General features: G+C 31.9%; 1 protein-coding gene across 1 annotated transcript; it reads right to left on the bottom strand.

Annotated features, from left to right (window-relative positions):
- Positions 1-24,875: 24,875 nt before the first annotated feature.
- On the bottom strand, positions 24,876-62,759 carry LOC143084005 (FRAS1-related extracellular matrix protein 1-like). Its single transcript, XM_076260415.1, has 10 exons — positions 62,390-62,759; positions 38,671-40,892; positions 33,671-36,274; positions 32,780-32,982; positions 29,531-29,680; positions 28,814-28,920; positions 27,397-27,654; positions 27,052-27,214; positions 26,314-26,487; positions 24,876-25,381 (listed from the first exon to the last, which is right to left on the bottom strand). Exons 1-10 carry the CDS (start codon positions 62,606-62,608, stop codon positions 25,104-25,106), a joined length of 6,378 nt encoding a protein of 2,125 aa, XP_076116530.1. The 5' UTR covers positions 62,609-62,759; the 3' UTR covers positions 24,876-25,103.
- Positions 62,760-72,089: the final 9,330 nt, after the last annotated feature.

Raw genomic sequence — 72,089 nt, 5'->3', positions numbered from 1 at the left:
CCCTTTATTCCATATTTTCTTAACTTATATAGAAGTCCCATGTGCCATACACGATCAAATGCCTTTGACACATCGCAAAAAATAAATCTGACATCTTTCCCTTTGTCAAGATTTTTTACAATCTCATCATATAATAAAAGTAACTGATTTATAGTAGAGTCCTTGTTTCGGAACCCTGACTGTTGGTCAGTTAAAATTGCATGATCATGTATATAGTTATGTAAATACTTAAAAATAATTTTCTCCAATATTTTGCTAAAACAATTAGTAACAGAGATAGGTCTGTAGTTTGAAACATTGTCCTGATCTCCTTTACCCTTGTAGATAGCTGATACATTTGCAAGTTTCCAATCACTGGGAACTATTCCTGATTGTAAGCTTTTATTAAATATGAATGTTAAAGGTGTAACCAGTGATGGGAAAATTGCCTTAAGAAATTTTGGAGGTAGCTTGTCAGGTCCAGCTGGTTTGTTAATATTTAAAATTTGGAAATGGTCAATCACATCCTGCTCTGTTATCACTATGTCAGACAGCTCATAGGGTGCCAAAGGTGGAACATTAGGCAGTTGAGGTTCTGTGTCAAATTTTGATATTGAGCAAAAATAATCATTTATGGCTGTGGCTTTCTCAATGGGGTGAATGAGAATCTCTCCATTTACCTTAATGGGAGAATTTTGACTCTCTTTATTTTTAAATTTGCAAACACTCTTAGCTATTCTCCACCACTTCCCTGGGGGGATTGATTTATCGACTAGGGAATTATGCAAGTTAATCAGGTACTGACGTTTAGCTTCTCTTACTAGATCAATCACTTCATTTCTAAGTTCTTTAAATTTTTTCCAGTCTGAAATTAAATTTCTTGATTTAGCTTTTTTGTAAGCACGGTTACGCTTTCGCATTTTAACTTTAATACTGGTTGTGATCCAAGGTTTGTCCCTGGGTCTAACCAATACTTTTTTTTTTGGAATATATGTGTCCATGACATGATGAACTTCTTGGTTAATTAGACCATTTATCTTATTAATGTCATGAACATTTTTAAAGCATTCATTCCAGTTTTTTCCTTGTAAATACATGTTTGCTGATGCATAGTCACCACTCTCATAGTCATAAACTACTTTTGAATAAGCCTTTTGTCTAGCAAGGGAAAAATTAATCTCAATAAGTGTTGGAGAGTGGTCGCTACAAAAACTTGGTAGTACCATACTATTTCTTAGTAAACTAAGATTATTCATATATATAGGGTCTAAGAGTGTTGCAGTTGAGGAGGTTATTCGAGTAGGTTCCTTAACAACATTTTCTATGCCATATCTTTCACAGATTCTTGATATCCTACTAGTCGGACTTGCTTTTAGTAAATCTATGTTTAAATCACCAAGCAATATTACATTTTTATCAGTATCTATTACATTATCTAATAAATTTTCAAAATGGTCTAGTGATGTGACTGGTGCATTTGGAGGTCTATAAAAACATACAACTAAGAATCTACCAGTTTGTGTTGTAATTTCAACACAAACTGATTCTAATTCAGCTATTTCTAAGTCACTACGGCGTTTACAATGGAGACTATCTCTTACATAGATCAAAATTCCTCCTCCACCGTCAGTTGACCTGTCTTTTCTGAATAAGTCAGGATTATGAAAATTTGGCATTACCAAATCAGTACTGCCAACATTTGCTTTCAGTTTTGTTTCAGATACACAAATCACATCACATTCACCTAGTTCTGAATGAATTAAATCAATTTTATAACGTAAGGAATTAACATTAATACCAGCTATTTTAATATTTTGATAGCTGTATCTTGATGAATTTGGTCCAGGATTTTGTTCAATGTCATTACTTTGTAGTAAGATTAATACAATAATCAGACTAAAAATTAAGTTGGAGATATATACAGTTCTGATACTAGGCTTGTCATCAATATGGACATTATAAAGTGGTAATAAAATATCATCCATGATCACTAATAAATGAGTTAGTAAGCATACTACAAATTATTTGGATAATGCCCATAAAGTTTGTCACATTAATATTATACATACTGTTTAACAACATAAGTCTACAACCATAACCACTCTGTGCTGGTATTTGAATGGATAAAATCCAGCATTTATTAGTTCTCAATAAAATTAAACATGATTGAAAGAGAAGGAGAAAAGGGGGAATACTTACTGCATACATGTAACATGCCAAAAACCAGACATGTTGGAGTTTTGTAAACTGGGTCATGTCTAGAGGTACATGCAGCTAGGGATAATTAGGAAAAGGATTGTACATTAAATTATTGCATGTGTGTTAAGATGTTCGATGATAAAAAAGAGAAAAGTATGCCAATGGAATTGTTTTGATTTCAGTCTAGAAATAAATTTTAGATTCAAATGACGGTATGAAAAGATCCATCGAACCGGAAATATGATATTTTGCCGAAACTAGTACAAAGAGGAATAACTCAATTTATAAAAGTGGAATAAAGGGGGAAAAAAAAAAAAAGAATTTCAATTTAATTGTGGAGTTTGCCTTAATTAACATATGTATAGAAATTATGTAATTAGATTAGCACTAGATATAATATAATTCAGATTGTCTATGAAATATTATGTACAGATTGTTTTTAATAACTTTTATTAGAGTTAGCTGATGATGAGCGGGCTCTCAGTGGGACCTCGCTGGTTACAGGTGTTGATGTCAGTCCTGCTAACGGTCGAAATATGTTTGCGCTGACACTTAAGGACTTCGAACTTTTTGTATAGGCTGGACGTGGTGTTCTAGCTTGGTTATCAGTCTCTGGGACGTCGGAAGTAATCTTAAGTTTAAGGAACCGAGTGAGATCTTTCTCGGTTTTAATTTGAAATGTCTCGTCTTTGGTTAAGTTCCGTACTAGAATTTTCCCATCATGAGTCCAACAGCTGTTTATGAGCTTATCGTGTTTCAGTTGTCTTGCTTTTCGAAATAGTGTCGCACGCTTTAAGGTTAGAGCCTCGTTGACATATATTCGTTTTTTTACATTATCTTGCTCATCATTGACCATCTTCAAGTTCTTTTTATTACTGTAAACCAATGCTCTATCTCGGTATGATATAAAGCGAATTATGATATCACGAGTTCTTCCCTTTTTTCTTTCGCCAATACGATGTGTGCGGCCTATATCACGAAGAGACAATTTTCTGTCATGGTGTTTGATTATCATTTTGTTTATGACGGACAGAACTTTAGAGTCTGTATCTTCATCAAAGGTGGCTGTTTCAGGTTCTGGGATACCGCTTATTTTTAAACAGGTTCTTCTGGAATACTGTTCCATATCATCTAAGCGAAGTTCAAGTGTATTTATATGGTTTTGAAGTTCGTCAAAAACATCTGATCTGAAAACATCTATTAGGCAATTTCGAATATTTTCATTTTTTAGCAGTTCATCTACAAGAACCTTTATGGAATTATCATCTCTTGACACAGATTGAATAAAGTCTGCAATTTCAGACACATTGGAATCAGAGTCACTTATACGCTGGCGTTTGGCCGCGGATGCGGATCGGTTTCTCTGTGATGTTCTAGTGGCTGACTGGTTGGGTTTGAAACCACCCCTCCCTTTACCGCTACCTCGACCCCTGCCGTGCCTACCACCGCCTGTCATGGTTTTCAATTATGTTATTTTCACAATGTACGAAAGGTACAATTATTGTCAGTTGGATTGTTTGTGAAATAATAATACAGACGTTTCTCTGAAGCACTCGTTGATACACGTGCATATATTGTACGATATAATAATTGTAAACACTAAGATTGCTGAGTGTAATGTTTATGTTTTTGTTATCGTATGGATTGTCCGACAGGTAATGGTCAGTTGTAATAGTGAACACTAATCACTCGTAGATGTTTATATTCTCAGGATGTCTTTAATTCACCTCAAAATTCAATAATTTCAGATTGTTTTTATCATTAATGTTTTGATAATTAATCAATATCCATTTTACCGTTTTTTTAACATCAAAAACTCACTATAACATTATGAAATTGGACTTTTTCCTTCTCCTAAAAAATACACGTCTGTTCACTTCAACGCCATCTTGAGGAAGGCGCTACCTTAAATGCCAGCTTTATACATGTACATATTTATGATATACCTATAAGCTTTATTGCTAACTATTAAATAAATACTAAGACAATGTCCTATATATATTGATTGGTTGTTGGTTGTTTAATGTCCAGTGGCAAATATTTCATGCATGTTCAGAACGAATGTCCTAGGCTACATTAACATATTGTTTATGTTTAAAATAAAATTATAACTTCAGATGGAAAATGTTTAGGGAACAATCATTGAACTTGAAAAGGCAGGAGGGGTTATGGTATTTTTCCTAAAAAAATATCCTGATTCCCAAATTGATGAATAAAAAATCTGTTCAAGCAGAGGACAAAAAAAATATTTTGAATCCAGACCTTCACCAAAAATGATTTTATCTTTCAGAATTATATGCAAAATAAATTTAACTTTTTAAATCTAAAAACATTTAAAACTTCCCAAACCGTACAGATAATTCTGTACACAGTAGTTTTTTAGGTGATAATGGCCATATTTGCCAATTTGTTATGATAAACTTTAATACTAGTGTTAAATTTTGACTAAATAATTTGTTAATTGATAGTGCTGAAAGGCTTTGGTGAAAAAAGTCTGACTCGAATAAAAAAAACATTTGTATTCCTGATCATCTTCAATTTGTGAGTCTCATGTATTCAGAGTCAGTTTTATGTCATTTCTTGCATATATATTTTTTTTGTTACATACATGATGTAACTTACTTTTAAAGTTTTTATATGACAGCAGAATAAAATTGAGAATGGAAATGGGAAATACAAGCATGTCAAAAATTTGCTTTCGAGTAATGCTTAATCATGTCATAGTTGTTTTCGAGAAGACACATTTCATCGGGTGTCCACAGAATAACTTGAGTATATTAAGTGAATGGATCTCTATGAAATTTTACTAGAAGGATCAATACATAAAAGGAAGACTATAATTGATTTTTTGGTTATGGAACAACATTTTTGGGTTGGATTTTTTTCAAAATTTTGGGTTTTTCTTCCAAAATTTAACTTAATTACATTGATTTTACTGGTCTAGTATATATAGATGCAACAAATACTGATTTGGCAGGAGATGCACACAAAATAGGGTGTTTTAAATATTTTATCTGTAATTGGTGCATTTTTCCTATGATGTGTACTTCTTGAAATGTCGACGTGAGTATCATGATAAAGAAAATATATTTGGTAACTAAGTATATATATATTCACAATTGATATGCGCCAGTGGATCTTCTTTCCCTTTAATTACCAAAATTGCACATGTTTTTTTCTCTCACAGAAACACATGAGTTATTTGGTAAATAAAACACTTGTCATTGTTTGAAACTTTCAGTAATAAAAATTTAGTTTAGCCTGTTTGAATGTTTCACTTATTGTGTGAAAATTTCAACAGAAAATGTACAAAACACTTGGTAAAATTGCATTAGGCCAACTAAAATTAATTAGTAGATTTTCATCCAATTTTTTGAAAAAAATGGGGCGGGTGGGAGGATTTTATTTTTTAAATTTTATTTCATATGAAACCTTCTTGTCACATGTTATTCATATATATATGCAAGTTTAATAATAAGCTTATATTATGTAAATACATGCATAAGGTATCGTGTATAAGACAATAACAATCAAAACCAAGAAGTAAACAAAGACTCATATTTTCATCAAGATACAAATAATAAATAAGAAACAACACGAACTCCACTAAAAACCGGGAAAGAAATCAGGTGCTCCGGAAGGGTAAGCATTTCTTGCACCGTATACGGCACCCGTCGTCACGTGTTATTTATTTGTTCAGTTCGGTAATGATGGAAGGTTATTATGACTGAGGAAGAATATCAGATATGATTTCTGACACACTTTTGTCATAATGGCAAATCAGCTCATGATGGCGACCATAAAATTTCTTGAGTGATGACCTTAATTTGATTGATTTATAGCCTTGTCTTAGCAACTTTTGGGAAAGCAGTATTCAACAAAATCAACGTACTTTGAGCTAGCTCTAGAATAACGTATCAATTGAGACACTATACTTCATATGCTGGTGACGCTTTTTCAAATTCGTAAATATATATCTCTGATTGGCAACCACTACATGTAATTGCCGCTTTAGAAACCTATTTTATAGTAAACAGCAGAAACGTGGAGAAATGCTCTCTTCAGTTGGACTACCTGCACCAAATTTATTTTGCTTTCCAAGTAATGTAAAACTCAAACAGTGTTGAAATAATAGGGTTGGTCCTTAATATGCAAGATGATGCAAATATAATTACAATGTTGAACATATAGTTGTTTAATGACTCTATCGTGGGTATTGGGACAGAGGATGTTTTCTGTTTGTCTACAAAAAACGAAAGGCATGGCTAAATCTAAATCTAAGGGCTTGCTATATACATTAAGTACCGGTCTTTGTAAAAATCATGCAGAAGGTGATTCATGGCATGTCACAGAAGTAATTTTTTTTGCCCTATATCATAAGAACTTTGGTAGATGGTCAAAATTCTGTCTTTATTTTCCCTGTATTATGCCCGTTGCCATGGTAACCATCAAATCAACATTTTGCCTGAATATGTGAACAAGACCCTTTTTGAAAATATAAAATAAGGGAATTTAAAGTCCCATAGAAATAAAGTTAATCAATACAAAGGATATGTATATTTACAGTATTGACAAACAAAACCCCAAACTATATAAAAACGTTAAAAATTGTGAATTTACTAAATAGTTTGTTTCCATAGCAACCATTTAAAAATGTGTTAAAATTCGAAAATGAAAAATTTCAAAAACTTTAAAATTTTAAATCTGTTTATCTCCCAAGACCAACAATACCATGACATGTTATTGACAAATTTTGAAAGACCACATTCTATTTATTCAGAAAATAAAAAGAAAGTCGTGTGTTTTTTTTTCTTTAAAAAAAAAAATTTAGTCAAAAATTGTCAATTTTCACCAAAATTCAGATTAACAATCAGATGAATAATCAAAAATTTTGAACTTAAAAAGCTAAAACATTCCATTTATATGTGCAATTCTGACACACATTTGTTAATTTTAAAGGAGAATATATGATAAATGAAGATATACTTGTACAAAATGAAAAATCATCACTCTGGGTATGGTGCACCCCCCTTTTTTTTCGATTTTTTTTTTTTTTTTTTTTTCAAAATTATAAAATTTGTTGAAAGAAATGTGGTATCTCATTGGGTTTACTTGTGAACTAAGTATTTTAAGAATTTAAGCATAACACAACTTCTAAAGTTGAGGGCAGCATATGTACCCCCTTCCTTCAATCTTATATGTAAGATTTCTCAGAAGTTTAAAAAAAAAATGGTAATACGCATAACCCGTTGTCGTGTCTAAGACTGATGCTGTCAGTGAAAAAGAATAAAGTTGAATCCAAAACTTAATTACTAGTAAGTCTATGTATAAAGATATGAGGATGTGTTGTAATTGTCAATGAGACAATTAACTCTCAACCAGAGAGAGCAAAGACATAGAAATAAACAACCACAGATCACCGTATATCCTTCAACAATGAGCATAACATGATTATCTATAAAACAAATCTTAATGAACATTTAAAAAAAAATAGCTCAGGATACTTTCTCTTTCAAAATGGCTATAAAGAAGTTACAGTAACAATTTAATGCAACTCATTGTTGGTTTTTGAAACAGATTGATGCTTTAAAAACTTTAACCCTAGACTAAGATCTGCTAAACAAGAAGACTCACCCTGAAATGTCTGGTTGGTTTTATTTATAATTGAATTACTTTTGAAACTCTGTAAGTGTTATGTAAAGATTTTAATACAAGTATCATATTAACTTAACATTATCAATGTCAAGGCCGTAACTACCATTGAGGCAAGTGAGGCAATTGCCTCACTAAAATTTCGACACTGATTTTTTTTTTTATACATATATATATAAATATAATAGTCATTTGTTATTCTGTCTCAACCTTAATTTCTGTAACTTGTCATCATTCCTTTTAAACTATTCTTCATGGATATAACTCAGCATCTCAACGGGTGATGTTTCTCGGTTACATTAACCTAGTAACGATAATCGTCATTGATCTTTAGTTAAAAACAGGCTCTTGCAGAAAAAGGAAAAGCGACACTGAAGTGAAGAAGGAATAATTCTAGTAAACTAGTTTTTTTTGTGAACAGAGTCTGAGTATTGCATATAACTTCATTAGAACAATCAAAAAACGATAAGTAGACTGACAAATAAAGTACTGGTCTTCGGAAGGGGGCAGTCCTGTCTGCGTATTCATTTCTCCGTTTCACCAACTTTTGACAAATCAAGTACTGGGCATCGCAAGGGGGCAGTCCTGTCTGCGTATTCATTTCACGAACTTTAATCTTTCTCTTTACAGATAAATGAAATATAAATAATATGAAACATGAATGCATGGATTAGTGAGGGCCCTCATGGGGTTTTTGATTATGTGATTACTTGGCCGTTTTTTTAATGATTATTTGATTATTAAGCCAAATATTTCATGATTATTTGATTACCTAGGACTGTATTTTTAGTTTATGATTATTTGATTACTAAAGATAAGCAAATATTTAATGATTATGTGATTATATTGGCAAAAAAATGCTGATTATGTGATTACTAGGACCCCCCCATGAGGGGCCTCATTAGTTTTTATCCATGTTTCTTTAATCTTAAAAATTGAAAGAATATCCCATATTCCAATTTATTATTATTGAGGAATAGTAGAACCTTTAACACATGATTTTGTCTTTACTTATTCGGGACTACGGAATTTCGTTTCTTTATATTCGGGGTTTCGGAATCGGACACCCCCAAACCCTACCCCCTAAATTTATAGATTCTGGAACTAAAATACCACCAACTATTTCCAGAAATAAATTTGAAATTACGGAACTACATGTACAAACGTCAAAAGCTCCATTCCAATTCCCCTGTACCCATATATACTTACTCTATAATAGATAGAATCATATACATGTATCTTATCTCATTCCATCCCTAGTTTGTCTACTCTTTGTAAGCATAAAAGCGAGTTTAATATTCTGTAACTGCGACTGTATGATGGTGCTTACAGGAAAGCTTAATTCCCTTTTGCAAACAAAACTGTTACTACCGATGCTGCTACCGAATTGCTGATGGAGAAGGAATTGGAAGAAGATATTGATCATTGTGTTGATGATGATGTGCTACCTTTAGAAACACAGACTGCTCTGAAACGACTGAAAACTTGGAAAAGAGCATGCATGAATGGCGAGAGATTGTGCGGTCTTGCCATGCTCCATGTTCATCGCGATAAGGATATCAGCAGACCAAAACATGATTCTGAAACGATTTGAGATCATTTGACTAAACCGGCCATAGACAAATTTGGAAAACTCCACTGAATCGATGTTTGTTTTATGTTCTGGCAGCAGACTCAAATCAGTGATATTTGGATGATTATCTTAAATATAGATTTAAATAAAGTTGTTAAAAATTTGATGTTAGTAAAAGTCTTAAAATATGAAAAATTAATATAAAAAGTGTCCAAATTCAAAACATTATCAAACTCTCTAAAAATGCCTAGAATGCAGGATTTTGCACCATTCATTTCATACCCTCCAAAAAAAATTTCGCCTCGCTTCGCTCGGCTCAATTATTTTGCCTCACTAAAATAAGATGCCTAGTTACGGCCTTGAATGTTCTAAGAAAATGAGGTCAGGGTAAGATAAACTATGTCAGACAGACGAAAAAAAGAGAACGGAAACGGAAAATTCAGCATTTTTTCCATTTTTAAAGGGGCATAACTTATTGACAGTACCTGTTACACCAATAACATTCTAACTGTTCTGAATTTTATGGAAATAAGCATTGTGTATAAGTTTCAAAACATTTGGTTGTGGCAAACTTAAGTTAGAGAACGGAAACAAAAAAGTCAGCATTTTTTTTTTGCATTTGTATAAGGGTATAACTCTGGAACGGACGTACTTACAGACAAGGGTACAACTTAATGCCCCCTTTGCTACAGTGGGGGCATACAAATTCTACATGTTCTATCTGAGGAAATATATACCAACGATCTACATTAATTGTGCAAGAATTTGTCAATGTTTCTATTGTATATGGTGGAAAAGGACAGCTTGTCTATTATTTTTTTTAAAACCTAACTGAATTATTATTTGTATACCGCAGAATAATCGCGTTTTTTTTTATGGTTTTCAAAAATATTATCCTTGTGGCCCTGAGGAAAATTTGCTGGTCCGAACTATTGTATACTGTTTTGATTCTCAAACCTTTATGACAACCATGTGCAATGGCCATTCTTGAATTTTGCCTAATTTAATCAATTGTTATATTTACATATTTTTATGCCCCCGCAGTGGCGGAGGGGGCATTAAGGTTAACCCTTGTCCGTCCGTCAGTATGTCCCAACGTTGGTTTCTGTTCTCTATCTTTAGTTTGCCTCAACCAAATGTTATGAAACCTAATCACATTGCTTATTACCATAAAACAAGACTAAGTTTGGTGGTGTCACTTAAACCGTCCAAGAGTTATGTCCCTTTACAAATAGAAATATTGCTGAATTTTCGTTTCTGTTCTCTAACTTTAGTTTGTCTTTACCAGATGTTATTAAAATTATACACAATGCTTAAAACCACCAAATGCAGATCAACTTTGAATTTTGGTGGTGTAACTTTCACTGTTCTATGCAATGCCTCTTTATAGAGGGAAAAAGTTGCTGAATTTTTTGTTTTGTATTTCTTTCTTTAGTTTGCCTCAACGGACACATTCCGCATTTATTTCAAATCTTTTAGATAAGTTAGATTATTATATATTAGAATAAAAGACACATTCCGCATTTATTTCAAATCTTTTAGATAAGTTAGATTATTATATATTAGAATAAAAAGAAAGGTTCTGTAGTTCTTCTTCAATTTCAATTTTAGCACAGTTAAATCGACATAGTGACAAATAAGTGTTTGCATAAAGGTTTCGATACATGTCGATTTACATGGGAGGTAAATAGTAACAGCCATTATGTGTACATAATCTGACTCTGTGCAATAGTATACTAGTCCACAAAAGAAACGATGCAAGGCAATGTATTTTCCATAGATAATGAAATTGGAAACACTGTACCAAGATTAAAACTGTCCCATTTGTCTAATCTTTACAGAGTGTTATTATCTTATCAAAACCACTGATTTAAGACAAAAAAAATATTTTATTTTTTTATTTTTGTTATATCAAAAATAGTATTTTTATAAATAAACCACATGCTCCGCAGGGCGCAGCTTTATACGACCGCAGAGGTATTGCACAATACTTAACATAATAATTTTGGACCCCGATTTGGACCAACTTGAAAACTGGGCCCATAATCAAAAATCTATGACCATGTTTAGATTCAGCATATCAAAGAACCCCAAGAATTCTTTTTTTGTTAAAATCAAGCTAAGTTTAATTTTGGACCCTTTTGATCTTAATACAGACAAATTTGAAAACAGGACCAAAAATTAAGAATCTGAATACACGGTTAGATTTGGCATATCAAAGAACCCCAATAATTAATTTTTTGATGAAATCAAACAAAGTTTAATTTTGGACCCTTTTGGCCCCTAATTCGTTGGGACTAAAACTCCCAAAATCAATCCAAACCTTTCTTTTGTGGTTATAAACCTTGTGTTAAAATTTCATAGATTTCTAATAACTTATGCTTAAGTTATTATGCAAAAACCAAGAAAAATGCTTATTTGGGACCTGTTTTTGGCCCCTAATTCCTAAACTGTTGGGACTAAAACTCCCAAAATCAATCCCAACCTTCCTGTTGTGGTCATAGAGACCTTATGTTAAAATTTTATAGATTTCTTTTTACTTATACTAAAGTTATTGTGCGAAAACCAAGAAAAATGCTTATTTGGGCCCTTTTTTGCCCCTAATTCCTAAACTGTTGGGACCAAAACACCAAGAATCAATGTCAACCTTTCTTTTATGGCCATAAACCATGTGTTTAAATTTCATAGATTTCAATTTACTTTTACTAAAGTTAGAGTGCGAAAACCAAATGTCTTCGGACGACGACGACGCCAACGTGATACCAATATGCGACCAAAAAATTTTCAATTAATAAAAATCGAAATTAGAACTTAATTTTTTTCGTTTAAACATGGTCTGCTTAAAATTTTGATTGCCATCCGTCCTTGTGTCCATCTGGCTGTCCTTGCAGCGATCGCACATGTACCAAATGTCAGATTTTTAAGAAACTAATACTTTAGGTTATTATAAGCAATATCTCGAACAAGTTAGATATTGGTGGTCAATCGACTTTAATAAAAACATTTATAACCCTTGAAAATAATAAATTTATGGAAAATAGCCCCTTTAATGCTCCCACAGGTACAATTCTTGCCAGATTTTTAATAAAACTTATACACTAGATTAATATCAACAATATCTCGGATGAGTTCTATAATCATGGACAATTATCTTTTTTAAAAGAGTTATGACCCTTAAAAATATTAAAATTTATGGAAAGTTGCCTTGTTAGCGCTCTCGATGGTACAAATTTTTTATTTTTTATTTTCAGTTTATTTCTGATAGAACGGACGTAGTTTTTTTAGGTCACCGTTTCAAAGGAACTGTGAATTTTGCCATCACTTTGCTTCCGTTGTCGTCTGTCCGGTGTAAAATATTTGAAACATTTCCACTGAAACTACTTAACCAATTCCAGTAAAACTTATAAACTGAATGATCCTTAGGATATCTAGAATTAAGTTTGTGTTCTATTTTCTATTTTGTAAAAAAACATGGCCGCCATGGGTAAAATAAGAACATAGGGGTAAAATGCAGTGTGTAGCTCATATCTCAAACACTAAAGCCTTTTAAGAGCAAATTTTCAGATGAATCTAACAACCCATTGTTGGGTTGCTGCCACTTAATTGTTAATTGTACGGAAATTTTGCAGTTTTGGTTATTATCTTGAATATTATTAATGACAAAGATAAACAGTAAACAGCACAACTTTCAGCAAAGTAGGATCTACAAATAAGTTTATATGACCAGAATTGTCAATTGAATCCTTTTGGAGTTATAGCCCTTTAAAGAAATTTTTCACAATTTGTTCATCTAGTTTGCTTCCTTTAAAAAAAAAATCTTCTTTTGATATTGAATATGCTTAATCAATTTCAGCCAAACTTGGGAGTTATAATCTTGTATAAATTTAGTTTTTTATTTCCTTGTACTTCAAGAAACTTAGCCACTATGGCTAAAATGGAACATAGGGGTAAAATTCATTTTTTGCTTTTGAAGAAAAAACGACAGATACAAAGAACATTTAAATGGAATTGTTAAGCCACTCATTGATATATATTGAAGGGACAAATAATCATTGATGCAAGATTTAACCAAAAATTACAGGTGATCGATTCAGGTTCTTTAGAGTCAATTTTAAAGACCATGAAATAGAATCTAAAGATTTTAAATTTCTGTTTGGGTTGTTCTCTCTTTGACACATTCCCCATTTCTAAAAAAAATCTAATATATAAAAATTGTGTATTGGGTTCTATTATTGCCCTCACCCTTTGAAGAAATTTCATGTTTTAATGCTCAAAATGTTCACAATTGAATTCCATCTTTTAAATTTATTAATGATTTTTTGAATTTTGAAAAAAAAGGGGGGGGGGGGCACCATGCCCAGAAAGAAAAAATGTCCTTCTCTACAAAAATATCTCTATCAATCATATTTTCTCATTTATAATTACCAAATTTGTGTCAGGAATGCACGCATAAATGGAATGTTTTAGCTTTTTAAGTTCAAAATGTTTCAGTATTCATCTGTTTGGTAATCTGAATTTTGGTGAAAATTGACAATTTTTGACTAAAATTATTTTTTTAAAGAAAAAAAAAACACACGACTTTCTTTTTATTTTCTGAATATATAGAATGTGGTCTTTCAAAATTTGTCAATGACATGTCATGGTATTGTTGGTCTTGGGAGATAAACAGATTTAAAATTTTAAAGTTTTTGAAATTTTTCATTTTCGAATTTTAACACATTTTTAAATGGTTGCTATGGAAACAAACCATTTAGTAAATTCAAAATTTTAACGTTTTTGTATAGTTTGGGGTTGTGTTTGTCAATACTGTAAATATACATATTGTTTGTATTGATTAACTTTATTTCTATGGTTCTTTAAAATCCATTATATTTCAATTTTCAAAGGCTACTTATGGACGTATTTAGGCAAAATTTTGTAAGGATGGTTTCCATGGCAACCAAAGTTGAAAAGAAAAAATTAATACAGAAAACTTATTTTCATACCATACCTTCATCATAAACAAAATATAAAGACATTTGAAGAGGGGTCATGAATCGCCCATCAACAGGAACATGCATGATTCTTACAAAGACCGGTACTTAATAAATTAAAAATGCGTATGTTTGTCGACTTTCTGAACTCCAAATACGATCACCAATCTAACAAGTTCATGCTTGTTTCAATTTCTTTATTCCAGTCATGATTTTTGTACAAATGTGTCCACGATTTTTACGCTTTTTGGTTTCATTCACAGTCCAAATTTCTTGAAACAAAGTCATTGTATAAATATAAAAAATCCAAGGTGTTTTACTCAAGTCACAAACATTTGTGACATTCGGCGATTTGCGTTCTTGTACACAGCGTATTACTCGTAACCCGAATAGTTCACGCTTTTTTCGTAATCAATCTCTATTCTCAGTAAATGATGTTGTCATCATAGATCAGCAGCATATATCGACTTAATAATTTAGTAAGAATACCCGAAATACGAAAACTGACATTCTGCATTTTAAACAGTTAGTTTTAAATGAAACGAAATTATCGACGGTTATCGGTAACGGAAATGAACAAAATCCGGAAATCGTAATTTTTTCAAAAATAAAAAAAATCGGGGCGGGAAGATTTCAGAGTGGCGGGCGGGGATGAAAATCTATCAATTAATTTTAATTGGCCTTATCTGCAGAATTATTGATAACTTTCCTCACTATATATTCACAAGGACATATACCTAACATATTGTCCATGCTATTCTGATCTGAGTTTTTATTCCTACATACATGTATACTGGTATGACTTGTGCTGTTCCAAGTTGTCTTCTTTTTCTGTTTCTTGAGAAGTATTTGTTTAACCTGTTCAGTCACTATAAAGTGTTACAATTCTTATTTAGACGCAACACATAAATAGTGACCAAAAAGGTACCGCTTCCACATGAGAGAAGCTAGAAAAAAAATTAAATGTACACATTTTCAATATTTTTGTAGGACTTACTATCATATGAAATTAAGGAGTTAAAGACTTCTGCTGAATAGAAATGTTTGAGTTCACCTGATACCTGTTTTCAAATTAGAATATGTTTGATTTCAACTGACATAAAAAATTTGGTGTTTTTTATATGCTAAATATACATCTGTGGTTGTATCAGGCTGTGCATGGTGAAGCATTTTATTGCCTTCAGGTTTTTACTTTTTTTTTGTTTTGGTCATGAAAATAAATTTGTAGTTCTGTTGTGAAGTTGATAACATGAGAATACCCAAATTGCACCTATTTTCATTATTATCAGTTTTTTTTCACCAACTTTTGTTTATGTACCAGGCAAAAGTTTATTCTGTGCTTATTTTGTAGACTATCCTTGTTTACAATATAGTTACACCAATTTAGTTTTGAGTCCATGTAAAGTCATAGAAAAATGGGTTTGAAATGACCTCTAAACAATCCATGATACTGTAATGAGGTCAGTACCCAAATTCCATACATCATTACATGTATGGTTAATTTCAAATCCTTAAAACTGGAATATAAACAGATGTTTTGTTTTATTTCTTCAAATATTTCAAACAATTTGATTTTATTCCATGCTTCAACTATTATTTTTTTAAGAAAAGGATGCTGGTAACAAATTTAATTTGCTCATTTTAAAAAGATGATAATTATATAACTTAACATGGTCATGGGGAAAGAAAACTTGTAAGATTTCTGCAGGTTTTTTTTGCTGAATAGCAATTTGGTAAATGAGTGCAATTTTGGTACTGTGATGTTATATACATGTAACCATAAGTGTGTATTGCTAAATAGGTTGAAATGTGAACCTGACAGTAATAAAGTGATAAAGTACTTGGTAGAGTGAAAATGTTTTGATCAGATTTAAACTGGTGCATAAATTATATTCAGGGGACTGCTGCAGCTTGAATTTTAAAGGATGTAGCCCACATACTTCCAAGTAACATGCCCTGTATATACCTACATGTATCAAAGTCATGGTCAGATTCTCATGGGTTATCATAATCTCCCCATAAAATATAATTTTGGACAATATGGGAGCATCAATATATACAGTACTAAATGTACTACTCAGACTCAAGTCTCCTTTTATGATTTACCTTAGAAAGAGAGAAAACAAAACAGTTTCCTTCTCCTGGGACTTATAAGGTAGATATCTGATATGTGACATAATCAATAAAAAGATGTGTTGAGAATTTGCCAAAGGAAGTACAGAATTAATAAAAGATTGTGAATTATTTGAATATTTTTTTTGTTTTAAACTTTTGTTATTAAAGTTGTGATTTAGTATGTGGGCTACCATAGGCGGATCCAGGAGAGAGAGGGGGGGGGGCTTTTTCGTGGGGAAAATTTGGTTGATTATATAGGGAATCACCGAAGCATGACTGGAGTGCCCCGTCAGCGTGCCCCCTTTATGAAAAGTTCTGGATACGCCATTGGCTACATGAATAACCGTGATCACATTCAACAGTATAACCAACGTCATTATCACTGTTCCTTGATGTGTGGAATTATGTGGCAGATGAACATAAGTAGTCCTGGTCAATCAGTGCACCGGAGTTTAATTAAAAATCCGAAATGTATTACTTGCAGAGGTTTTTTTCTGTATTCCCATGTCTGGACGGAACGTTTACGCTAAATATGTTATCGTTAATTATGATTTCGTGACTTTTAAATGAAGTACCTGTGATTATTCAAGTAATTTGTTTTGACCTCACTGATAATGGAAAGTTGTAGCAGACGAAACATGGCGTCAGATGTTGTTGTCCTAACTTCGGTAATTTCCGTGGTACAATAAAATTTAAATAAGCTACACAAGTTGCCAAAATTTCTGAATTCTTGTTTTTGTAAACAACCAAAAATTCATGTCGTATTTAACATCGAAATTATTCCGATCTGTCCCTTTTTTCAAGCTCGCGTTGAAACGTTAAATTCGGCCGCCATTAAAAAAAATAATCGTACGAGATTTAACGAGAGTGACGAAACTTTTCAGATGGGTCGTGTAGAGAGAGTTGTCGTTCTTTATTTTAAAACGATGCTTCTACCATAAGTGCCAGCAAAGCTGGCATATTATCTTAAAGAAATGCATTACGAAAAAAAGTAAAATCACTAAAATACTGAACTCCGAGGAAAATTCAAAATGGAAAGTCTCTATAATCAAATGGCAAATTCAAAAGCTCACCAAAACACATCAAACAAGTGGATAACAACTGGTACAGACATTTCATTATGTAGAAAGTGGTGGATTGAACCTGGTTTTATAGCTAACCAAACCTCTCACTAGTACAATTGTGTTCTTGGGCCACACGAGAAGGATTAGACGTTTTGATAGAAAATAAAGGAATTATGCAAATTGACAATTGAATCAACTGCACAACGGGGATCATTTGATTCAGTCAATATAAAAAAGACGATGTGGTATGATTGCCAAGGAGATAACTCTCCACAAGAGACCAAATGACAAAAGAAATTAACAACTATAAGTCACTATACGGCTTTCAACAATGAGCAAAGCCCATACCACATACTAAACTATAAAGGCGCTAAAATGAATAATTTTACAAAAATTCAAACGAGAAAATTATGGAAATGAGCCAAATAAAAACATTGAAATCCATCATCCAAAACCAGACGTAATGACAGGTTTAACTGACTTGATAAGGGATATCAATCTTGCAAATTGAATCAGTCATTATCAGATAAGAATGATTGGCTGGTTTAACTGTTTAACATGAGTAGCTTTGTTATAACTCAATTCATTGAACAAATTGCACTATTGAGCACAGTTGAATCAAATGTCTTATTAGGGTCAATCTGAAATATATAAAGAGTCAACAAAGATTGTTTGGGTTGATTCATTTTTTAGGGGTATAGTAATTTTTTTAAAAACTTTAAAATTTATTACAATTGCGCTATGGTGATCAAATCAATCAATTGTGTAAACTGAACGTAAATAAAGACAAAAGTAGTTTGCCACGGTTCATTAGTCATAAATCGATTAGCGACAACAAAGCAATAGTTATCAAAGGTACCAGGCTTATAATTTGATACGTCAGACGCGTATTTCGTCTACATAAGACTCATCAGTGACGCTCAGATCGAAATAGTCAGAAAGCACACAAGAGTATATACTAGTAGCATTGAGGACCAAAAATTCCCAAAAGTTGTGCCAAATACTTAACTTTTTAACTTAATCCTCTTCGTGCTTTGATGCACATAAGGCCGACACCAGCTCTCTTCATAACACTCTGTCTTGTGCTTTCTTATCTACTTCTCGCCATGACATCACAACCTCCTTCATCTCGCTTTCCACTGTTCTTCTCCATGTTTCTTTTGATCTTCCCCTTTTCCTCTTGCCAGTTGGAGTCCACCTCAGTGACACTTTAGTGATGTTTGCTGGTCCCTCCCTTAAGACATGGCCTATCCATTTCAATCTTCTGGTTTTTATTTCATCTCTTATATCTCTTTGTGCTGTCAGTTTGAATAGTTCCTGATTGGTCAGTTATTTTTTTGGGCCAAAAGATTTTACATATTCTTCTCAAGCTGGTATTGTGGAATGCAGCCAGTTTGTTGAAGTCAGTTTGTATAATTCTCCAACATTCTGAGCCATAAAGCAGTACATATTTGACATTGCTGTTGTAGATTTTAAGTTTTGTGTTTCTGGCAAGGGATGACGATTTCCAGATTTGTCTGAGTTAACAGAAGCATGTTCTAGCTTTACTCAGTCTTGCTTTGATGTCTTTACATTATCACTGCTTATTACACTGCATAGGAATGTAAAGTCTTCTATTTCCTCGATGTTTTAGGATCCAATCTTTAATGGAATTTAATTTGATTGGTCGTTGATTGACATTACTTTCGTTTTCCCTATGTTCATTTTGAGCCAAATACGGCCAGGGTAATCTATACCTAGGATAAGAAAATCCATAGTATTTCGAATAATTCATACTTTTGCAAGCAGTAAATTTATTAAAATGACCATGTAATTGATATTCATGTCAACACAGAAGGGATGGCTACTTGGCTGGTGATACCCTCGGGGACGAAACGCCTACCAGCTGTGGCATTGACCCAGTGGTGTAAACAGTTATCAAAGGTACCAGGCTTATAAAACCGATGAAAACACATCAACTGTTTTATAAGAGGAAAACAACGAAACAATATAAACACAGATCAGCAGCAAATACAAACGCCACCATTCATAGAAACGTAACAGGTACATGTGATTTCTTGGTATTACCTATATGAATGAGCAGATAAAGTTTGTCAATATGAGATATGGATTGGTTCGTTTGAACAAATTTCAATCCTTTTGCAAACAAGTTATTTGTATTATAAAGAATTTCAATTGTTTAAATAATATCAACTGGTTCGATTGATTTGAACTGTGACATGCATATCTAGGCAAACCAGACGAATAGTTTGATTGACTTGACAAGTTTAAACGTTATTATAACAAGTCATAAGGATTGATGGGTTTAGGTGACTTGATAACTTTAAACTTTGTCATACATGTATCGATATAACAAGTCATAAGGATTTATTCGTTTAGCTTACTTAACAGAAGTACTTCTATGGTGCTTTGAACTAGTATTACATTTCTTTTTAAATAAATGATTTTTGGGTAGTTTGATTTTACAGCAATTCTATCGAAATCATTGTTCTTTTGAAATCAATTAAACCAATTAGTCAATACACAAGATTCCAATATCGGTCGTATGAATGCACTGTCCTGGTTAACTTTTAGTCATTCGGGAAAAACGCGTCTTGAAACATTGTGACGTGAAGGTGTTTACTCTGTGATGTTAAATGTTCCTGAAACAAAGCTTCAATTGGAAAATAAGGTATTCGGCAAGCTGAACTCTATCATATCCAGTAAGACATATTAGTTTATTTGCTCATTTAAAATAGGTGGTATAAAGGAGATCAATTGTGAAAAGTGAGTCAACTGATTTCTGTCATATCTTAGTTTTAGTTCAAGGAAGGATTTGCTGCTTTGATTTTAAAGACGTACTAAAGAACTTCTATTTAGTCAATTTAATCAATTGTTAAAAGGATACCAATTAAAGTAATTGTATAGAACAACTATTTTAAACGATGTAATAACATAAATGGTACCAATCTTAACGCACCAGATACGTAAATTGACTTATTTGAGTCAATTACATCATTATTGAATCAATATTGTTATTTGGATAGTATTTTAACCATGTCAAATGGCCTTAATCATGCAAGGGCAGAAATAGTGTTTGGTTTGGTTAATATAATAAGGTTTAATTGTTTTGACGTTCTTAGTATGAGTGTCCATTGGACTTTGTTTGTAAGTGCTGATTTCCAAATAGTTCAGGTAATCATAATTTATGATCTCAAATTAAAAAATATATCAACGGAATCATTTCAGAAACCCCTTCTTCACTTTGATAACAATAAACTCATCATATATACTGGGATACAGAACTTGTTTCGAAAAAAAGAAAGATAATATACCAAGGGGACATTCAAAACAGAAACCGACAACGCAATGGCGTGAAAACGAAAACGAATTACAGCGAAAAGACAAACAATCTAAAAAAACACTAAATAGAAAACTAAAGACTGAGTGACACGAACGTCTTGTTGTTGTTGTGTTGTGTTGTGTTGTGTTGCACAATCTTTTCATTCAGAAATTGAGAATCTGTGTTTTCCTTTACTGTTGTTTGTTCTACTGCTTTCTTCCCGGAATGATATTGACTATAGGCCACCCAGGATCTTCTTAATGTGGTACATAACACTACAGAGATATAACTCTATAAACATTAGCTGAATGTTAACTAATTAATTAATCACGTTGTATTGTTAAGGAAATATTAAGCTTCCCAATGATCAAAATTAGTTTTTGTCAAACTGCTATATATCCAAAGATTTTTTTCCGAGATAGCGTGTGGTTCAAAGTTTTTGAAATTTTCATATATTTGTCAAAGTGTCAAAGTCAATATTTTATCAAAATTTTATGAAAATCAAACGAGCCAAACTTATTCTAGTCAGGGTGTTTGGTACCACCTTAATCGATTTATGAAATTTAAATATCAATAAACCACGGTTTTCTAAATTAAAATTTTCGACTCTTCTCTTTTAAATTAAAATATTAATTTTTGCAGGAGATGGTAAATTACAAAGTAAGCAAACACCATTTGAAAAGGTCCACTCATTTTCCATAACTATAGATTTTCATTTTTTTTTATATATTGTGCTCTTACTTATCTGCCCCAGGTACTTTGTAAGTTGGTGGGGACTTTAAGGGCTTACAATACACACATTTCCAGAACTGACATGGCTTCCAAAACGGTCATATATTCCGGACAAAAAATTAATTTTGTCCGGACAATGTCCGTCTGGGATATGCATGAAACAGTCATCTTCTTTTCAAGACACGGTCATTTTAACATAATTTACCTGAAACTATTAAATCAAGCGTTCAAAGTGGTTGAAATCATCCCTTCGTAACTTTTACGGACGCCATCACAAGTAAGTTGCTGTTTCACAGATGACGTCGGATATCTTCCAATTGTCATAACTACCACCCCGTCCCCTTTTCCATGACTGTGATTACCGAATTAAACTTATCACTGGGTTTGTACTTGTATGATCATCACGACAGGTGCCACATATGGAGCAGTATCTGCCTAACCTTCCGGATTCCTGAGAGCACCCCGATGTTTTAGGGGGGATTCGTGTTGACCAGTCTTTAGTTTTTCTATATACTGTAGTTTATCAGTTTGATTTTGCTTTGTCAATTAATTTCTTGACTTATGAGTTTGTTTGAACACTTTGGTATATTTCGTTTTTCTCTGTACGAGTTAACGAGTGGATAGCCATTATGTTTGTTTAACTTGTTGTTATTACTTTATTAAGTTCATATGTTGGGTTACTCTCTCACTGATGACGTTTGCAACAAATTGTCATATATAATAGTATACAAAGAAAAAAATTAAAACACTAATTCTGTTTTATTATCATTACAAAATAATTAAGCAAAATGAGTCATATTTACTATTGCTTACAAACTCAACAACAGAAACAGATGATGATATTTATACAAATGATAATAATCCCGATCTTTCATTCAATTTTGAAATGAATCAAACACGAAAAATTTAATCCATGTTAAAAAGACAAAAAAGTCTATTGTATAGAAATACAATACGACATTACTTGTGCAATTTAGATATCTTCCTATTCAAGTTGTAGGAAAATGACTATGAGTTAAATAGCAAATTTATATTCCAGTCATGAACAAAAGCGTAGTTTCAATCATAACTATTCAACGGGCTACATCTAAGGTAAAAACCTCTCTAACTGATCAAGGCGAGATTCATTTCAGGTGATTATATGGAAGATGAAACTCTCAATTGTAAAATACACTTCATCATTAGGTGAGTGCTTTGTCATTGGACATAGTTTCAAAGCGAAATAAGACAAAAGTTTAACACAAAACGTCTCAAAGTATACAATTTCTGAATTGGAAATCCATAAAATTAGTTTTAGCCTGTCTTTATGTTGTATACTATTGAATGTTTAAATATTTCACATTACTTACCATTCATAGTTAAGTTATAGAAATTATCCCACCACTTTTGTTATGTTTGCTTTTGCAAATCCTTAATACTAAGCACTTGCAGAATTTTGATATGTAAATATGAACTTAACCTTATCGAAAAGAATACATATTTCAGTTGTTTCAATAACTACTTACCAGTTACTAGTATACGGATAATGTGTTTTAAAATCACCAAACGTATATACTTTACATTATACCATTTGTATGCAATTAAATCACACGACAAGTATAACTTATAGTCATCACGATGATATTTAATTCCAGGAAACACACAATTGACTTAAATTTTTTTACCAAACTTAACCATTTTAATATCTACGAAAGCAAAATTCATTTCTATTCGTATTTTTAAGAAACAAGCGGTTATGATTATACGAAGATCTTTTGTATTTATTTATGTCCCAAAATTCGTAAATACCTTATTTTCTCATTGCCAAATGCATATATTAAAAATCTTCTACCGACTGTAACTTTTACTACTGCCCTAAAAAAAAACTAATATGTAATGCATGACCACAGTAAAAATCGACTTTTAAGCAAGTCTTCATGCAAAAGTGTGTGAATTAAGGACAGAACATGTGTTCTTAGCACAAAAATGCATAAAACATAAAAAAGACAAGCAAATCGTCTCCAAAATACAAATAAGTAAACAAAACCAAAATGCAAAAGCAATACAATTTACTTTCCATGAATAAGTTTGTTTGTGTTACGAGATCATTACATAATATGCTGAAAAACTTACTTTACGATTTTTTTTTGAGATACCAAGTTTTCCCTGATTAACATTTACTGCTGGCATGAAAAAAACAAATGTGAGTATTAACCTATAGACTTATGATAAACGTTTAAATCTGCAATAAATCAACATTATTGCAGACCTCTTAGAAATAAACGCAATTTATGAATGATTTGGTTAAGCAAAGGGAAGTTCCGATATACTGAGTTCGCATACTGTTGATTTTGTTATAAAATATATAACAAATTGTTACCAAACAACTATGAGTGCTGTGTAAAAAACTTGATATCTCACGTCAGCTATATTATACTATATCTATGTAATAGGTCACCAATCAATCAATCAATTTATTGAACAGTTTAAGTGTTAAGAAAGAAGAAATACAACTTTATAGTATATTGCCTCTTACGTTTAAGTTGTGGTATAAATGTTTCTTTCAAAGTATGATGCATATTCTAACCTCAATTCTTAAGATATGAGTTTTTCTCAAGTCGCTTGTGTTTTTCCTCTAATGAAATAGGAGCGGATAACAAGTAGATAATCATTGTACTGCCAAGCTTTATTCATTTATGATGTCAATTTTTTTTTTTAATTTATGATGTCAATTTTTTTTTCCATTTATGATGTCATTTTGTTCAATAGTAATGGAGAAATGTTTGATAAACATTTTTAAGTTCATTGAACATCGATATTGCAAAAATGAATTTCAAGCTATGTACAAATAAGAAGTAGGTGTCTGATGAAACCGAAAAATGTTCAGTACCTCGTCACTTTCCAGCTGCTGACAAAGATTTCTATGCATTAATATCAGAGTTTAGTTTCACTGAAAAATATTTTGGATGAACAGAAGGTCAAGGTAATGTAATACACCCCCAGTATTTGAGTGGGGATATAATTTTATAAGTAAAATAAGTGATTATCAATATAAACATGATGTATATATAATATATAATTAACAAAAACAGTATCACAATCGACATGCCCTTATGTTTTACTTTGGTAATTATCAACATCTTATATTCATTTTCTAAAGCTACATGTAAGTTAATTGTACATATTATATACATTACTATTGTTTATAATTGTACCCTTTTGTCCGTTGCAAATAAAACAACTATCACATATACCAGTCATACAATCAATAATAATACAAGTCTATACATATAAATAATATTTTTGTTTTGCTTTTTGTAAAATGATATTTTACAGCATTAGCATACATTGTCTTGTAATTTAAATATAGTTTAATCTTAATATAAATATAGGTTTCTCGTCAGCACTAAGTCTTTCGTCGGAGGAGACACATCAGCACAATCATGTGACGTCACAACCTTTGTAGTGCCAACAACGGCACTTATTAAAATCTTCAACACTTCTTTCATAAATGTTTAGAAGAATCTTGAATACTTGTGCCTCCTTCTTGAACGCGATCGTTTTGTTTTTATTGATTTAGTGTTTGGAATTCCTTCACATATAAACCTTTTGGTGGTTGTATCACATCGTTTATTTCGCCAGGTTTGGTTTTTGCCAACTTGGACACAATGTTTATTCACGTTTCGACCACGTGTATTTGGTTGTTTTCTCCCCCAGTTGGCAAAAGTGCCATCGCCGTACGGCTCGTTATTGAGGTACTTCCAAGCCATGGGCTTTTCCTTGTTGGTTAAACCTAAAAACGAAGTAAATGAGGAATCCATAATTAAAGTAATACTATAAAATATGTACAGTCGTTAAAACTTGATTGCAGTTTTGACAAAAAATAATTTCAAATTGTACTGGACTTACTAAGTTCTATTTAAAACAATTTTGCCGATTATTCTCTTTTAGATAAGATAAGGTGTATATATTGTTCATTGAGTACTTAGAACAAGTACGACTATACCTTTATTATGTTGATATTTGCTGTTTATCTTGATAAAAAAGTGTTTTTTATCTTTATTCTATATTTGTGTTTTCCTCGGTGGAATAAAAAGAGTGTTGCAACATTTTCCCTCTTGTTGGTTGGAATATGTAGACTTTTTGTGAGTGTTTACATTTACAATATATAGATAAGCAAAGGGTAATATTGTGCACCCGCGAAACTAGTTTTATTCCGCCACATATTATGTATGTAGCTTTTGCCATCGTATTTTGCAATATTGTACTTTAATGAGTCTGCTTTTTAGTTTAGTACAGTATTCTTTTTTACATCTAACAAAAGACAATTAATAAACATATCGTTAGTAACAAAGAGAGGTAATCTCTTTCCGATTAAAAGAAAGATAGTTTAGCCGTGCATGTGTTCAATCTCTTGTACTACGCAATTGTTCTGGAAACTCAAAGGGATACGGATTTACTCTTCCATAGAAATCAAACAATCTACCAAACATTCTTTAATCGTTTTTCTACACCTACATTTTTGCAATTTTTTTTATCCTTTTTGCATATTCTTTTCTCTCTTAATGACTTCTTTGCCACTAGGTGTACATTTTAAACCGTCTTTCTTTTCATTTTTTTTTATCAATTCATCTTTTCTCATTTTAAACGTACTATTATTTATTAAAAATAACGTGCCTTTCCCCCTTCAAATTAATAACGACGAAACCAAACAGACCGACTTACCTATCCAAAACGATTTTTTCTTTGCAAGATTAACTAAGAAGTCAAAATGTTCCTTTGATCGTACTGATGTCACAGTGGATTTCATTGACGATTTTGCCTCACATTTATACTGAGCAGCATTCCATGTAAGCCTCTCGTTTACGAAAGTATAGCATCTGCCATCAAAATGTGTACCTGAATATAAAAGATATTTATCAGTATAGATCATTAAAAGTTTCGAATGCGTTTTATTTTAAGTTGGCCTGAAGATATTTTTTCTAACGAGGGTAATAAATAACCACAAACATTTACACATACAGAAGGAATAGTTAGGCAATATCTTGACTATTACATTAAAAAATAAAAAAAAAAATGTTATCGATCGGTCACTTACTTTTTTCCGAAATGTCAACAAGAATTTAACTGATAAGTCTGTCAGAGAATTGTGTTAAAAGAATGCAAAACTACAAAAAAACAGTCTTCCTTTCATCCTTTTTCACAACATATTGAAATATAAAAACTATCTTACTTAAAATTTGATTGTGGTACACGCTATAGAAGTATGTTAAATGATTAGACATATGTTTTTTTGTAAATTTTTTGTTGATTTTCTATTATAGAAAGCAAATTGCATTATTTTATTTGAGTGCTTTTTGTGGGTTTCAAATCTTTAAGACGTTAATGTTATTTGAACTTATTTGGTTGTTATCTAATTCTTATTGAAGTTTACCTTAAATATTCCTTTATATTCATGCTCACCTTGATTACACAGTTCAGTGTCCGATCTACTGTCCGCTTGTTGTTCTTCTTTGCTATCTGACGTCCATTTCTTCCACTGACCACTATCACATATGTACATTTGTTGTGAATACATATCAAAATGTAGTAGTCCTTTTGTTGTTGAGGTACACTCTTGTGGTGCCTGCAATAGAAAGATTGACCGAATTTTTTAACTTTTACAGTATTTAAATGACCAAAATTAAAAACTTGTTCAGTACTTAAATGGAGAGTGTCCCGTTATTTAATATGGCCTACCTACTTATCAAATGTGCTTAAAAATGTGATGATGTTTTTTGAAAAAAATTCTTCAATTGCATATATTACCTGTATGTTCACTACAGGTGGAAGCTTTTTTCTCTTCTTTTTCTTGTTCCGTCGCCTTTTCTTTCCATTTCTCTTTCTCTTTCTGTTCTTTCTTCCTCTCTTTTTTGATCGTTTACGTTTAGCTGCATTTACGTCAGACGTTTTGTTTATGTTAGCATCATCACTAGAGGGAGCTTTTGGTATTGATTTCTTCCCAGGTTCAGTGTTGTAAGTATTGTCTATTGGGTTACCCGACTTGAACAGATGTGAAGAAGGTCGCTGTTTTATAAAAAAAAGAATAAATTAAAACCACACAAAAAGGAACGAATTCATAAGCAGCTAAAACAATAGAATTTGTTTTCAAGAATTATACTAACGATTACGAATTTATAAAGTTTCCGCTACCGATGATCAAAAGATTACTTTTTCAGAAACTGAAAATTTGTGATAATGGAAAACAGCTAAATGTTCGTATGTTTATTTTTTAAATAGGAAAAAAAATGTGAATGATATGGTTAATAATTTTAAGGCATAACTCCTGTTAAAATAATGCTAGATATTCTATATTAGACATTTTTCCTACTCGTGTGATGCTTTATAGAAAGCAGTTCTAGAAGTATGTATTAACATGTATGTTCCAAATTCAAGTTCTCTTGGAGAATTTGTACATCTTATACCGGTATTTCTGAACAATATACTCATGTTGAACTTTACTCACATATAGTTAATTATAAAGTTTACTTTTAATTTTTTTTAAAATTTATGTAAATTAATGTAAGCCTGTGATTGTTTATATGTAATTATACAGTCCAAAATAAAGGCAACAGTTGTATACCGCTGTTCAAAAGACATTAAATGATTAAAAGAAAACAAATTTGGGTTACAAACTAAACCAAGAGAAACACAACAATATAATAGTTAAACAACGGAACAACAGAAACACTGGATATGCAAAAAAACAAAAATCAGCTCTGGTCGTTGAAACGATGTTCATGCCCTTTTGTAAGAAAACCGAATATAATAAAGAGGGATGTTTGCTGTCGTGTGAGTTGAAGCCAGACGCATATATAATCGTTATTAAGAATCTGGTAAGAAAATCATCATTAGCGTTAGTCTTTGTGTCCAATTTAAGTATTGTAGGCAAAGTTTTATATACAGTTTTAATTCAAACAACATGTGGACATTGTATGTTTTCAATAATTGTACCTTGTGAAGCTATGTGTTTTAGTATTGAACGAATTAATTTCACATCAGCGTCTCTTTTCAAAAAGATAAAAACAAGAACTATAAGTTTCATAGAAATGAACTTGTGGACTGCGTTAATTACATGAGTAGTTTTTCTTCTTTGATAGCAAACAAATCACGCAATTCGTTTGTCTTTGAGCACTAATGTGATAAATGTAAAGAAAAACAGTTAAAGCACTAAAATATAGCTTACCTTTATAAACGTATCTGTATTTCCATTGGCAGGTAATAGAAGATCATCAATGTCAACTAACTCTGTTTGATCTTTGGATATCATTCCAAGGTATTGTGGGCATTCGCCTTAAAACAAATATTAAAATATATGATCCCTTAGTACATGATATTTACAGGAAAATTATATATCTTATCATAATCATATCATTTCAATATACTGTCACTTTTTATTAATAATAATTATATTCTGATAATTTCAATTATTTTTACTCCGTAACGCAAAGTTGACTTTAGGCGGTTGATTTTGATACTCCTTTGGCACCACTTTGATAACGGTGCTCCGTATATTTATCTATGTATTTGTCTATTGCAAACTTTGCCTCCGAGTGTTGAAGCTGAATGTTGATCAACAGACTTGATTTTTAAACGAACCAATTTAAGCATGTTTAAAATTAATCTAAAGTATAAAATAAGCGCTATATTTTACGTTTGTTTTTTAAACTTAATTAAACAGACACACATAGGGAAACACTATTCAAAAACAGGAAACATTTAAAACCTTGACAACGAAAGATGCGTGATTCTGAACAAAAATTTCAAACTGCAAAGTCTATGTATAATACGATGTATACTGGGTGCATAAAAATGAGTTGTTTGTCATAAATCGAACTAACGCGAAAATTTATAATGATTCGTTGTTTTCGTTTCAAAAAGTAAACAAAGTAAAGACACTTACCACTCTCAGCATTAATTATTCGTACTGTAACACGATCCTTCTCTCCTAGAATGGCATTGACAGGTTCCTCAAGAACTATTCGGAATTTTTCATTTATCTCCAGTAGTCCATCGTCGGGAATTCTGACATCCCATACGGCTTGTGCTTGACCTGAAAAATATAAATGTTCAGTTTAAAGATATATCCTTATGTTGTTGACATTTTCTGACTGTTTAGATTTTCTATAAAAGATCCCGATAAATATGCATCTGGGTGACACAAAAATAACAAATAAGTTGTACTTTTTCATTTGAAAAACTGACGGAAATGTTTTTAAAATGCCAAATTATCTTAAATTTTACGACCTTATTTAGCGGTATACTACGGTTGCCTTTATTAACCAGGTTCTAGTATAGTACTTGTTCTCATATTATTTACATATGGCATTTGAAACAAATAGAAATAGTAAGATCAACCTGATTAATTAAACGGAATAAAGGTTCCTGTAGATTTAGTGAAATCACTTCTTAACGTTGGAAGGTTGAACAACGTTTCCCGCCATATCCCAATGCAGTGTTACAAAGGCAGCTACTTTGACAAAACAATTTTGCGTGATCTATTTCGTGTTGAAACGACAAAACATTTGTAGTGTTAACTCATTCGATTTATCATATTGACCAGTGTTTCTTATTTCAGACTTTAAGTATAAAAAAGAAGATTTGGTATGATTACAAGAAACTAACTGACACATACATTATCAACTTAAGGTCGTCGTACGGCCTTAAAAAATGAGCAAAGCCAATATCGTATAGTCAGCTACAAAAGACCCCGATATAACAAATGTAAAATAATTCAAACGAGAAAACTAACGCCTTTTAATTCATGTATAAAATAAGTTCTCAATCCGTACACATCCAACATCAAAGACCTGCTTTATTACGAAACCATTTAAACCCATCTTATTAGTAATTTAAGGATTGTGGATACTTATTATCGGTTACCTCCCCTGAAACTGTATTGACTCCAATGACCTGCTTATTTTCCATTTTATATTATCATTAAGGTCTTTCCTCTCCGCGAGGAAAGACCTTATTGTTTTTCTCCTGTTTTTTTTTGTTTTTTTTCATCCAGCATTTGTTTAACATGGCCTCCCCTCGTTTCTATTGGAGTTATCAAGACCAAACATGGACCATCGGTAGACCTCATCATGAAGTATTACCAGACGAGGCTGTGTAGGATTTCATCATCCCCTTTAGAAGTTATCTCCCTTTTATTGGTTTTTTTCGACATCCCCCCCTCGTTGTTTTTGAAGATATCATGACCTTATTTGGACAATAGTTAGATCTCATCATGATGTGTTACCATATGAGGCTGCTAAGAATTTCATCATTCCCTATGAGAGTTATGTCCCCTTGAAGCAATTTCTTTCTTTTACATTTTTCTCAAAAAGTATTCAAGATAGAATCCATTTGAAAACGGCAACATGTACAAGACCAGATGGAAATGTTAATTAACATATACAATCATTTTGTTGTTAACCCTTATAAGGAGTTATTTCCCTTGAAAAAATATACACAATTTTTTTTAAATTGTATCTCGAGAACCAGAAGTCGTAAAGACTTGGGACCTACACCAATAATCTTAAGTTCATGTGACCTTTAATTTGCACCCAAGGTCAAAGGTCACCGAGTGCAAAAAAAATTACGCTGCAATTTCAAGCTTTCATATTAAGAAAACGATAAGAGTTTGCTGCATACTTACAGCGTATAAAATGTTCCTCTCAACGAGCTCTACATTTTATACACTGAGCTCAAATGAGTCCGACTGTCTGTTCAAAAGTTACGACGGGATGATTCTTAAAAGTATATAGTATTGTGTGTATATCTTTTTAAAGGTAACAGATATCAACCTACTATAAACTGCAAAGATGATCAGTAGTTCAAGACCTTCAATTTGAGGTCAATGTCAGGTCATGATGAAATTTCACCTTGACCTTCACATTATACTATGACCTTGACCTTATGATATTTGAAAGGTCAAGTGGTCCTGAGTTGAATGGTGATAGTCCCATGTCTCTACGACTTCCGGTTCTCAAGTTTTGTATTGCATCATATATTTGATGATTAATTGTGACCTTGGTGAACTTTGAAATTGTCCCAATTCTTTTTCTATAATGTTGTCTTTCCACTGTAGATCATTTATCATTTAACAGATTTGAGATATCTATTGTCGTTTTAGAGATAATACAGTTTGAAGTTTTACGAGCGGGGGCATGTATATCTGAATCATCAAGAGCTTACCACTTAAAATGTTTTAGAAATTGAAGAGGTTGACATAGTTATATGTTTGACCAAATACCAAAAACATTCCATGGAAAAAAACACCAAAAAATCAATTTGAAATTTTCAAGTTTTGCATTGACTTTGTCAGTTTCATAACTTCTATTTATATATAGTTGAAATTGCATCATTATTTGCACTTTGTCAAATGGGGTCATCTGATATATCAAATTGAAGGTCTTAATAAACTCTACTTAAAAATGAAAAATTTAAACCCCCTTTTCATCCCAGGGGGACGGGTTGGGTCATTTAGTGCAAACATTCAAATTTCTCAGATGGTAAGGTTGTCGCATATCAAATGAAAGAACATAAAGCGTACATTTCAAATTTCAAATTGACGTCTCCCAAAAATTGGTTGGATGGGGTCATTGAGTGCAAAAAATAAATTTTCTTTTAAGAAAGGGTTGTTGTATATCAAATGAAAGGTCATGATATGTAGATTTGAAATATCAAATTCCCGACCTCCAAAAATTAGTTGGATAGGGTTATTAAGTGCAAAAATCAAACTTTCTAGAACATAGCGTTGTCGCATATCAAATGAAAGCTCATCTACTCTATGTTACATATTTCATAATTCCGATCTCAAAAATGTAGGCGGATGAGGTCATTAAGTGTTAAAAGCGAAAAGTTTCAGAAGGTATGCTTGTCGTATATCAAACGAAAGGTCGTACAAAGTACATTACGAAAACATCACTTTTACAGGAAAGACCTTTCAATTGTTTTACAAACAATTGAGATACTAGTTATGTCATTTGTTGTTCGGTTGCGATTGTCTTATTAATGAGTTCAACATTCAGTTATTCTCCTTTTTATCAAAGTTTTGTCTACAGATATAATTCAATATTTAGCAGAATAATAGATATTTCATAATCCATTATCATTTATATTATATTGCCATACTGTAATTCTACAATGTAATTTATAAATTTACCTGGATTAAACTGCACTTGCTCGGCAGTGCTTGGAACAAAGTCAACACCCTCTGTTGCCGACATTTCCTTTATAGATACTCGAACAAAAGCCAGGTTGTCTAGAGCACCTTTCCTACGGAGCTTAACACTCAGTGTACCAACATTTTCACACACCACCAGGTCTTTCTTTTCAAATTCAATAATAGACCAGCTAACTTGAAACCTGTGGAAAAAAAAATTATGAATATGATTTTTAGTGATTTCTATAAAAAAAAGTAGTAAAACAATAACAACGATTTGCAGGCTCAAAAATATTACCCATACTTAAACAGCGAATATTCATGTTGACAGCATGGAGTTTTACAAGTACAAAGTATTTGATTGTTGTTAAAAAATGAACAGAACATTTTGTAGATAAAAGGTTAAAAGGTTGACGGTTTCTATTAAATGTTTTACAACGCTCTTCATGTTATTGTGTGATTTTGCATAAGAAATGTACATTTTTTTTAATCTTGTGTGGTACAGATGATCTTCAGGTGTTTTAACTTTTGATGCTCTGTCTCTTTTGTTCGATCGATTTCACTGAACGATGAATATTGCATGAAACATGTGCGCTAGATATTTTTTCATCGATTTTCTTAATGCTTGAATGGCAGTTTGTCTGGCTTTTCAGATTGCTGGATGTAGTCATGAAATCGTGACCATTTAGTAAAACATGCCATCGGATCATCAAAATGATAGATTTTACCCTTACCACATTATCATAAATTTTATAGTCTAAATGAGTTTTTTGCACTTTTTTTTTTTATTTTGAGTGACAACCTTGTTGACGTACACTTCATATATCTTATTTTCCATATTCACTGAACTCAATAAATTTTCCTACACAAAAGGTCCTCAATGGTACTTACTTTATCTCGTTCAAACTATTTCCTCTGCTGTCTAATACTTTAAATATGAAGCTGTCGCGTACACTTGATTCCTTATTATTAGTCAGTACATACAGCAGGCTGTTCTCATCCAGATCTTTCTGTGTGAATCGTCGTCTTACAAATCGCTTTGTTGCTACGTTCTGGATGTGACCAAACATAGGACGCTTTACAATAATGTACATCAGTCTGCTATTGTCAGTATCAGAGTCCACTGCTTTCAAATTACGACTTGATAGTCTAAAGCCATATTTGTTTTGCCCAAAATACTCCAATGTTTCAGGTGGATTATTAACGATTAGTTTTGGAGCATCATTTACAGTTGGGTTTATAAATATACTACATATGACAGGATTTGTTTGAAGAGTATCATTCAGCAAGAATCCTGTATGGCGACCATCAGATATGCTGAATAAAAAGTTGTCCAGTCCAGTAAATGAAATATCACTTTCATATGTCATGTAACCTAAATCAATATCCCTCTGTGTAAAACTTTTCGTCTCGACAAGTCCTCCCTTGTACAAATGACCATAAGTTGGAGGTTTAGCAAGAAGGTATGTTACATTCATACTAGGTGTATCTGGATCTTCTGCTAACAGATGCCCAGAATTTAAAACAATGTCACTTCCCTGTGATACTTCAATGAGACTGTGGGCTTTCAACGATGGTAGAACTCTATCAAGTGGTTCTATTTCAATTTGAAATACACCATCTTTCGCTTGACTTAAACCATTTGTAACAGTAAAGGAAAACGAATCCTTTGTTTTTTCACCCTTTTTCAAATGATTATAAACAATTTTCCGTGAGGCAATATCCAATTGTGTAAAACTGGTTATACTCAGTAAAGGCTTGTAAACATTTTCAATTTGTCCATGTTTTGGTGGTTTAATAATAGCAAAAACTATTTCTTCAGGTTTGGTAGATTCATCAGAAGCGCTTAGGTTAGAAGATGTTATTGGAGTCCTTTCTCCTTCCCTTACTTCTAATCCTTTGTTTAAAAGGGCTAGATTTGCTTTCTGTGAATTTCTAATTCTTATTTCAAATGTTTCAATATGTCTCTTATTTCTACCATCAGACAATAGGAAGCGAAAGCTGTCTGTTTCAGAGTTTCCCATTCTTCTCGTATGCACGTACCTAATACGATTCATATTAATTTCATACTGTGTAAAGTTAGATCCAACTGGAAGGTCCTTACATTCTGATATACGTGCTGGGATGTAAGGATCAGAACAAAATTGTAACGAACCTTTCGTAGGAACAGAGGTAACAATATAATAAACCTCGTTTTCGCTGTTATCAGGATCAGTCGATTGCAATACAACACTTGATATCATAGCATAGTCTCCATATTCTAATTGAAGACCAGCATTTTTGGTTATTTCTGGTCTTTCATCATTCAATGGATTAACAGATATATTACAAAGGCGTTTAACTTCGTGCCGTCCATCTGAAACAGTGACGGCAAACCTATCATGAAAGTTTTCTGAATTATCATGTTTGTATTTAAGACGTAATCCTGAATGTAATTCTTCTAAACTGAAATCCTGTATTTCTGCCTCGACATCCCCACGACGTGTTCTAATCATTGCAACAATATTTCCATGTTCTGGGGGTTGCGATATTGCAAAATTTAACTTATCTTTTGGCATATCCATGTCTACTGCATCTACCATAGATTTGTCCATCATCATGCTATCGCCTTCATTAAGACTAAAGTCATGCAACATGACTGTTGGCTCTTCGTCATTTTGAGGTAGTATTCGAATGCCAAACATTTTAACCGGGGATCTATGGTTTCCATCTGTGGCATAGACCTCCAAGTCATCGTAAACTGGTTCCACACCTTTATGAGTTGCTTGTACATAGTTAACTGAATTATCTATTATGTCTTGTAAACGGAATGTTGCAATTCGTATGCCTCTATTTGGTTTTTCAGATCCTGGAGTGGGTTTTATATTCTCAATATATCCCCACTGTGGTTGACGAACAATCATAAACTGTATTTCCTCTGGTGCAGTATCAGGATCTTTTGCTGTAATGATATCTGGAGTTAATGTTATACTACCTCCTTCTTTAACAGAGACCTCCCTTCCTGTTATAATTGTTGGTTTAGAGTTATCAATTGGTGTTATAGTTATATTTAAATCATACACAGGTAGGTCTGCTGTTGCCAGGTAATTCTGGTCTGATACAATAAAAGTCACACTATCCTTCATTATTGCTGTTCCTATTTCACCTGCTGTATGTATATACTTAACAATCTCATCTTTGACGTTCTTCTGTGTAAACTTTGTTGCTGGTCGGTTGTTCAGCTGCATTACACCATGTTTCGGTTGTTTGATAATCAGAAAAACTAACTTCTTATCATCAGTGTCTACATCAGTAGCTGACAATACAGAAGAGGTAATCAGCGCTTCAGAACCTTCAGAAACTATAAGCCTCGGTCTCAGATTCTTTCCAAGCTGTGGGCTTTCATCATCAAGAGGCACTATGTCAACGGTCATAACTTTAGTAGCTCTATTGATTCCATCAGACAATGAGAGTGTGAACGTATCCAAAACAACGTCGGACCCATCGTTTACATACCTGTAATATACAATAAGGATCTACTAGTACTTTGAAATAAAATAAAAATAAAAAGCAAGAGGACTGTACGCATTAATAACTGGTGTGTTTTCAATTGTGTATTGCAGTATTTTCAACTGGTCAAAGTTTTAAACTTTTTCAATAAAGAAAAAGGTCAGAAAACTATCCGAAAAACAAAATTTTCGTGTCACGTCAGATGTCTTTTACAAACATTTCAACAATGTGTGTGTTCATTTTAGTATGCCTTAAGAATATGTAAAAATTATATAATGTTCTTTTTCAATGATCCATAAACCTCTTAAATACTTTTTGCCAAGATCGAATTCAGTCAAGAATGTTGTACAAAATGATGATTTAGACGAGAATTCCGTGCACAGACAAATTATTTTGTAATTGTAAAAATGTCAGGAAATGTTTTTCTTTCATTAGATTAATTATCATTTACAAATTACTTTAAACATAGAGTAATAATTAATGATCAGAAAACGCAACCTATGAACATCATGCCATTCCTTGTTTCTTTCAGGCTACGTCAATATTTACAAAGCATAAAGCTAACAAGAATATCATAAGTTGGAGCCTGTGAATAGAATGGCTTTAAATACTTACGGCATGGTGAAAGTTTGATTATGTGGTATTTTTGTTTGTTTTAGATGTTTCATTGAAAGAATATTACATCAGATATTGATTTAGTTATTACTGTGGAAGGCAAAAGAGACGTATTTTTACGATTATAAAACATCAAAAGATAGTTAATACTGGTGTTCATTTCAAACTTCAACGGAGTCAACTTCAAAGAATTTTGCTTTGGTCAGGAAAAGTCATTAAATATAATTTCTTGTAGTTTTTTCTCTTTTGTCTGTTACCGTTTCTATAGTAAAATCTAAGCATTTTCTTGTACAATTAAGTTGGATAATTCTTTCAGATTAGCAAGATAACCTCAATAAATGCTTTAGCATTAAACTGCTTTAGATGAAAGCTTTTCCAACTATCAATTCTGAATAATACAATTATTGAAAGAATATGTCACTTACATTTCATTATAGGTGGCACGGTAGTATACGTATAGTTTAAAATTAAAAAAAAAACACGTTTTAAGTTTCATGTGTCCGAAGCGCTTTTCATGATGTACATCAATTAGGAACGCCCCAAACAGAATATGTACAAGCCAAGTATGTTTAAGAACGAACAGCTGAAGAGCTAAATAACCAAAGAGGACCTAAAAAGTTCAATTTTGCCTCAGGGAGCTTAAACGTAGTAAGCCTTTTAAAAATCAAGTAGTAAAATGTGTATTCATAGTACATTTATTTCAGTAGAATCAAGTTTTTGTGATATTTAAGATATACAAAACTATTGTTGATCCTTCTTCGTCAATTTATCATATGAAAAATAAATACTAGTAATTAAAAAATAAAGAAAGAACCTCGTTATTGCAGATAAAGCCAAAACATTTCCAGCAACGCTTCCTGTTATTAAACCCTGTCTATTAAGTTTAAATCATCATTATAAATACAAACGTATCCTATGGAATGTACTTTAATTGCAATGTTAAAAATTATTTAAACTGATATAAATCTAAAATTATTTTGATTTTATAAATTGATAATAATTAACTTTCTCGATGATAAATTTGGTGCCAATTCAGAAATTCCCCATTCAGACCTGACAAATGATTTCTCTTCACTATTAAATCTTTAACTGATAATTTCTATTTTTCATGTGTGAGGTTTATCTTTAAATATTTATTAAGTCACTGATGGGAATTAATCTTTTGCTTTTATAAAACAACAAATCATAAGTAAAATATACGGCTATATTTTATCAAGAAAAATCTCAGTTTATATTTATTACTTTAAGACTTTACAATAACTTACATCTATTCATGTAATCAGAGATCATTCCACACGTTAAAGATAATGGTATGCAACTTGATTTGATCATGTAACTTTTACTTGGATTGTTACCAAAATTATCTTTGTAGTACCTTATCCTTATAAATCATCTTTCGTAATTCATGTCTCATTTTATATTAATGAATGTTTTGTTTTCTATGTCTTTATCTATGTTTGCTTTGTTTTATTTTTGCATTCATGGTCTCGTTTTGCCTGTCCAATTTTCTGAATTGACAGCGCATCCTTACGTCATTCATCAACTAAATTATCATTATTCAAATAAAATTGAGAATGGAAATAGGGAATACATCAAAACGAAAAGTACCCGATTAAAAAGCAAATATTAACCGAAAGCCATCAATGGGTCTTCAACATAGCGAGAAAATCTAGCACCCGAGGGCGTGCCTCAGCTGTCCCTAAACACAAATTTGTAATGTTTAGTGATAATGGATAAGACAGGATAAATGTCTACATAGATGTATATATGTTTTTCAAATCACATACCTGATACGTTTTTTCTTGAGATCTTTCGAGTTAAAAGTACTGTCAACTTTCATGATATCACCAGCTTTCTGTAGGACACCAAACGATGGAGTAGCTTCGACGATGAAAAACAAGTCATTTGATCTCGTATCAACATCTATTGCTGATAGATGGTCTGTTGTTATTCCCAGAATTCCACCTTCTTCGACCAAAAGTTTAGACGTTACAAAAGTCGGAGCTTTATCATTAACAGGTTGAACATCGATGTCAAAGTACTGACCAAGGACCCGGTTTCCACTGGCATCCTGTACAGTATAAACAAATCTTACTAGTCTAGCACCTGGCCCGATATCAGTTAATGGAGGCATATAAGCAATTTTCATGTGATTGATGTCCTCTTGTTTAAAGGTACGTATCTCTTTTTGTGATTGGTCTTTTGATACCATTGACATATTGTGAGTTGCTATTAACCGACCAGCATCTTCGTTTCCTCTATTAGAAACAAAATAAGGTGGTGCTGTAATTATATAGGTCAACTGGTTGTCATCAGTTTCTTTGTCTGTGTACTGTAATTCTGCTTTAGTAATATACGCAATGTCATTTTCTAGCACATGCATCAAGCGGGTGGCATCCGGAGAAAGTTCTGGTGGATTTTCATTTACTTGGTTAATTGTGATATGGAAAGTTTCGACATTTGATTTATTAGGTGGTTCGTGTTGATCCCGTAATCTAAACTGAAATGAATCGATGAACATCTCTCGGCCAAAATGACGATAATAAATAGCACCACGTCTAAGGTCATGTTGAGAAAATCTTGTTACACGAGTTCCTGTCTCAGCTACATGAACTCGGCGTAATATTTCCCCAGCTTCAGGTGGATGAACGATAACGAAAATAATATTGGTATCAACAGTATCGACATCATGTGCTTTTAGTATATCAGTGTTTAACTGCTTGATCCCTCCTTTGTTTAATTCTAAACCCATATTATTTACTACATATGGTGCTGAATCATCACGTGGTATCACTGTTATGGGAAAATTTGTAAGAACCGTATTAATACCGTCACTGATCCGGAGGTCTATACGGTCTTTAGTCGTTTCACTATCGTCATGGATGTAAATCACCGATTTTCGCTGCAAATCTTCTACTGAAAAATATAGTGATTGTTTGCTATTAACCTCAATGCGACCGTGTAAAAGGCCTCCCGTTACATATAGTCGAACTTTATTCAAATTATTTCTATCAACTATACGTAAGTTATCTTGAGTTATTGTTCGAGATTGGCCTTCAAGTATTATTAAACCACTATTTCTCGACACTTTTGGTGCTGACGTTGCAGATGACCTCACAGCTATGTGTAAAAATATCGATTGGCTATGAGCAAAATGACTATCAAATACGGTAAAGCCGACTTTATAGATTCTTTGTTCCAGATAACTAACACCCGGTGGTTGGTATGCAATTCGTTCATTTTCGATATCGGTCTGTTGGAATGACGTAATAGGCGTTGTATGATCATCTAAATTTACGAAATAACCTTCGTTTTCTCCGGGAGGATGACTTATATTGTATACAAGTTTGGAATTTGGCGTCTCGTAATCTTCTGCAAATATAACTCCTGGAATAATTGAAGATAAAACAAATTCGTCTACATCCATCATGTAAAGGCTACGATGTGAAGATGTTGGGGGGAAATTTGGTTGCACATCTTTTATATAAACCGGAAGAAAGAAATTTTCTATATTTGGTTCATTGCTTGTTAGTGAGTCATAATGCTCAATTTTAAGAGGAATGTAATCAACGTCTGGACTGTGAGGTTTTAAATGCTGGTAATGAAGTTGCGAGAGTAAAAATTCATGACATGATTTTTTGAAAGTGTCCACAGGGTCACGTGAGTTTCCCATTATAAGTTGACCTGCTATTGGCCATACCGTTCGATGACGTGAGAATGAAACGCTGCATGACGTATTCGGAAAATGTTTAATATTAAATCCTAACACTGTTGAGTCGATAGTGTTCGATATTGCTTTTGCCTCTGGAACTACTACAGACCGAAGTCCACGAGTCCTCACTAAATCGTTTGTAGAATTTAAAATTCGTACATTCACATAAAAGTTTTCGATTAATGTGGAGTATTTTGTAAATTTGTAAGCACGAAATTTGATCTGGTCTTCTGATAGTAATGGTGATCCAGAATGGAAATATTCAACGGTAGATGGTGGAAAGTCACAATCAAATATCTGTAAAGATAAAAAGAAAATCTTGAAAACATATTACCTCGGTAAAGTTATGTTTTACTCAAAATACGTGATTCTAGAATGGTGACAAACTGTTGATCGTGTGATGAGGCATTTTAGATGCAGAGATGTGTATTTGACTTCAAGTGGGCAATCTTTTAATCTTAAAGTCGAGAACCTAGTTTATTTTTTTTTTAAAATGAATCCTGCTTAACACTAGACCTACATCAAAAGCGAAATTTGAAATGAACTGGCTCAGTCCATAGGGAGACAACATACCCGATCACATTAGTCAGACAAAATACCAAATGCAAAGTATGTTTCTTGAATGTGCTCGGCATCAAATTGAGCCCAGGTTGCTTAAGACGAAACCAATAGGTAATTGCTCGTATTGCTTAGTATCTGGTTTTCTATGTTGTGATTTATAAACTGTTGTGTGTCTTTTGATCGTTTTTAAGTATTTGACCATTGTTTTGTCAATTTTGATTTCGACTGTATGAATGTCCCGTTGGTATCTGTCAGGTTCTTTTTGGCGTTATTGCCATAAATTTTGGACGGACTAGCAGATGGACAGACGGACAAATCTATATCATAATTCAGTCTATGATTGAAGAGCGCGAAAAAAATGGCCAATCTATCTCATTAGAAATATTACGTATATTTAACATCAGAACATTCAAATCAGAACTGAAAGTCAAATATCAAGAAATCGATAGCATCCCCTGGAAGGTATCAAATTTTTCCAAAGATTATCTGAGTGTAATTTTACAATAATTTGACAAAATTATTTAAATACTTTGACCTGTCAACAAATCAAATGAAACCTAATACATTTTTTGTCAATTTTTAAGAAAACCTAAAACGTATAAAGGTAATATTGTAACAACACCATTTATTATATCGGTATAGTATAGTAGTAGCTTTTAAATAGAGTTTATTAACAAGAAATTTGAATTTAATTTATGTAGTTTTTTTTGCTTTTTAAAGTGTGCTTATCAAAATAAGAAATATATGTCAAAATCATTCGACATCATTCCATAGAGATCAAAGGAACATTACATTAATGGAGACCTCTTTATATTTATACAACTGAATTATTATCTGTTTATCTGTAATTGAAAATAATTTATTGTCCAGAAGAAGAAGGTAGCGTGCAAAACACTTAATAGTCTGTGTGGTATCTTCTGCCTGGCTCGTGTCGGTAATAACAACATGCTTAATAATTAATCATTTTATTGCTTTTCGGAATATTGTTTTGATGCTAACTTATCGAATATAATATGCATATGTCCACAATAAAAAAAGACACTACATTTGCAAATGTCATGCAGAAACACAATTTTAAATGTTAAATTTCAAACATTCAGCCATTATTTCTAGAATGTACATGCAGCAACAAATTTTGAAAGAACTGGAGCTAGAACTTCGAAAAATAGATGATTGTTCAAATGTGTTTTCTTTCTACCGACCGTGCGAGGGCTGTTTAGCTAGTCAATGTCGTTACAGACCCCATCATGATGTATTTTCTTATGAACATTAATTGTTGATTTTGGAACAAGCATAGAATATGAGAAAGAAGTCAAAATACTTTTACAATATTGATGAAAAAGATGGCGTTAAAAACTCCAATGTTGGACACTGATCAACTATTCTTTCTTCGGCTTATAACTGACAGCACATTTCAACAATGTTGTCAGGGAGCAAAGAAAGTTCACTCAAATGTTAAATGGTGCAGATGAAAACATAGTGTTTATTTTACAACTGTCAATGCATCAATGAAAGAAAACAGCAATTGGAAAGATAACAGAATTCTTCTTCTGAAAAAAATTTGACAGCGCGGAATTAATTGAACACTTTAAAGCAGACGATGAAGAAACCGTATACCTGTTAATTAATACCTGTAGGCACGAACATATCAAAGAAGACATAGAACTTTGACAAATGAATTAATGTAGCATCAATTCATTAAATAGTTTCTCCAGAAGTTTTCTACTTATTGAACGCTTTAGCTGATGAATGACGGCAAAATTCCAAGTTTTGCTTTTTTTTTGTAAGATTTCTTCTTTAGGCGGAACTAATAAAAAGCAGGATTGTGAACAAAAAGCTAAAAGGGATATCATAATGAGCTCATTAACACATTGTTCGTTTGCTAATAATTGCTTTCTCTGAAGCAAAGATTTTTTTGGGGGAAAATACTGGCGTTGTGATATAACAAGCTTGGTGACCGATATCCTTCAGACATATATATCTTTAAATCGTAAATGTGAAAAACAATGATGTAATGCTAAATACCAAGTTAAACTTTGAAGATCTTTTAAAATTGATGTAAATACTCCACAGATAAAATGTCAGGTCCAAGCAATCGATACAATACGGATCGATGTCAATGAAGAAGTAACAAACTAATGCATTTAGAAGGTAAAACGTGGAGTGTGGTATTTTGACAGGTTAATGATTATGGTAATTGGCGTAGATTGAATATAGCGATAAAAATGCATGAAATTAAAAGATAAAGAAATCATTTGATAAAGATTGAAGTGTGTATACTGATAAACACTCGATTGACGAATTGAAGACTTGCTGTATGTTGAGATTTTAAAAGCAAAATAAACTTGGTTCTCGAGTATTGTAGCATGCTAGCCATCAACATCACAAAAAATCCTGATCTTGCAAAGAAAATACAGATTAGACTAATAAATATCAGTTCCGTTTACAACTAAAGTGTCGGGTTTTTTCTAGGTCTGCAAAATATCCGATCAAGATGATAGCGGAGATTTATCGAGTTAACAGTTCGATAGTAACACTCAACGCTACACGCGAGAGCGCAAAGAAAAGAAAAAAAAAGAATTTAATAAAAATAGAACATTTTAACATTTTAGATGACTTTTAATGCCTGAATAAAATGTTTCAGGTTGATCTTAAGTATAGTTTTATAATTGTTTCACACATCGACTGAACATTGTATACATTAATGGAGACCCGTTCACTATAAGTTTTTATTTCTTAATCTTTTGTTGTTTGGTTTTTGTACACATCTATATATTTTGAAATTGCTGACTATATTGTTGTAACGCTGGTTTGTTTTGATTGTCAGGTTTGTCAATTGACTTATTGCCATTCATATATTCAACGTCTGTTTTACGTGATTTCAAATCGTGAAAATAGAATTGTGTCTGCCGCTTTTATATTGATTGCCAGCATTACTTGGCTTTATATGGGTTAGCCATAACACGGAATCTGGACTCTACCTTAATTTATCTAGTGCTATAGATCCCTTCTGATATCGGGATTCTTGCTTGAAATAATGATGCCCTGGGCACCAATGCATCTGTAGAACCCGTGTTATTACCCTATAATGGTTATCGCCATTTTCTGACTCCCCCTCATTCTTTCTTTTTATTAGATGGGAGTCCTTTATAATAATCATGTCCGCAACACTGTGTCACATATTCGATATTGAGATCATTTGAAGAAAGGTCTTGATTTATACATTGCATAGGTTTAACCTAAGAATTATGTATAAAAACTCTTCTCAGACGGACTATTCCTAGACGATTCAGTTATACAATAAAATAATATTTTTTCGTGAAAAGAGCACGTGGAATCCTACCAGAAAACAATCCTATATCTAATTCGCAGAAACCCATTTTCATCAAAGATATATTGGCATCATTTTGTATATCTAAAATCGATTTTTACATATATCCCTATTGGTAAATCAATTTTTCCCCAAATTAAGTTAAGAGGGGGGTGGGGGCGTCAGTGAAAAAACTATGTGAATTAAGTTTTTTATCCTACATTAAACTTTTGATGTCGTCCCTAAAGGCAACAGTGTATACCGCTGTTCAATAGTCATACATCGATAAAACGAAAGAAAATCCGAATAAAAACCAAAATCCGAGGGAAAGACAGCGCTATAAAGGAAAAAACAACGGAACAACAGAAATACTTTACTGCTGCAAAAACCAAACGCCAGCAAACCAGTCCGTCAACAATTAAGTGCTCTTCAATACAGTGCAAGATAACAGCACAACATATCTCATGAACTTCATTTGATCTATAAAACGGTCAATTGCGTATGGCGATAAAACTATTCAAAAATGTCAAGTATCCAGGAAAAAAACGCTTTTTTCATACGTTGAATTAGAATTTACATCAAAGTAAAGCATACAGTATCAACTTGAATGTCAAATATATTTAAAAGTTATTTTGCGTGTACAGCATTTGTGTGAGGTGAATAAAATATTTTAATGGAATTAACCGCCTATTAAATCTATGATAACCTTTAATGAATGAAATCAATTTATTTTTAAATTTGAAATGGAGACCATTTTAGCCCAGCAGGTGGTATGTTATTATAGGGACCGAACTCATTGTTAGACTAACTATGCACATCTGAGTATACAGAGTGATTATAACCAATGAAAAATATTTAAAAACCACATAAATTCACTTAATAACTATAAGCAAAGATCTAAGCCATAGAATTAATACACAGACTTAGTAATTTACAAAAAGAAGGATAAGTAGCTGTTATTTTTTTTTTTGGTAACACAGGTGTTACCCTTCTTTGTTATGACATTTCTTATTGTTAGAATGGATATTTTTTGCATGTAATGCGACAATAAATTTAGAATTTCGGTCATTTGACAATTACAAGGACTTATCTCAATAAGATAAAAGTTTATTTTAGATCTACTTCAGACATGTCTACAAGAAAAGTTACTGTCTATAGCAGTACACAAGTGTTAGACTTTTATAGTTAAAACACATTAAAAACTAACACAAAAAATGAAAAGAATATAAGTTAACTTATACCGATTACAAAGCGTCCCAATCCTTTATTAAAATCATGGATCTGTCATAGGATTTTGTTCTTTTATCATATGTTTTACTGAAAAAAAGATGTTTATATCTTTGAGATATACAAGTATCAAATGCTGAGCCATAATTGTATATAACAATACAAATATTCAAAGTTTGGTCTAAATTTCCTTGTAAAATTCCTGATTTTATATGACTCCATCATAAAAAGGTTTGAAAGTCGATCAACTGATTCAACCTTATATTTTCATTTGAAATTTAATGCTATCAATTTGTGTATTTCCTTTTATTTTCTTCTTCATATCTATGTCACCTTTCATATTTAATAAAAATTGTAATTGTTATTTTATAAAAGATAAAAAAAACAGATGTAAATGTTTCAGTAATCAGACTTATTTTTCAATAAGTATCTCTTTAAAAGAAGCATGACCAAAAATGTCATAAATTGACGTTTTGTCCCGTGTATCGTTTTGATATTTAAATTTGCACCAAAAGTCGTTTGATAAATATTAATTTAACTTTATTGCTTTTTACAGAAAAGGTACGCAGACAGACGTTTGGCGACGAAATATTTGAAAGTTCGATGGGTTGCATGGGAAATAGTATGGAACACTGTTTTCTATAAAGAACACATTACGATGTTGTTGTTGTAAAACACTGTAAATTGTTTAAGCAATAAAACTTCAAAGTTGGTAAATAATGACCGTTCCCGACGATTAAAAACCGCATTTATAAAATTCATTGAATAATTTTGTATTTGTCCATTGACAACGAACTCGTTCTATTTCCATTTTATGCTGTACATTCAAACAGAATAATTCATAAAAGGTAATGGGATTTGCGATTAATGCTTGAAAACTTGAAGTTGCATTTTAAACTTGAAAAGAAAATTTACCTTTATTTCATAATATTTGTAATGAGAAATGTCATAAGAAAACTGATATTGAGATTATTGCCTAATACAGCGATGTTTAATAATGTGGTTTAAAATTGAGTGCATGTAATCAAATTTAGTTAATTTATCTTTCTCTAAAATATCCGTTTCTCCAACTTGCTTTCATACCACGACTTTTTGTGGTGGGAAAATTGAAATGTTATAAGATATAGATGATATTGCAATAATGGTGTGAATATTTAACAAACTACCAAAGGCCGAAATTTTCCGTTATCCTGAAAGTGGGTTTATTAACGGGTCTTATTCAAAACAAACTCTGTCAAGAAACTCTATAATGAATTAATTAGTTGGAGACATTGTGCAATTTTCCGTTTTATTCTCGCTAATTAGACACATTGTCATTCAGGGACAAAAATCTTGAACCTGTCATTTATTATTTGAAGATGACAGGACTATTCAATTCGTCATGAACAAGAACTCTTCAGTTAAGAATCACAGAAGGTGGTCTAATTATGGTGGAAAAACACAAACCGTAGGCTAATACCAGGTGTTAAACGGTGGCATTGTTTGAAATTTATTTAACCGCTAGTTTTCGAATTAATTACCCACGGAAACAATTTATACAACTTCAATAATTATGGTATTCAGTATCTAAAGGACAATCTATGACCTCTGAATCGTTAAGGTTCTTTACACAGAAAAATGTTTCATTTTTGATATTGGTTATTTTTATACCGAAGCATCGGTGTAATATAAACCTATAATATCAACTGGGTATTCTATAGTACATACTTACTCAACCATATTCAATAATTTGTTTAAATAATTTACACGTTTGAATTAATAATAATACAATACATAATGTGACCGAATGATTTATATTTTATAATTTCCACACTATTACCCCCTAATGACTTACCAAACACCTGTATCTACTCAGTGGCACTTAATATCGGATTGTTTATTGTGATAATTTTATCTCATTTACCGAGTAAAACATGCACAACTGGTTTGTCATCCATATCAAGTTAATATAATGTCAATATATTTAAAGTATTTTGCGGTGACCTGGAATTTAAGGGACTGTTATTAAACATGAAATTTATACAGCTAATAAGTAATCTAGACACAAGAGACAGCTTATTAACTGACAAAACCTAAACTGCACCAATTTTACAGTAATTAGTCAATGATATTAAAAGCGACGCACTCAAATTAGAGATTTGATATAAACCAAATACACAGATTCAAGATTATTGATATATAATATTGAGATTTATTACACATAAAAGCTAGAAATTGTTATTTATAGCATTTGCATCATAGCATTATAGAATTCCATGCAGATAAGGAAACTATAACTTTCTTTGACGGGAAAAATTGGTATGAAACTAGTTCATAGAGTTATTATCATATTAACATTATAAAGATATTGCATATAAGAAAGAACACAAATTAACGAATGCATCGAATGCCAAAGTTTCTGTATTGAAAAGACAGTTTAACATGACGGGAAAGTTTTAGTATCAATACGGTTTCTCTAGTAAACAATTGAAAGAACAGGGTTTTGGAAAGCATAGGACCACCTCAAAATCGATAAATAAATAGTCGCATACGTGCTTGTACAGTCTCTCATAAATCTTTTAAGATTGGCACATACAATGTTAATTTAAAGTTTATTGTTTTGGATATATGTTTTATGTACCTGTATGAATATGTTATTGTGTAAATATATGTTATTGTATGTGATGAGACTAAAACAAAGATATGGAATCTTGAATCTACGTGTGTTTATCTGTAAACCTTGACCTTGATATTATAACGTTAACTTTTTCACATTTAGCATCAAGTGACCTTGACCTTTGTCATCTGTCCTTAATATTGGAAAGGATCCACAGTATTGTCCCTGGCAATATAATGAAAATAAGAAACAAAATTTAAAAGCAAGAGGTGTTTTTAAAACGCTCCTTGGTTTCTATAAAATCTTATAGTGTCATTTGTGTAACCAGCAATGGATACCCAAGGCACTACTTTAGCATTTGATGTTGCAACCATCGCTAAACCTTTTATGTAACGGACTGACAGGCGCAATTTTTGATTGATTCGAAGCAGACGATACAAAGTAGATTTTGATTATGAAAATGCAGCAAATAAGAAAGAATAATTGATAGAGTAAATGAACTATAAATGATAAATTCATTTTCATTTGCAGTAATCTAAAAATAAAATTCATGACTAAAAATAATCAACTTCTGTAAATGAAGAATGAAGAGATAAAAATTGAAAAGAGTCACTTCATGTTAAAAAGTAACAAAACAGTACCGTCACCATAGAAAATGACTCTTGAAATGTTATGTCCTCTTTACTGTCCAAAATATTATTGTCCAGCGTTAGAATTTAAGTGCAAAAAGAGACAGACGAGCACGAGCCACGAAACTATGTGTAAAACTTGGTTCTGCGTTATAATACATGTACGCACAGGGAAGTTAAGTGCCAATTATAACACAGATTTATCAATTACACGGGCAAAATATAGACCACTTATCACAGCATGAACTGAAAAGCTACTTCTAAATAATACAGTTTTATTCACAAACATGTATAAAGGTTAGAGAGTTATACCCTTCCTTTGCTTACATTGTTTACATATTTGAAAGCGAGCTAATGGATTTAACGTAGCTGTGTTTTATTAAGATCTCTTATAGTGGAACTTTTAATTACATATTCGTCATGATGTGATTTTATTTCGCAAACATATTAATTAAGAATAGGAGGTATTTGATTTGTGAGTGCTGTGCATCTTGAACTGTAATTCTGACAGATTATATAATCAATCTACATTTGTAACACATTTATACAGGCCATAAATTAAACTCATTGCCACATTATTTCTTCCCAAACACATTTCATCTGTTTTGTGCACTGTATGACCAAAACATATCAATTGTTGTAGCTTGTTTTTATTTGAAGATAATCTAAAGCAACAATGTTAATAGCAATATTGATATAAAATCGAATTTCTACTTTAAATTACATGTACTTGCTAGAGTTAATGTAGTAGTTTCATCAAATACATATGTGATGGAACAATAATTTGTTTCGTCAATACTGAATGGACGTCAGATTTTTAAGGGATTAAACCAACATGGAAAAATCAATTTGCAAACGAAAAACAACCTGCACGTGATCAAGTTCATGGAGTTGGTATTCCCGGAATGGAAAGGAATGTACCCTTTATGTTTTGCATTTGCGTTATCCGGTAAAGGCAAATCCTCACCAACAAGTTTTGTGTTGAAACTGCGGAAATCGTGTATAAAACCTTACAAGACATTCAAGCCAAAAATGATATGAAGTCGGAATACATTTACATCTCAGCTGTGTTTTTCAGTTTGAACAGTCCATGTTCCTCTTCCCCACATAACAAGGTGCAATATATTGCATTTAAAAAATAAATTTAAAGCAAAATTGGAGGCATATAATTACCCTCAAAATGTTTCATGTTTCTAATACGGAGAAAATAACAAGCATTTAATTAATGGGTCTCATCTTAAATTTCTTATTTATACTTTCCCACACATTGGAAATTCTAATAAGATAAAATCCTACAAGTTTCATATTAACAGCTGATGCAAGCTAATACGTGCCTTTACTTACGGAAACTTCTACTTATTCCACTAAACCGATTAAACTTAAAATAGAATTCCGAACACCTGAACCAGACCTAACGCACGGCGATCTTTTTGTCTATGTACGAAGAAGCTTTGAAATAACGTCTTGATAAATAGACCTTATTCCGAATGTACACAAGGATATCGAATGAACTGTAATGAATTTGAAACTACATCAGATTATCTTGTTTCAATAACATTTTTAAGTTCTTTTCTTTTGTATGTGTTAACATCACTAATTAATTAAAGAGACATAGTTGCATGCTGCGTCATTTGTTCCCTGTTGGATAGTAGTTGTGTCATTGACAATCATACCACAGCTTACCATTTTAAATATCTAGACCGTTTTTACCTGTTTTGTTTAACAGCTGTTCTTTTTTTTAAATTCAAAACTATAAAAAATAAATTAATCTCTATTTTTCATATTTTAGACCTGTGTTATTCAGTTGTTTTTTTGTATTTGTGCCTATTTTTCTCTATAAAAAAATGCCATTATTTTCTATTCTGGATTCAGCATCCAATTTCTGATAAATTACACAAATACTTTGATCAAAGGAGTATAGAAACAGATGGTTAGTAGAAGATACTTTTTTTCTTCGGTTATTTAATTTTGACCAGAACTACCCTGGTGGTTTACAAAAAAAGAGTAAATGCTAATTGTAAAATTAGAGTTAAATAAGATGAAGATAAAATGATTATTGTTATTAGTGGAAGATAGACGCGCGCTTCAGCAAGTGTACGGTTAGTTACACCAACTACCACCACTAAAATATAACCCTGGAGTTGCAATTGGTTCGTTAGTTTTCTCGTTTAAATTGTTTTACATTGTCTTTTCGTGGCCTTTTATAGCTGACTATGCGGTATGGGCTTTGCTCATTGTTGAAGGCCGTACGGTGACCTATAGTTGTTAATGTCTGTGTCATTTTGGTCTTTTGTGGATAGTTGTCTCATTGGCAATCATACCACATCTTCTTTTTTATATTCACAAGAAAAAAAACAACTTACGACTAAGAAGATTGATCGTAAGTCATGAACAATTCAGTATACGTATGATCTATCTTAGTCGTAAGTTGTTTTTTTTGTCAAACCAACTTCAGGGTTATATTTTAGTGCTTTTTGAGTTATGCTTACAGCAAAAGGAGTCAAGTATATTTTTTTATTATGTGTGCTATTTGTAAAGAATTATATCTGATATAGAACTGGCTTTTCCTATATGTGTCCACTACTGCATGGGCTTACTAAGTTACAAGAAGATGATTATGTCGAAGAAACATTTATAATTATATGATAGTTAGTTAAGAGTGAAAGTTTAGATCGTACTGGACAAAATTATACGAAACGAAATATAATGCTATAAAAATATAATTAATATACTGTATAAATCAAGTTCCTTTATCCTATTTCATAAGTAATATGAGCAATATATACGGGCTATATGTACAAATTGTAATTTGGAGTAGTGCCAATACAATTTTGTTTCACGGACACCATATATTCCCGTATATACCATCTGCTATTTCAAATCATTTATTGAATTTCAAACTTCAGATGTGACAGTTTTGAACTCGATTCCTTCATACGGGCATCTGAGATGTTGTTAGTATTTAACATTAACATTTCATGTTTACCTTTGGCTGAATAAACAATATCGACAGTTTCGCGGTATGCTTCATTAGAATATTTCAGATGTTGACAAGCAAAGAATATATTTGCTGCATTACTGAGCCTTTCTTAATTGTTCTGTCAGAAAACGATAAAACAATATTAGCAACACTTGTGCAAAATTACAAATAAGTGCCTTGTTGTTTTATCATTGCAGACATAGAATTGCTTTTACATCGTATAATAAACAAGTCTTTGATATCAATCCGATTTTAGCTCCATTCAATCAGAATTAGAAATTCTTAGACGAAGTTGTCTTTAGCTTTGTGTCATGGTGATTTATAGGTTTTTCTGGAAGTATACTAAATTTCGTCACATCCCTGAGTTAATCCTTCTTTACAGTCATTTCTGTCACGTGATTTCTGTAGTCATAATCTTTATGTTAATGTTCGTAGTTCATCAGTGGTTTAAGCTGTTCAGCACAGTTTACAACTCTCATAGCCAGAGCTAACTTTTTGGTTAAACTTTGCAGGTTCCCTTTTGGTCATTTATATTGCTTCTTGCAGTTATACATATATATATATTCATAACTTGCTTTTGACTGTTAAGGTTTGAGCGTTTACGACAAATGTAACCCAGAAATGCATTTCGGTTGCATGACATGCTATTTTCATTTATGAAAGTCAACTCATCCATCAATTAAGCTCCTTTGGAGAGTTGTTCGTTTTCGAATACACAACATCTTCAGTTCAGACAATGACATGTAGTATCAACTGAAATTTTCAAAAACTTAAAAGTGATTGATTCAAGATTTTGTCAATTTAAAAGGGATTGTACGAAGGGGATGGCCGAGAAAAAAAGGTGGTCGGTAAAAAAAAATAAAAAAGTTTGGCAAAGTGTTTTTCGTCGATTCGAGGGCTTGTATGCTTTCTTCCACCCCATCGTTGTATCAACCCTGTTTTATGCTGTATCAAGTAGAAAATAGTTTCGGTTTAAATGAACTGACGACAATTTTACTAATGAGAAATATTGAAATAAATGATTTCTGAAATATCCTATAACCATGTCTCGTATTTATAAAATAGTTCTTTACTGCAAAACAAACAAAAACTAATTTTGGTTATAGCAATACAGAGACAAAACACACATAAGAAACTGAAACTCAGCAATAGTAATATACAATATCGTTATCATTTTCCTTTGCGGTCATCTTTTTTATGTTGCTATCATGTTTTTAATTGATGTGGTTATACAATGTTTGTAAAATAAAGTACATTTGCCAAACATTTAGCCGATGAAAAGTGCAGGGATTTTTTTTTGCAGACATATATCTAACGACAGATACTGTGTTTGATTAGTATTTTTCAGTGAGTTCCGGCTCATTACGTTGATGTTATGCTGCGAAGCTGTGCAATGCTATACATATAATCTGTTTTACACTACCAGCAGCATGCAAGCTATCATATCGAACATGCAATCAGCTGAGGTAGAATAATTACCGTATTCCTGTTGAATAGTTTGAATTTTCAGTTTATATATCTAATGGCCAATATTTCTTAAAGAAAATATATTAACTGTTGTGAAAACAGTTGCTTCCGTGCCAATAAAAACTAAAAGGATCATTTATATCTATTGAAGTTATTGCACCATAAATTACTAATGGTTGATCGGTCTCTCGTGGACTTAAATATCCGTTTTACTATTAACTAATTTTAATTGACTCTTTGTAAATTACCAAGTAAACGATGTGATTTTTTTATTTTCATGATCAATAGAGCAACATACTTTATAAAGGCCTTTAACACATGTGTTTATATATATAACATGGTCTATAAACCAGGAAAACTCGACTTTGTCCAGTTGAAGTAGAAAGACCCTGGAGTCGAAGTGCAGGTGTGGAGTCGTAGCAAATCATTTTATTTCCAATTGCTAAATATTTATTGTAAGCGATTTAACACTGAGGCAAATATCCAGCCTTATTATTTATCTTAAATAAAGCAGTTGTCAAAGAAATGAAGTAGGTGAGTTATTGAATGAACATCTTCATCAGTAGGGGGCCTAGGGGTTGACTTCTGTCTAATCATTCAACATCACAACTCTACTAATTCGCCATATACAAAATTATCACTTGCAGCAAAAACAGTTTTTTGCACAAATTCTTTTCATTTTTAAATGCATGTTTCGGTCGTTCTTGCTTTGAGCTTTGAAGATCAAAGGGAAATTTAAATGCAGTTTCCAGATGCGGATAAAAAGTCGAAATCAAATTGAATATTTTTTTTTATTCGTTTAAAAGTATTTTACCAGCGTTATGAAGTTAGATATATAAACCTTTACGAGCAAAGAAGCATAAAAACACATGACAGTCCGCATTATTTGGTATTGTAAACCTTTCCATCAAGCTAACAGAACAAATGACTTCAGTACAAATAAATTTAGAAAAGAAGCATGCAACATCCGCCTTTCCAGAAGTCTGAACGTTTACATTATTCAATACCAAGATTATTCAAAAGTGTATACAAAAAGACATTCATCATGCAAAATAGACGGTAATTAACTACACATGATTAACTTTTCAAAGTGTCAAGTGGCTAACCTCATGTCTCGATCACTATAAATCAGAATTAAGTTGATATTCATCGTGTCTTCCGTTTCATCCGAAATATTCAAAATTAATAAATATAACTTTTAAACTCAGCGGGGATAGCATTCCTTGAAACGTATTATGATTTGGCAAAATTATTTTTGTGAATGCACATGATTAGATATATTCAAAAAGTTTCTTGATTCTTCACTTCTGTAAAGTGCATTTTCGTTATTGTTTTCTTTTTGTGGTTGTTGTTCTGACCATAAACTATGAATCGACATTTTATATTAGTCTACACATTTGAATATATTAGAAAGTAATATAGTTAATTAATTTTGAGCGGATTATCTCGTCAAGAAAAATTATAATCATTTTACATGTAAACACACCTTGAACAGTTGAAGGAAGTTGCAAATTCTTAGGAGTATCGTGAACCAATAATGAAAACTCTATTTCCCGATTAACAAAAGAAATTCTTTGAGCTTAAGAAAAGATCATACTAAGGACGAATTCCACAAGAAAAAAGCTTCGATGACAGCACACTCTTTAGGGCGTAGATTGTATGCCAACTTTGCTTTACGTTTATTTATGTGGTGTTTATTTTCACTCTCAAGTTTAGTTTAATTATACAAATGTGTACACTACAGTGTGTTCCTATAACATTGAAAACGAACAGTATTGTTGGTTTTATTTGTTTAAAAGAAGAATACACAAGAAAAATTCAATTGGTTCTGTTTACCGGAAATGTAACCCTTCTTGACCGTATACACCTCTTTTTAAAAGATCTCAACTTATCGTGAAGAACGCTTCAGAAATCTCATCTCATTATGAAGAGATTAACAAATCAGAATTTTGATGAATAAAAACGCCATTAAAGTGACTACAATGACAAGTATTCTATAGAAGTCTGAATAGGTGATGACTTGATTTTTGATGGAGTACACGAATCTTTTCACCCCACCACGACTACCATTCAACAAGTGCTCAATAGATACTTAAACCAATTGCTGTGATAATGTGAATTTTATTACTTCTTAAGCACTTCTACAACTGGTATATTGTCAAAAATGATTTAATGTGCTAAAAATTCAATTTTCAGCTCAAGAAACAGGTTCTTGTACTAAACATTTAAAGGATGAAAAACGTTCCCGGATAAACATCAAATAATATAATGTTTATATAAAATACAGAAGATGTGGTATGATAGCAAACTTCCATCTCAGACCAAATGACGTAAAAGTTCTAACACTCTGCATAGGAGAAAACAATGTCATTTGGTAAAAAGGGCACAAACATGCGCACAATGCGTACAAATATGCATTTTTTAGAACTTCAGAAGTATAAATTTCAAATTTTGCATCAAGCCTTTTTCTTTTGAAATGATTTATCAGTTTTGGAAAGTAAGATGATATCTTATTTATGACCCGTTTGACTTGAAGAGTAAAAAGTATTTTCTGATTAGAATTTGCGCTCATTTAATCATAAACTGTTCACGTTCGAGGTTTTTTATCGCCAGTTTGTTCTGGAACATGCTGAGGCATTAGAAGCCCTAGATATAATCCATGATCGTTTCATTGTTGTTTACAAAGAAAAAGATAATATAATCGTCTTAAAATGATGTTGTTAACATTCAAGCTGTACCAGGTTGAAAGTTTCTTGAAGGTTTAAGACGAATAAGATATAGATAAATGGGCGAGCGAGGTAACGCTAAGATGAGATATCTGAAGGAAATTAGATATAAGTATTAATCTGCATTTAATGATTAAGTTATAAACTATTACAGGTTTTGTACTCTATAAACCTTTTCGTTGGCTAGAAATCTACTTATCATTATAATTACTATTTTTCTCTACATTTCCATTCGTGAATGAGCAAGAGCTGCATGATTGATTATTGATCACCGAAGACAAATCAAATTGAGACATTCTTTGAGAATACCAAACATCAACGAAATCGTGATAAGAAGAAAAAGTTTATTGTTCAAATCTATGCTTTTGGAGGTGTATCAACGTAAAACATAATTTGACGGTTGATCTTTTTTGTTAATTAATACATCACAGATATTATGTATGTATGGTCGAATGAAACTGTTAATATTACTGAAGCCGGTTTGAAATTCAAAAGAAATTCCATTAACAGGAGTTTATAGCAATATGATTTATTATGTATAGATTCTTGAATTACTATAATTCAAAAGAACCTATCTGAAACTTATCTTGGTCATTTACATACATATTAGAAACTACAAACAACACAAGTCATTGTAAATGCAGATTCTATTGGACACTGTAGGACTGATTCCCTTTTATACATTAAACATACAGTGCACTTTTTTAGCTGTGTGAAATGTAATGTTTAACGCTTTAATTACTGAAAATGTATACAAATGTATGAAACTTAAGAGTTATTTCCAAGTCTCAATGTCTAAATGGACGTGATGCGATGTAAAATGTAGATTTGAAAGTATAATTGGTCTCGTATATTTTCTTTTTCCTTACATTTGCATGACATAACATTTTTTCAAGAGCATATTTAAAATATTCAGTAGCATATATTAGTTACACAAAACGAATCTCTCCTATTGTATCTTGTATATGAATGAATCGGTAATAACAGAGTGTCAATTTAAAGCTATAATTCACTATGTCAGAAGGACTGGTAAGATTTGTCTGTCAACAAGTTTATAAAATGGTTTTCGACCTTCGTTACTCGTGGGTAGAGTATAAAAATGTCAGAAAAATAAGATTCTGTCCCATCACAATATCTTTCATGTGAAAATTTCCTGACTTTAAACACCTGGTATATAACCTTTGTATTGTCCATCGTCCGTCAGGCAAAAATATTTCAGCCTCATGTTTACCTGGTATTTTGATTTGACAATTTATATTCCCTCTCACGGAAGTGTCTTAGATAGTAAATAGAGTATATCATCTCATTCGATTAAATTATAACTAAACTTTCGAACATAGATTAAGTATGTTATTTGAACTCATTATAGTTACATTATACTAATCGTCTGTTGGACATCTGTCCCCCTTTTTTTCCAAGTCGAGGTAGTACCCGTTTTACAAACATAAAGCTCATGTTTCAAACCATATATTCATATGTGTCTTCCATTGCAATTTACGAAAGATTAATTTTCAATATTTCTAAAAAAAATCAGTAAAGTATAAAACCAATTCTTGTATATAACTTGGTACCAATCTCCAAAATAAGCCAGTGATACTTTTTTTATGGAAAGTTTATTTTTACTCATATAATGTACTAGTTACTTTCTTTCATTATTACTACGTGTAAAGTGTAATGTTTTCTTCCCTGACTTTTTACCTCCTAAATTCATTAAAAATAACTAAGAGAGAAAGAAATCATAATGCATATAGCTTAAAAGTTGCTCAAGGCAAACCTACATAACAATTGTAAATGGCTTATTTTATGCCATCTTTTCTCCATGTAGTTTCGTTATTTCGTCCGGGATCACGAACATATAACCCAGGGTAAGAGAAAAAGATGAGATTCGTATTGAAATTTTATGTTTCCCATGATTTTAAATGCATAATTTGAGAATTTATTATTGGAATAGAATTGCTATTCTGTAGATTGTAGGCGTGTCAAACCAAAAGTCATAACTGATGTTAAATGCGTATGTACTTTGCTTTAATTTTAATTTATGTAACTGTAAATAGTGACATTATACATTATTTGTTGAAAATATAATACAATTATTTTCCTTTTGAATAAAAGTTTTTTTTTAAAGAAAGTAAAATGTTAAAAATTAGCACAGGTGTCATATGCAAATAAAATTTAATTTTACGACTTTAATGATAATCATCTGAGTAATACCTCGACAAACTTTCACCAGCACTGTAACTTGAAGATATTGATAAGATACTATCCAAATTCCTAACTTTTTCATATATTTAGCAACTTATAACTGCATGGTATCTTCGGGGGAAAAGAAAATCAAAACAAATATCAGATACAAAAAAAATGTTTTCTTCATGTCTATTCATAAAGTGATGGAAATGAATACGTTTCAGTCAGTTTTTCTCGGATACTGTTATCAATTTGCGTCGATTGTGATGCTTCTTGTGTCAAACCATTTTCAAGAATATTTCAACGGCCGACGTTCGGATGGATAAGGGTGTAGATGGAGTTTACAGAATAAAGAATAATAGACCAGAAGACCGAGATCGAAAGATTAATAGACAAGAAGGCCGAGATCGAAAGAATAATAGACCAGAAGACCGAGATCGAAAGATTAATAGACAAGAAGGCCGAGATCGAAAGAATAATAGACCAGAAGACCAAGATCGAAAGAATAATAGACAAGAAGGCCGAGATCGAAATATTAATAGACAAGAAGGCCGAGATCGAAAGAATAATAGACAAGAAGACCGAGATCGAAAGAATAATAGACCAGAAGACCGAGATCGAAAGAATAATAGACCAGAATACCGAGATCGAAAGATTAATAGACAAGAAGGCCGAGATCGAAAGAATAATAGACAAGAAGACTGAGATCGAAAGAATGATAAACAAGAAGACCGAGATCGAAAGAATAATAGACAAGAAGACCAAGATCGAAAGAATAATAGACAAGAAGACTGAGATCGAAAGAATGATAGACCAGAAGACCGAGATCGAAAAGAATAATAGACCAGAAGACCGAGATCGAAAGAATAATAGATCAGAAGACCGAGATCGAAAAGAATAATAGACCAGAAGACCGAGATCGAAAAAATAATAGACCAGAAGACCGAGATCGAAAGAATAATAGACCAGAAGACCGAGTTTGAAAAGAATAATAGACCAGAAGACCGAGATCGAAAGAATAATAGATCAGAAGACCGAGATCGAAAAGAATAATAGACCAGAAGACCGAGATCGAAAAAATAATAGACCAGAAGACCGAGATCGAAAGAATAATAGACCAGAAGACCGAGATCGAAAGAATAATAGACCAGAAGACCGAGATCGAAAAGAATAATAGACCAGAAGACCGAGATCGAAAGAATAATAGACCAGAATACCGAGATCGAAAAGATTAATAGACAAGAAGACCGAGATCGAAAAGAATAATAGACCAGAAGACCGAGATCGAAAAGAATAATAGACCAGAAGACCGAGATCGAAAGATTAATAGACCAGAAGACCAAGATCGAAAGATTAATAGACAAGTAGACCGAGATCGAAAGATTAATAGACAAGAAGACCGAGATCGAAAGATTAATAGACAAGAAGACCGAGATCGAAAAGAATAATAGACCAGAAGACCGAGATCGAAAAGAATAATAGACCAGAAGACCGAGATCGAAAGATTAATAGACAAGAAGACCGAGATCGAAAGATTAATAGACAAGAAGACCGAGATCGAAAGAATAATAGACCAGAAGACCGAGATCGAAAAGAATAATAGACCAGAAGACCGAGATCGAAAAGAATAATAGACCAGAATACCGAGATCGAAAATAATAACAAGCCAGACGAATAAATGAGAGAGGCAAATGACACAAACAAAATTAAAATATAGAAATGAAATACACACACCATTCAGAACCTCCTGCATGTGTAATGTATCTTATATTACTTTTTGAATTCTTCTCTACACTGTAAGATATATCACGGGGTATATATTCTGCTCTCTTTTAAAATCCTGAATGGAGGCTGCCCCTTTACCCTTTATAAAACGTAGAAACATTTACGAATCCTGTCCTTATAGAGCGTTCAACTTCATGAATGACATTATATGAAGAACAAAAACGTAACATATATATGTGGTTTTGTTAAATTTGTCCGACGTTTTCATTTATATATATTCCAACTACACATATACTATCCGAGTTATTGTTCGTACTATTTCAGTAAAAAACAAAAGTATTTTTGAACATTAACGTCAATTATTTTTTACCTATATATTTAACATAATGATCGATAGTATTACTTTTAATTTAATATTTTAATCCATTTTTTTTTCACTTATCGTGACCTATCAATTTTCAAATGTGACAAGTAAGGCTTATTTAACAAACAAATAAAAGTCTTCAGTGGAAATTGCTGTCATTCAGATATATGTACCTTTGACAGTTTCAATTAAAACTGATCACAAATATATAATTGTTTTCAATCTCAATGAAATTTAAAGTACAGATTTCTTTTCTCTCGCATTCCTGTTTTTGATATATTTTAATATGAAGTTAAATACGAGAAATGTGATATACAACTTCGTGGGGCATTAATGAGAAAGATATTTAAGTTTCAACAAAAAGAATATGAGAACTGCCATTTTTTATATAAAAAAAATTAATATGAAAATGTATCGTACCACTCTAGCGTGTTAACACAAAATAAGAAAACGTTAAGTTTGCCTGTGGTGTAACTACCTTTAACATAAGTTATGATGCTTCTCGTTTGTTCTCATAGATTTCCGCAATTATTATTTATATTGTCAAAGTTGTTATTATATATACAACATTTTGTTTTATTGTTTCAATGTTTAAAAAAATAATCCCCATTTGAAACCATTGGGTTAAAGATGATGTGTGGTAAACATCAACGAGACAGCAACCTAACACACTTATGTCAACTTTGATAAGATCTAGTCTATAGGTAATCCACATTGTTTACAACAATTGATGAGAGCGTATGGCAATATATAAACAGCCTAATTCTGCGCATATGCTTATGTTAAGGTTGTCCTCATTCTAGGGCGCATGGATAGGTTAAAATCAGCTAATTTTTTTCGCGAATAGCAACGTCTTAATAAGCCCACTTATGTATCTAGCATATGGCAAGGTCTAAATCAGCACGATTTTGCGCGTGTGGCTAGGTTTAGCTCAGCTTAATTCTGCAGCATATGGTAAAGGTTTTAATCAACCAAATTATATGCGTATGGTCTAGGTTTAAATCAGTCAATTGCATGTAGAGCACATGTTAAGGTTAAAATAAGCACAATTATCTGCGTATGGCTAGGTTTTAGTTTAGTTCTAATTTTAGAGAGTACGGTAAGTTTTTTAATCTGCCCTAGGTTTTAATCAGATTTATTCTAGACAAGAAATTAGCCATATTCCAGACCATATATATAAAAAAAAAGAGATGTGGTATGACTGCCAATGAGACACCTCTCAACAAGAGATCAAAATTACACAGAAATTAACAACTCTAGGTCACCGTACGGCCTTCAACAATTAGCAAAACCCATACCACATAGTGAGCTATAAAAGACCGCAAAATGACAATGTAAAACAATTCAAACGAGTAAACTAACGGCCTAATTTATGCAGTTGGTGATAAATCCAACTTAAAAGTCTGAATTCTCAATAGACAAGACTATACGATGAATCAGTGACAGAAACTGACGAGAAGCACGCAGGGTTTTTAATCATTAAAGCAACACAAATGACTCTGCATGTATATAGATGCAGATCGTCATTAAAATAAGAAAAAAAAAGAAATGAAAATATGCAAGAAAGAATTAAAGTAAACTTACATAGTTACTTATAAAAATATTTAAAGACAACATTGAAACATAAATATGACACGATTAGATAAAAGAACTCCGAAAAAAACTCCAAAAAAAGAAATAAAAAATTGGGAGATAAAAGTACAACACTTTAAAATATTACTATTTCGTTTGATATCTTTTTAAAGTATAAGATAAAATCATAATGAAAAAAGAGATTATATAAACTCAAGACAGGTTACTTTACAATTTTGTAGGATTTTGACACTTTGGTTAAAAGTTTTGAATACAGAAATTAATAAAACAGCAAGAGGTTCTCTTAAATTGCTTTCTCAACATGCAAGAACTATTAATTTCTTTAAATTTTTGCTGCTTTTTTTTGCAAAGAATATTTTTTTGCAAGTTTTATTAATGTTACCATACCTTTGTAGATAAGATAAGATAAAAAATATTTTTTTATGTACTTACATGTGGTTCAACGAATCCTACTCGTTGTGTGATAGGGTCATTTCTGACGACCTCTACTCTACATTCGTCCCCCTTTTCTGTTACAGTGAACCGGATATCATCACGTTTTAGATACACGCTTCTTCCTATTTTTACTGTTAATTCCTTAGTATCCATCACAATTTGACAATAAGCACAAAGTGAAAGCAGTGACAAAACTGCAAATCGTAAAATTTTCATTTTTACACTGTCATAAATTGTCAGTGCTTAATTAATCCATTTTAATCCACATTTACTTCACAGCTTCCATCACTGCTCTTTTCTTTGTTTCACTATATATGTTTTTTTAATTTTCCTCACACAAAATAACTTTCACATTTTCACTTTTTGTTGATTATCTCCTTGCTTAGACACAATCCTCTCTGAGAAAACAAACAAACACCTGCGAAAATAAACAGCTAATATAAATCCATTTTCCAACATTCGTTACGCTTTTCGTTTATAATTATATAGCTAATAATTACACAAAGGGACCATGCAGAAGAGAAAAGGCTACCCGTAAAATCAACAGCTTAAGCAATTTCCACAAAAAAATGTTATGACTTTTTTTCGCTGCAATGTCAACACATAAATATGAACGCCTTCTAACGAGGAGCACGATGACTGTTTAGAGTGATTACAGGTGTTTAAGATCATGAAATCTAACAATGCGACTTTAAAAGGGCCATATTTAGTATGGAATTAAAATAAAATAGATTAGGTAAGGTGAGATTACACTTATATAAACAAAGATTTACGTTTTAAGAATTATATACAGTTAGTTTAATCGTCTACTTTCTTACTCTAGATTTGTGATATATCTTTTTGAGTGTCAGGTTTGGCTTGTTGACTGTAACAAACATTACAATCTATCAAATACCTCACCGTTTTACCTGATAAAGTTCACACCCTGATTTTCAGTTTGCATTTAAAATTTAATTAGATTTTCTTTTTTTCTGTTTCATTGTCCTATGCGTGAAAAATATTTCAAATTGAAAAATAGTTTTGATTGAAAAAAAAATTTCTTAAGTTTTTCATGGCTCTAGGCATTGTTTTCGTTTCTATATATACTATTTGTATCTTGAAATGGCCTTTATAAGACGTGTCTAAAAGCTATGCATTCCTTTATACTAAGCGACTATCAAGTTGTTAAAATAAATTGTGACATTAATAGAAAAAAATATTGTAAAGATTGCAGTTAATGAATTATAAACAGATTAACATTACTGACACCTGTACCTTATTTTACAAGACAATTAGGTGCGTGACAAATGTTAATAGATTTGACATATTAGTCCATCCGATATGTCATTGTTCAGATTAACATAAAAAATGTAACTTTCTTTAAAATTATGAATGAAACTAATTGCAACATCTGCAGAACAAGATAAGAATCTTAAAAAAATAATTGTCTTAAATATTTTAACATTTTTTCATGGATGTAAGCATTTGGTGTTAATACTCGTATGAAAGTTTATATACAAAATCATAAACTGTCCTGTTGCTATATAAATAGAAAAATACTGAAATTATTGGTATAGGTCAAAGATGAGAAACGAATTCACTGACTTTACTTAAACCCAAATCCCCGTATATTTACTTTCAAAACAGCTAGATCAAATATAAGGTACGTAACTTGTTCACATGTTCCCGTTAAAACAAATAACAATTATAACGGTAAACAACGAAAGAATGGGAACATTATAATAATTACAGAAAAATGTCCGCACACAAAGGAATCTATTCGGGTATGTAAATAAAATATGATAAAACAAAATCCTAAAATCAATTGAGATAATCTGGTAAACCGTTTTTATGTCATGCACCCAATATGCTTAAATAAATATTTAAAGAATTATTGCTAAAATAATTTTTGAAATTTGATAACCATAAATTTGAAAATAGCGATGATGGTAAATTCGACTGAGCGGAAGACATTGGTTTTAATATATCTTGAATGATAATAGAATTGGTATGTGGGGTGCAAGTATTCAGAGACCAAGTCACGCAAACTGTCAACCCAAAAGCACAGGTGTTCTAATCTAAGTTACACCTGTAGAGAATAGTCAGTGTTTTGTTACTTTCATACCTGCTCATAGGGGGAAAAAAATAATTCAATGGACATAAAAGTATGGTATGCGGACAATATGCAACCGCGATACGAAAATATGACAATAAAATCCATTACTTCATATAAAGAGCGTAACAAACGGCCAAAGATAGCGATCTTAATATGAGAAAGTTTATTTTACATAACAAACGAATGGATGCTTTAATGATATTCGTAGACGAGTTTCTAACGTTTAATTATGCAAAAAATCAATAAAAACTCCTTTACAATTCATAATATATTATACTCTTAAAATATTTTTAACCACATATAAAGCAATTACATTCCAATAAAATATGGAAGTAAATCAAAGTTATGAAAGAAACCCGCTCGTAGCAATGATGCTAGATATTTGTAACTATTATCTTAATCATTTACATTTAATATATTCTCTAATAAAACATTTCTTATTCGTGTTACAGCCAAACTATTCTATCATTAATCTCTTTCAGTCAAACAGGGTCAACACCTATCCACATATAAACCCGCTTATCTTTGTAAACTTGTATATATCGTTGTAAAATGACATCATTTGCAGTACATTATTATAAACTTCGCTTATCGACGAGAAAGCATAAAAAGTATAAGTTTTTTATTTAGAAATTAGTAAAGTTAATAATTTCTTACTTAGACGAAATATCAATATATAAATCTGTTTATCTTTGAAATTGTTAAAATGGCAACATTTGCAGTACATTATTATAAAACTTCGCTATCTACGAGAATGTATAAAAAAAGTATACTCTTTTCATTTAGAAATTAGTTAAAATTTAATTATTACTTACTGATACGAAATATGTATATCCTACAGAGTCCTGACACGGGTTTCTCAAATTTAAACTTTTAACTGTAGAAACTTTGTTGTACAACGAAATAAATCATCTTCTATTCATACACTGATGTTCCAAAAGTGAAAAGATTTTTTAATCAATTTTACTAAAAATTATTCCAGTGCTTTCAAATGAAAAATATTCGTGTTCAATTAGACTTAAAGATGATATACATCATGGGGATGTCGTACGCCCATTTTACGGTTGACTTTCTAAAAATTCAAATGCTTCATTTAATAATATTGATAATACTCCTTCCAATAAGAAATTTCCAATGCACATATTTTATTCGATGTCCATTCAATCAAATCACATACAAGAATTTTCACTTGACAAAATAATGCCCAGTTTGACATCAAAAACGGAATAATTGAATTTGTTTTATTTTAATTTCACAACAAAATTATTCTAACACGAGATATTCACATCAATGGTACAAAATGTATCTAAATCTCTAATCATATTTCTCGCGTGCACCTTTAGAGATTTCTTCTGTTGTGTTTTACCACGTGACCATGCCTATCATAGCCGTCATATAAAACCTTTAATTTTTTCTATTGAGTATTAGACTGTCTTTAATAGCCAGGTAGAAAACATAGTTAAATTAATGATCTCTTATTTTCCCACACCTTTTTACCTATGCAGGTTCATATAACATTCTTGCTGTTTATATATTTTTCACCGCTGTAATTATTCTTCGACAGAAATAACTTTCTATTTGACTATCTAATTAAAATTAATAGCATTGATTAGTCCCTATATGAATCATGTTCTGCATTTGAACATTACCATTGATTATATACATTTTTCATTTTTTAAACAAGTTTCTCTATAAATTGCATGTTAGTCTGTCACATGAGGCATGACAGTTTATGATCTAGAACCCTTGAGACATGCCTTTATAATGAACTTTGCAAACCTCTTTGTAAACATTCAACAGCTATTGTACTTTATTTATTTATCAGCAAATGTTTTATAGTGTTCAAATGTTCCTATCATATGCATATTATGCATATACATACTAAATCACTCGAACTCCTTGCTTTGCATTATACATGTGGACTCGTACTTGTACGATTCTTGCGTCTGTTTAAGCTAAGAAATCATATTATAAACTGTATGTTCCCTGTGGTCACAATGCCACACAAAACCCACCTCTCGGGAATATTTAGTTTTCTTTCTACGAATATTAGTTTTATATTTCATCTTTGTTCTTCTTGCTCACTTCAAATACCTTAATTGGAATCAATTATAATTTCATTTCATAATATTGTATTTTTGAAAATTAATTACTTTGTATTGTATTGTATTGTATTGTATTGTATTGTATTACATTACATTATATTGAATTGTATTGTATTGCATTGTATTGTGTTGTATTATATTGTGTTGCACTAAGTAACATTGCATTGCACTTTTCTTTTTTGTATTGTATATTTCATTTTTGTTCTTCTTGCTCACTTCAAATACCTTAATTGGAATCAATTATAATTTTATTTCATAATATTGTATTTTTGAAAATTAATTACTTTGTATTGTATTGTATTGTATTGTATTGTATTGTATTGTATTGCATTGCATTATATTGAATTGTATTGTATTGCATTGTATTGTGTTGTATTATATTGTGTTGCATTAAGTAACATTGCATTGCACTTTTCTTTTTTGTATTGTATATTTCATCTTTGTTCTTCTTGCTCACTTCAAATACCTTAATTGGAATCAATTATAATGTTATTTCATAATATTGTATTTTTGAAAATTAATTAATTTGTATTGTATTGTATTGTATTGTATTGTATTGTATTATTGTATTGTATTGTAATGGTATTGTATTGTATTGTATTATATTATATTATATTATATTATATATTGTATTGTATTGTATTGTATAGTATTGTATTGTATTGTATTGTATTGTAATGGTATTGTATTGTATTGTATTATATTATATTATATTATATTATATTATATTATATTATATTATATTATATTATATTATATTATATTATATTATATTATATTATATTATATTATATTGTATTGTATTGCATATTGTATTGTATTGTATTGTATTGTATTGTATTGTATTGTATTGTATTGTATTTGTATTGTATTGTATTGGCATTGTATTGTACAAAAACAACGAACAGCAATTGTTATTATGGTAACTTTCAGATCGTGAGAAAAAAAAAATTGTACGAGTCATTTAGATTCAGATGCGTTTCGAAAACATTATTTTTGACACTGATTACTTTGCTGAGATTGGAGAAATATATTTTCAAAACGAAATTGTCTACATTGTTTATTTGAATTACATTTTTGAAGATCAACTATCACTCTAACTTTATTACCGTACAAGTGCTAAGTTTAAATCTTTATGATCGGTAAAAGGATTACAAACAGCAGAAGAAAATTTATTAACGATTAGAAGGCAATGTGTAATTTATTGATTGATTGATTGATTGATTAATTTTGAAGTTTTTATACTGATCGTCTATCGTGTTTATACTACCAATATGTAACGCCAATCGTATGCAACACTCGAAAAGACCTCAACTACTTTTTTGTGGTAGATATAGGAAGATGTGGTGTGAGTGCCAATGAGACAAGTCACAACTCTCTATCCAAGTAACAATTTATAAAAGTAAACCATTATACGTCAAGGTACGGCCTTCAACACGGCGCTTTGGCTCACACCGAACAGCAAGCTATAAAGGACACAAAAATTAGTGTAAAATCATTCAAACGGGAAAACCAACGGTCTAATCTATATAAAAACGAAAAACGAGAAACACATATGAATATATGCATTTCGAATAGTGTTCATACATGCCGTGACCTCAGGTCAATCAATCCCAAAAACGAAACGAAATCAAAGCCAATCTTTTCGACAGCCTGGCTACTGAAGCATCAACAACAGTGAAAAAAGAGGAAGATATAATTTTTAGCTGTTGAAAGATGTAGTTTTACTAATTAGTTCTGACGAGTATCACCGTCTCAATCAGTGCATGATTTAACAGATTAATTTAGGCAAATAATACTTGTGTGATTAGACGATCGTTTGTTTTTTGAAATAACACAAACATAAAAACTATTATCATATAGAATTGAGAGTATCATTTTCCAAGTGCTTCGGCATTGTGACAAGATTGATCAAGATTTGACCGATTTTGTAAAAAAAATCGAGGTAAGCTAAAACTCTTGTTTGACACACACCTAGAAACCTTTTCCCCTAAAAAATAGCAATTCGAATGTGCTTTTACAGATTGAAGGTAAGTTATCACCATATTGATTCCGAAAATAATCTTTATAGTCTGTGCAAATTTATCAATGTTTTATGTCTCAGTTAAGTTATACGCATTTTATGCATAGTTTTAAACACAGTTGTTGATATGTTACATATTTGTTTTCGTTAATTGTTTTGGTACATAAATTAGACCGTAAGTTTTCTCGTTTGAACTTTTATACATTTTGTCATTTCGGGGCCTTTTATAGCTGAACTCGTTATGGGCTTTGCTAAGGTGACCGATAGCTGTTAATTTCTGTGTGATTTGGTCTCTTGTGGATAGTTGTCTCATCGGCAATCATACCACATCTTCTTTTCATACTGACTATAACCCGCGGCGGTAGTCTTTTTCAACAGTTTCAATTTTGGAAAATGCATCATTAATGACAGAACTGCAACTGTACAGACCTGAAATGGACGTTATTTTTCGTGTTCCCTTGCCCCTATATGCTAGGGGACAAATCCGAAGAATTACTCTCAGATTATCTTTTGAAATATTTCATTTCTGCCCGACTAGTATAATGAGAGATTCAAATAGCCCAGTTTGCTTCCGTGCTATAAAAAGAACAATGCATTTTCTTAAAACTTAAATCGGAAGACATATACAACTAAAGTTATGCTTGTAAAGTTACGATTTCGACATGGATATCAATTCTTCTTTCTCCTTTTTTAATTTGGCTAAATCATAGTCAAGAATACTCCTAAGTAAGTTGAACATCAATCTTAACAGGAACAATTCTGAGATTCTCGAAACCTTGTCACGGCTTTGTGGTTTGATTTTGAGTTATGATTTAGAATTTTCCTTTGGTATATTTCGTCTTTCCTTAATTTTACATTTTTCTGATTATATAAGAATAGCCATTGTATGGAGCCGTGTTCTTGTTTTGGTGTTTGTTGTTGTCGTAAGACAGTATTCAAACGATATAGAATTTAATAATTTAGTTTTTTCGAATGTACCTGATGAAAACTATTCGCGAAACAAGTGTTTTGCGCACATACATCATATCGCATACGTTTTCAAAGTAATCTTTGTTTGTAGAAATAGTATAAAACATGATGTATCGAATGTTCATTAAAACGTTTATTGTCGTTTTCTACAATTTCCGTATCGCTTAGTGATTGTAAACCATATCCCTACTACATGTGTAAGAAATGTGATTTACATTGATATAAACATTGAAGACCCATTGGTGGCCTTCGGCTGATCTATGGTCGGGTTTTTGTCACATTCCCATTTCCATTCTCAATTTTATTCAGTGGAACTAAACTTTTATTATCATAATATGGCATGGATGTCTGATATTTAGACCAGTCTGTAAATTAACTCTTGAGACAAAAATACTGGGAAAGCAGAATACAAGACATCAAACAAATATGACCATTTCAAATAGATAAAAACGTGTACCCGCAAATCGTTGTAAGACAGTTTCCGAAGAATAGTAATAAACTTGACCGCAGTATTTTTCTAGGTTGCTGCTTCATATTTGTCAATAAATGTTTTCTTTTCAAAACGAAACGAATACACAAAGCACCTAAAATACATTGCAATTGCTCTATCCTTAATTACATAGACAGTAGAACATATGTGAAATGTTCTATCAATTTTAAGCCATTTTAATAATTAATTACTAAATTTGGATTCCTTTTTAAACACTTTCTATCTTCATTATCAGTAGAGTGTAAATATAACCTATAATAAACCCGCTGTATTTGTGTGCACGTGTCCTAAGATAGGATCCTGTTGTTCAGTTATGGTCGTTTGTTGATGTGGTTCATAAGTGTTTCTCGTTTCTCTTTTTTTTTTATAAATATATATATATATATAAATAAAACCGTTGGTTGTCCTGTTTAAATGATTTTTGGGGCCCTTTATAGCTTGCATAGGCGGATCCAGGGGAGCCTGGGGGCCCGGCCCCCTCTTTCGTCGGAAAAAATTGGTTGATTATATAGGGAATCACTGAAGCATGACTGGAGAGGGCCCCCCTTAGGTCAGTCAGAGCCCCCCTTTTAGGAAAAGTTCTGGATCCGCCACTGGCTTGCTATTCGATGTGAGCCAAGTCACCGTGTTGAAGGCCGTACTTTTACCTATAATAGTTTTACTACTTTAACAAAATGTGACTTAGATGAACAGTTGTCTCATTAGCATTCAATATTTTGTATAACAGATGAATAAGAACAATATAAATTCTAGGTACTAATTTTCTGTCTTTGAAAAAACTAGAGGCTCTAAAGAGCCTGTGTCGCTCACCTTGGTCTATGTGAATATTAAACAAAGGACACAGATGGATTCAAGACAAAATTGTGGTTTGGTGATGGTGATGTGTTTGTAGATCTTACTTTACTGAACATTCTTGCTGCTTACAATTATCTCTATCTATAATGAACTTGGCCCAGTAGTTACAGTGGAAAATGTTAGTAAAATTTTACAAATTTTGTGAAAATTGTTAAAAAATGACTATATAAAGGGCAATAACTCCTTAGGGGTCAATTGACCATTTTGGTCATGTTGACTTCTTTTTAGGTCTTACTTTGCTGTACATTATTGCTGTTTACAATTTATCTCTATCTATAATAATATTCAAGATAATAACCAAAAACAGCAAAATGTCCTTAAAATTACCAATTCAGGGGCAGCAACCCAACAAAGGGTTGTCCAATTGGTCTGTAAATTTCAGGGCAGATAGATCTTCACCTGATTAACAATTTTGCACATGTCAGATTTGCTCTAAATGCTTTGGTTTTTGAGTTATAACCCAAAAACTGCATTTTACCCCTATGTTCTATTTTTAGCCGTGGCGGCCATCTTGGTTGGTAGGCCGAGTCACCGGACATATTTTTTAAACTAGATACCCCAAAGATGATTGTGGCCAAGTTTGATTAATTTGGCCCAGTAGTTTCAGAGAAGAAGATTTTTGTAAAAGATTACTAAGATTTACGAAACGTTGTTAAAAATTGACTATAAAGGGCAATAACTCCTAAAGGGGTCAACTGACCATTTCGGTCATGTTGAATTATTTGTAAATCTTACTTTGCTGAACATTATTGCTGTTAACAGTTTATCTCTATCTATAATAATGTTCAAGATAATAACCAAAAACAGCAAAATTTCCTTAAAATTACCAATTCAGGGGCAGCAACCCAACAACAGGTTGTCCGATTCATCTGAAAATTTCAGGGTAGATAGATTTTGACCTGATAAATAATTTTCCGCGTGTCAGATTTGCTCTAAATGCTTTGGTTTTTGAGTTATAAGCCAAAAACTGCATTTTACCCCTATGTTCTATTTTTAGAAGTGGCGGCCATCTTGGTTCGTTAACCGGGTCACTGGACACACTTATTAAACTAGATTCCCCAATGATGCTTGTGGCCAAGTTTGGTTTAATTTGGCCCAGTAGTTTCAGAGGAGAAGATTTTTGTAAAAGTTAACGACGCAGGACGACGACGGACGCCGGA

This window comes from Mytilus galloprovincialis, chromosome 1 (assembly GCF_965363235.1).
Source record: "Mytilus galloprovincialis chromosome 1, xbMytGall1.hap1.1, whole genome shotgun sequence".
Lineage (NCBI taxonomy): Eukaryota > Metazoa > Mollusca > Bivalvia > Mytilida > Mytilidae > Mytilus > Mytilus galloprovincialis.
The sequence above is the reverse complement of the archived record's forward strand: the minus strand, read 5'-3'. Positions and strand labels throughout refer to the sequence as shown.

What these genes read in the sequence shown, in the direction of transcription:
- LOC143084005 (XM_076260415.1), bottom strand. Translation starts at nt 62,608, where the DNA reads ATGAAAATTTTACGATTTGCAGTTTTGTCACTGCTTTCACTTTGTGCT. An exon ending in CTCAAGAAAAAACGTATCAG is followed by an intron (nt 36,275 to 38,670) that starts GTATGTGATTTG and finishes TGTATATTACAG; the next exon opens with GTATGTAAACGATGGGTCCG. An exon ending in GCAAGTGCAGTTTAATCCAG is followed by an intron (nt 29,681 to 32,779) that starts GTAAATTTATAA and finishes TATATTTTTCAG; the next exon opens with GTCAAGCACAAGCCGTATGG.